Source organism: Clinocottus analis, unplaced genomic scaffold (assembly GCF_023055335.1).
Source record: "Clinocottus analis isolate CAN_PGR_092001 unplaced genomic scaffold, fCliAna1.0.p SCAF_3, whole genome shotgun sequence".
In the NCBI taxonomy this organism is placed as follows: domain Eukaryota; kingdom Metazoa; phylum Chordata; class Actinopteri; order Perciformes; family Cottidae; genus Clinocottus; species Clinocottus analis.
The window spans coordinates 5,538,501-5,610,589 of record NW_027176042.1 but is presented as its reverse complement, the minus strand read 5'-3'; the positions used below and the strand labels follow the sequence as shown (position 1 = coordinate 5,610,589).

At 42.0% G+C, this 72,089-nt stretch overlaps 2 protein-coding genes across 4 annotated transcripts; both read right to left on the bottom strand.

Moving 5' to 3' along the window:
- Positions 1-16,069: 16,069 nt before the first annotated feature.
- On the bottom strand, positions 16,070-49,228 carry phf2 (PHD finger protein 2). 2 transcript variants are annotated; one of them, XM_068594211.1, is made up of 22 exons: positions 48,844-49,228; positions 37,675-37,760; positions 37,347-37,461; positions 36,830-36,990; positions 35,065-35,206; positions 34,774-34,960; positions 34,095-34,257; positions 32,817-32,904; positions 32,318-32,424; positions 29,799-29,890; positions 29,615-29,704; positions 28,523-28,876; positions 28,216-28,332; positions 26,582-26,697; positions 26,207-26,385; positions 25,254-25,321; positions 23,813-23,985; positions 22,543-22,835; positions 21,692-21,787; positions 21,494-21,603; positions 21,094-21,409; positions 16,070-18,513 (listed from the first exon to the last, which is right to left on the bottom strand). In XM_068594211.1, exons 1-22 carry the CDS (start codon positions 48,939-48,941, stop codon positions 18,425-18,427), a joined length of 3,240 nt encoding a protein of 1,079 aa, XP_068450312.1. In that variant the 5' UTR covers positions 48,942-49,228; the 3' UTR covers positions 16,070-18,424. The 2 variants fall into 2 exon arrangements, with proteins under 2 accessions (XP_068450312.1, XP_068450313.1); XM_068594212.1 differs by having other exon boundaries at positions 22,543-22,814.
- Positions 49,229-51,449: 2,221 nt separating this feature from the next.
- LOC137796447 (constitutive coactivator of PPAR-gamma-like protein 1 homolog) lies at positions 51,450-70,290 on the bottom strand. 2 transcript variants are annotated; one of them, XM_068594380.1, is made up of 16 exons: positions 69,484-70,290; positions 68,042-68,288; positions 67,858-67,940; positions 64,517-64,645; positions 63,737-63,827; positions 61,990-62,078; positions 61,654-61,910; positions 60,493-60,586; positions 60,191-60,412; positions 59,845-60,016; positions 59,063-59,312; positions 58,818-58,932; positions 57,252-57,461; positions 54,342-54,667; positions 54,162-54,258; positions 51,450-52,864 (listed from the first exon to the last, which is right to left on the bottom strand). In XM_068594380.1, the coding sequence occupies exons 1-16, from the start codon at positions 69,955-69,957 to the stop codon at positions 52,538-52,540; spliced, it is 3,183 nt and encodes a 1,060-aa protein (XP_068450481.1). In that variant the 5' UTR covers positions 69,958-70,290; the 3' UTR covers positions 51,450-52,537. The 2 variants fall into 2 exon arrangements, with proteins under 2 accessions (XP_068450481.1, XP_068450482.1); XM_068594381.1 differs by having other exon boundaries at positions 61,654-61,892.
- Positions 70,291-72,089: the final 1,799 nt, after the last annotated feature.

Genomic DNA, 72,089 nt, shown 5'->3' with positions numbered 1-72,089 from the left:
CCCCTCCCCTACTCTCTTACACACACACTTGCAGACCTCCCATATTTTCACTTCATATTCCACGGCCTGCTGGCTTCAACTCTTGCCATCTGAATATTAGCTGTGTGTCAAACTAACCATGAAACAATGAGAGTAATGCTGCTGAGGTTAGCGACGCATAGCGGCCGGCACTCAGCAAACATAAAATGGCACCCAGAAACTAGAACACACAAGCAGGGGCATTTTTTTTTTTTTTTTGCCTCGTCGTCCAGGACAGAACCAGATTGTTTCTGTTTCGGATGGGTAAAAGGGTCAGGGCCCAAACATTTGTGGATGCTTGGGTCGGGAGTGTGGCGGTGTCCACTAGACAAGGTTGAGCGATATCAGTCGGGGAGTCTGGGATAACGATAATGATCACCTTCCAGGTCTGTGGGGTCTCCGCTCGGAGGCTGGGTTTTTTTCCCCGCTTTTTCTCTGGTGTTAATTCAGAGGTGATGAATGCTATGTCCCCGATAAGCCTTTTCAAAAGAAATGATCCGAGGAGGGGAAAAAAAGCCATGTGTCAGGGGGGTTGAAACAAATCAGGTTTTGCTGAAATCAGGTGTGGCCGCTTGGATTTCCCACCAACTATTTTGTTAGAATTGGAAAACATGGCCCTCAAAGACACATGAATTCATATCCTGCTAATTTTTTTTCTCACAAGAGTCCTGCTCGGATGTTTCAGCGAATAGCCACGGCCCCCTCCAGGAGGTGCACTGTGTGTGTACTTTGTTCTGGCAGTCACTCACCGAGTTAAAACACATTATTTCTCCCCCTCCCATGCCAAGTCCGCAGTAATGAATGTTCATACATGCCCCCTACCCCCACCACGCTGAAACATGAATGACTCAAAAGCAGTTTGAGACGTATTTCACAATACTGTCTTCTCCACTGAAAACCACTAAATCAAACGGCATTTAAGATGACAGCCAACGCCATGTTATTGTGTAATTTCGCTCGCTTTTATTTGAAAATGACCTTCAAGCCCTTCAGTCGGGGGAGAAAACAGACTTTAACTGACACTAATTTGCACCTAATAACAAAATATCCAGTATTTCTTTTCTTCCTTTTTTTTTTTTTACAAGGTCAAGTTAGAAAAGCCGTCTTGTTCATATAAATTCTTTGTGAAAGGAAAAATACACAAGGCGAAGTATAAAGGGAGATGAATTCTTGGGACGGCGACCATTAATAGGTCTTTCTACTTATTCACTTCAGCTACGACTCCTCTAAACACGAGGCCATTTCCAACCCATTGCCAGCGACTATTATATACTAGTATTGTTGGGTTAAAAAGGTCTACCTCTGCACTCATATGTGTATGTTAAGAGCACAAGACGTGCCTCCAATCTTACATCATTAGGCCCAAAATTATGGCTTCCTTCACTCATGGTGGGAACACGATCCAGCAGCAAAAATGCAATTATCATGCCCAGAATCATTCCTCGTGGAGGGAGAGAGAACATCAGGCGTGTTGACGTCCAATGCAAATCAGGTTTTTAACCTTGTTAACATGTCCACATGGTGGATTTTATACCACGAGACATAATGTGAGCAAAATAAACGCTCAACGCCATGGCCGAGCATTTCCGCTAGCTGGTAACCAAAGACAATGAGTCTCAAACACAAGGTCACACGATAAGCGTGACACTTAACAAAGAGTGTAAGAGGATATTCAAATCGAAACGTTCTGGCCAATCTTCCAGAGAAAAGTCGGGTTTTGAAGTGTCCTTGAGCCGAAAACTGAATTAAGAAATCTTCTACCAAAAAACAGATGGCTTTTCCACTTCACATTTACTGAAGCTTGGTGTGTCCGCTCCCGTACGACGATCACATCGAGCAGCGATCCAACTGATCCTTGGACCGGTGCCTTCAACATCTCTGCTGCAGGGATTTGCTCTTTCGACATCTGTGAGGCCGACCCGCCAGCTTGTGTTTACTTCATGGAAAGATGGCCGAGTCGCCGTGTCCGCAACACGTAACATTGTTTACATTTTTATATTCTACAGTGCAGGGCATTGTCCACAAGAGCAAGTCCTTTGAATGTACATGCCATGGTTATCAATGGCATTAATATAATTAAGTGTGCAATGATTTTTTTGTTGTTGTTGAATATACAATATATATTGTAATTTATATCATATTATCACTTATTACATTTATATTAATGAATGTAGACCCTGCATATCATTTATATTGTTTCATATTATAGCTTAGCACACTACAGTTCCCAAGTAGCTTTGGTGTAGAGTGACATCCAAGCCATTTTAAGGCACGAGGGCATGGGGGGGAAAAAATGCAGAAATACGTCAATTTTAATGAACAGTTCTTTTGGGTTTAATCAATCATTAGACAATATTTAGTTCAGCGTACATAGCCAGGTAAAAGGGTGAGGAGGTCCGTGTCATTGGGGGTTGACCAGAGGTATATGGGTGCAGGGCTGAAAAAGGGGCTGGGTGGTGGGGGGTAGGTTGGTGGGTGGCTGGTTGCAGAAGGGATGGAGGAGGGGGCCACATCTGAGAGCAATCGCGCCATGTGACAAAACGCAGACATAACAGTCTGCCCCGACACTTGTTGCCAGCACATAAACACTTGCTTCAGCGAGATAGCGGGAGAGAGAGCGGACTGCAGCGGTGGAGGGCCTGTGTCTATCTGTCATTTATCAAGCGCTAATTAACTGTTAATTTGCCAACCTTTGGGTTCAAGCACGCGGCCAATTCATCACGCCTTTACAAACAGCGTGTCCTGCCACTCCAGAGGGGTGGTCCGCCCGAGGCCCGGTACCCGACCCCCGTCGCTGACAGCATGGATCGTCTGCTCCCTTTGTTCGGCTGCTCCGGGATCTTTCCAAAGATGGAGGTGACCATTGTAACAGAAAGTGGAAAAGATTGATAACGTAGTGTTTGTTGATTACTGTGGCTCAACACATTCAGAACACCGTTAAACGGATTCATCACTTTGCTGATATACTGTATGGCATGAAGCAAATACAAGTCATGGATTATTTGTTTGTCTTATTTTGTGTTATGATTCCATGTGGGCTGTGCACTTTATTATCCACTTAAATAAAATATATTGTGTGTATGTATTAATATATGTTTATCCTATTGTGTACTTATGTACCGTTAGCATGCTACAACTTTATGTTAGCGTAAAATACTAAATGTTACAATAATGTTTACATGCAGATATTTACGTCTCTTTGCTCGGTTTTGTGTTTTGTCTTACATTTGATCAGTTTGATACTCTGTTCCAGAAGAACATTTCTCAAATGTCATTTTAACTGCATTTTCTATATCGTATGGTTATATTGGCTTCAATGTCAAACCTGAAGCTAATAGGAATCCAGTCCTTACACACTTTTTTGTTTAAAAAAATTCAATTTCAATCCTTTCAATTGTGTTTGGAACAGTCTGTCAAATGCTAAGCTAGTGGACAGACAGTGTCACACCTAAAGCTACACTGCATTTCAAAGCACAGCCCTGAGTTCTTGGCTTTTGAACATGTAAAGGTCCCCGACATGGAGGGAACTGCAGCGTCATCGGGCGGATTTCTCACAACTATGAGACATAACATGGGAAGGACACCAACAATTTCCCAACGGTGCTCAGAGAACGCCTTACTGCTCGCCAACCAACCACACCGAATAGGCGCTTGTTGAGTTCAGGGAAGAGCTCCACTGGTGTGGACAGGGGGTCCACAAAAAAAATCTCATCTCACATCGGCATCTCCACTTTGTAAAAAGGTGCTCAAAAGCAGATTCTCATGGAAATTTAATTAAGAAAGGCAAGTTGCAAGAGAAGATGCCTCCTGGCTGGAGACATTACAACCTGCTGTGGTTTGTGCATGGTCCAGGAGAGGAGGGCAGGACTGTACCCATTCACAGCGCTTCAGCAAGGTGCCTGCGCAAAGCCCCCAAAACAGAACGCGTAAAGACGGACTGAAGTTGCCAGTTGCTGATACTGTGTGCTAGTTCTTTCACTAATACTGTCCATATTGGCCCTCATGCCCCCATATCAGTGAAAGCCGAATGCACTCTGCGTAGCGGCAACGACAACACACACTTCAAAATGATATGTGATGAAAAATGTCTCCAACTTCAGAGCCAAGTCGTTAAATTATTCCGGTGAAAAGCTGTCAGCGGCTGAAATAGTCCTAATCCCGTATATCCTGATCGTTTTCTTGGCAGACAACAGGGGTGAGTGTATGAGAGTGTGTGTGTATGTGTGCGTAATAGGGGATACCTGATAGTGGGTGTTCTCCTTATCGTGTGTGTGTGTGTGTTTACTGACAGCGGTGGCTGTTAGCGGGCAGATGGAAGTGTCTAACACACCGAGGTGACAGCACATGTCAGGGCGGCGGAGGAAATGCTCCCATAAAGCATCGCCGTTGACAGCTACGCCTGGGTCGGCATGACACCCCCGACATGAAGCGTCTGGCCCCAGGTCACGTCTGCCAACACACACACACACACACATACACACACACCCAACAACTCCACCAGTAGTATTCGAAAGCCCAGGCTCAGATCTCGGTCTCCACATTGAGGTCAGTTTGAGTGGCGGGCCAACGGTAACGTTGACGTTTTCTTCGCCGACCACCAGAGGAGGCCGGTTACACTCGCGCATGCTTCTCGTGCAAACGGAAAAAGATAATGTCCAATAATGAATACGCGGGCCTAATCCATTTAGAGTGAAATGGCAAAACTCTCTGATAAATCTCCGGCGCATGTTAATAGAGCAGCCCGATGAGGGGCATCTGAAATCCTCACTTCCCCCCGGGCTAATCACCTCTCTCGGAGCAAAACATGGAGCGGGTTTGGATTTCACTCACAGTTGTTATTAGGGGAAGGAATGCCCAGAGATAGCAAACCTAAAGCTGGACCTCCACCCCCACCACCAGCACCAGCAATTACGCTCACTCAAGCATACGAGTTGAAGCCCGGTGCCAAATGAGGTCGTTTTGCAGCAATTTCACTTCCTTGAGCAAATCTCCGAGGCCCTTTTGAGAAAGGACAGACTGTTTACAAACAGTCTCTGATTGCATGTGTTAAGTCTATGAGGGAGAGGTGCAGCACACCTGTCAGACAGACACACACACACACACACACACACACACACACACAGACCTGAAAGTATGCAGACGTTAATAACGATCTCTACCGAGTGAAGTACACAGTGACACTGAATGAAAGGACAGCTTTATCCGCTCCGCGGGCCCCCTGCATGAAGGCGGTGGGTCCTTGTTTGCTTCGGCCTCACATTTGCTATTTGATAATTAACGTCAGCATAAGAAATTAATCCCTGATACACATAATATTTGTGAAATGGGTAAATAAAGCCTCTTTTTTTTCTCTTTACCAATTTGGCTAACATATTTATATTGGGAATAAAGCGGCGGGGCTTTTACCAGCAGCTGAAATACTGGCCCAGTGTACTCTCCCTGCAGCTGCGCGCTTCAGAGCCGGGGCCCGATGGCTCTAATGTGCTCCGAGAGTCCCACTACAGGATTTCCTTACACCAACTCTCGAGCCGCCGCTCACTTGATCAGGCCCAGGCCTCAGTGCGCTCATTCATCCTCTAGTGTGCGTCAGTGTGTGTGTGTGTGTGTGTGTGTGTGTGTGGGACGGCGTGTGAGAGCTCACCTCGGCGGTAATGACAGCCCACTGAAAGGGGGACCTGTGGTGAGCCCGAGCCGGCTAGATCTTCTCAAGATGCCTGCAATCAGGGCGCTTGGGACCGTGTCATTGCTCTGCCCGCTGCCGCGCTCAGCGCACACGCCGGCCGGTCCGAGGGCCCGCTGATGAGCGAGGGCTCCTTGGACACCGAACTGTGTGCACGGGTGAAAAATATGCATGAGTGTGTGGCCCCACTAACGGGAGGCAGGGGGGAAGTATTCAAAGTGAACATGTCCTGGATGATTTGGCATCTTTGCAGAACTCCCACTTCGCTGTTCACATTCAGCTTAATCAGAAGTGAAAGCTGCTTTTTCTTTTTTTTTTAAGCGTTCAAAGCTTCAAATACTAACAGTTGTAAACATCCAAACCGTTAAATGTGCTTTACATAATGTGACTCGGAGCAACGGCGAGGCATACATGTCTCTGAAGTGTGATTCCTGTAACACATTATTTAAGGCCGAGTGATCCCAACAGGTCATTACAATCCCTATAAAAGGACAAAAGACTGCAAATGTTTGTGCCACAGGCTGGAATACAGCGTTCAATCAAAGCGCTTTACTTTCAATCGGTCATGTTTCCTTTGCAGCTTGGTGCCCACGCTTTGAAACCAAAGAAACTGAAAATAAACACGGCGCTCCTGGTAAAGACAACACGCGGGACGAATTAACCCCGCTGATTCTTTCTGATCTGGGTTCGGCCCACGCTTTGCACAACACTCACACACGCATACAATCCAAGTAATGTATTATTTACACGTGTTTTTAGGATTGACATTATGTTAAAAAAAAAAGAAAGGTTACCTGTAATGGTAAAAAGTATCTTAATTACATTTGAACATAACATATGTTAATAATATGCACCTCAGTCTGCCATGGGAGGTGTTGCTGCCAGACTCTGGCCATGTGTGGACATTGTGCAGGCCGGTCTGTGGCCCCGGACACTCTGCAGCCCGCTCTGTATTATTACAGCTGTAAGCGTGCCAGCCCGGGGAAATTTGTCTGCAATTCACCTGAATTAGAAGCGCTAACCCAGCTCTCCCATGGCACAGCGTAATGCTTTGTTTATTTTTGAGGTTTTTGCTTTTAGCAAATCATTCCTTATCTGTCATTTGCTTATTGTCGCATAGAGTAGCTCCAAAAAGGGGTTGTGGGGAGAAGGAGGTTGCCGCCACATGGCTCTGGAAAGTCCCACCTTTACACTCTTTAGGTGAACCAAACCGTTCCAAAAAGAACGTCGTCAGTGTTTGCTTCTGCAAACCACGAAGAATGGGGACGTTTCTGAAGCCCAAATATGTTTTGTTAACACATTTCACAGCATCAACATTTGCAGGTTTGGACATCTACATATGGTTGACATTGTGAAACGAGGTAGCGTAACGAGGTAGCGTAACGAGGTAGCGTAACGAGGTAGCGCAACGAGGTAGCGCAACGAGGTAGCGCAACGAGGTAGCGCAACGAGGTAGCGCAACGAGTTAGCGCAACGAGTTAGCGTAACGAGTTAGGTAGCGCAACAAGCTAATATAATAATATAGCCCAACAAGGTAGCCTAACAACGTAGCTTTAGAAGGTAGCCTAACAAAGTAGCCCAAAAAGGTAGCATAACAAGGTAACATAAAAGTTTTGCCTTACATGCTAACATAACAAGGTAGCTACTTAAAAAAGTAGTAACAATGCAACAAGACAACGCATCGTAACAATGCAATGCAACAAGATGTTGTGATAACGCAACATAACACAATGTGGCAACGTAACACCGTAAAAACTGTGAATAAATACCAACCGCCCTCAGCGAACCTTCTTACGTAATGTTACATAAAAAGCGTGAAGTCAATGTTTACTTTTGGTTTATATTCTCCTGGGTGAAAGTCCCTCCTATCATTGTGGACGTTCTCGCCCTTTATACTCGTCATTGTACCATGTAACTCTCGATAATTGCCTCTCCATAATACTACATCACTTGCTGTGCCGGAATGGCAAAACGTCCACATTAAAAAATAAATACAAATTCACCTTCATTGTATCTGTGGTTTGCAAAAACGTCCAATGTGACAATTTTTATTCTGTGTACTGGGCTGGTAAACAGAACTGCTGTTCTCTACTCCAGTCACTCACTGTGTCTTTTTTAAGATTTCTAACAACAACTTTGAACAAATGCCACAATTACTCTCAGATTCAAAATGCCTAAAAATAGCCCTTGATTATAAAGAGTTTCACAGTGCAGTGCATTGTTTTAACAGCACAACTCTCTCTGTAATCAGCGAGGCGGGCTCTGCAAATCCTGCTCAGTAAGCCACATGAATGAGGCCAACAACGAGATGTAAATCATCACGATGATTGTGTATAAATCATGTCATATGGTGCACAAATATGGTAATGTTGGGAGCGTCTCGAGTCACCCGAACGTTACATTTTCTTCAGACCTCTCAAATGAGCGCGGGATAATGTTATGCTTGTCAATTTTCCATTACGCATTTTATTTTTTTCTGCGCAGTCAGTCAAAATTTGTTTCCGTAAACAACTTGAAAGAAAGTCAGCGTGGAGACGTGGATGAAGAAAAGCAAAGTGGAAGAAAAAAAAATCGCCGCAAGGTCATTAACAGACAAATAAATAGTCATTTCTTCGGAAGGGGGAAGGGGGGAAGAGGGGGGTTAGCTGGAGTGGCACAGCTGCCGAGTGCTCCTTGATGTGCGACTAAGTGTGTGTAATGGCCATACAGAGGTCTTTAGCGTTCCTCCCCGTTGAGATGTGGTCAGTGTGGGATGTGGAGTGGAGCTTTTTTTTTTGCTTCTTTCTTTGCTGTTGTTGTTGCTGGGGTTGAGGGTTTACACAGAGCCGGGCAGCCTTAGCGTTCTAAATCAGCCCGTCACACACCACTGCCTCCCTGTCAGAGGCCTATCTGCTACCACTTACTCAGAAATGCAACAAATTTACTTATAATTACTTAACATTTTGTCGTGCTTGTGAATACTTGTGCTCTGACAGTTCATTTATTTTCTTTGATTGCTGCCGACTATTTATAGTGAAGGGCCGCCTCTGTGCGTCCTCTCAATTCCGCAATGAGACAAAAGTGGCCGCGATGATTATCCACTAGTTTTCTTGGTGTTTATTTACTCACTGAGGTCGGGGTAGAATGCAGCTGTAATTGTCGTGCATTCAGGCTTAGGATGGCAATCCCTTGGGCTCCGTGTGGGAGCGTCTGACGGCGACGAGGGAGGCTTGTTATCTCACGTTCTCTGCAGAATGACTGCTTCCCTTTGTTTTCTGCTGCTAGTTGGAATGTCCAATGTGACTGTGGTGCATGAACCCAAACCAGTGGAACATTTCGCACACAGAGTAGGTGTTAACCGCTCGGCAGTGACCAACGGCGTCAAGACGCAGAGAGTCCAGTAACGCTTTTGGAACCTGTCGTCCTTTGCTGGAGACGAATGTCTTCACAGCTCATTGAGTCCGTTGGGTTCCATCATTTCTTTCCCGAGTGAGACCTTAATACAAAGCCAGGCCTACAGCATAGACTGGGTGTAAGAAGTGGACACGGTCGTTGTAAAATCACTCTCTGGGTTCTGGACTGGCTTTTCGAAGCCTTGATTCGGCATTTTGGCCGTCGCCATCTTGTTTTTTTTTCAACAGAGGTGACCATTTTTGGACTGCAGAGGAATGATGTTGTGGTAGATACACCGTATACGTTTCTGGTTGTAAAAATACGAGGTGGCCTCGCCCTAAAGTATACCTTGCTTTATGGTCTATTTGACTCTATGGACTACACAGTACTGAATGTAATGCCACATTGAAGAAGACTTGAAACATAAAGATTGAGACCATAAACTCATCTTTACAATTTCTACTGAGGGAATGAATCAAGCGAGAAGTAGGATAATTTTTTTATAGACTTCTTTACAACCAGAGAAGTCGTCTCCTAATGGACTGTGTGAGGGGATGGTTGTCACTCGCAGTGATCAACCCGCAGTTTCTCTCTGACTGACTTGTGAGTTAAAAGAAAATAACTTCTCATCTCTTCGACTGCTGTCTGACAACTTCTCACCCTCCCCTCACGTCTCTGCTCCTGCGGCACACGGACGATTGAGCACCAAAGGGGTGACAATGTGGTTGCTGTCCGTCTCCTGAGAGCCTCGAGCAGCCGCCACGCTCCATTTCAGCTCCACAAACACACAGCCATGTTTCCCTGATTAAAGGCCCGATAGCGTGGCTTCGCGTGAACAGCTGGCAGTCGAACAGGACAGGATTGCTTTAGATAACTTCCAACGTAATTGCCACAATCAAACTATTAAAAGATGCTTCGCTGATTGCATTTCATTGCGATTTCAAAAGGGACCATTTCCTTTTAGCGAGGCATAGCGCCTCCGAGAGGCTTCGACACCGGCGAGTTGTGATTTGCCACGAGTGACACCGAGCTATGCTGATATAGCACACACAGACTTCTCTCAGCACAATCTAATCATTTCAAGTTTCAACTCACGCAAATGTTCTTTAAACCCTGCACGGTAAATGTATTTTTCACCACGGTGGCCCTTAAACTGCACAACATTCATCTTCATAATAGGGCCTGGCTGGATTGGTCCCCCCCATCAGGAGCCCAACTTAGCTGGGTTAAAGGAAAGCATTACAGCCAGCAGACATGTGACCGCATAATTTCAGCCAGAGAGGCCTACGCTTCCTCTGTTTGCTGTCATTATGCCCTCAGTAAGCCACATGAAGGTCCAGCCATCCTGTGGAGATCACTGCACTCCTCGCCGCTCCGCCTGATTGGCTATTATCTAAATGAACCAATGTTCTATATCAGGGCTTTTGACTACATAACTACCCTGTTAATATTCGGAGGAAGTGCTGGAGGTCAGGGAGCTCTCAGCCGCTTGACCTCGGGGTCGCAGGAACCTGAGCCGCAGAGTGGCACATGGCAATGAATGAGCCCTAATGATTTAGGTGGTATCTGTTACACAGCCCGGAGAAAGCCAATCTCTCCGGGCAATCTGGCCGTGGAGAAAAGGCAGAGGCTCGGAAATAAACCCCTGCTTGTTTCAGAGAGGGGTAGCACTGCCTCGCCAGCGCAGCACGTCATTGGAATTCCCGTGCAGAAGGAATAATCACACACAGATGACCGCGCGGCAGCTTTGGACGTGCCGCCGGGCAGATGCTTCTTGCGTGCAGTTGTTTAGGGAACCGAGACCAGGAAATGCAGCGAATGATTGTTTGTTTGTTTGCTCGGAGCTTAAAAGACTTCGGCACCTTGTTAAAGGGGCCTCGCGGTGTTCTCGGCAGCAGGAGCCTCCTCCAGAGGATTATGCGAGCGTTTTTTTTTTGTGCCAGAGCCGGTCTGAAAACGGGCCTTTTGTACAGTCATTTAAGACACTTGTTGATGCGTGGCGGGGCTCTCAGTTGCCTTAAAATACTCAGGTAAACATTGGGCTTACGCACAGCAACAAAAGCATGACCTTAAAGAGCGCTTTCAAAAGCAATTTCCCTCCCCTACTACTGCATGTAAACAGAGTAATTGTACTTGGGAGACTCCCAGTGCCAGCTGAGTGTAATTTATTTCCACGTCATCCACAATCAGAGCCACTATGATAACTGTTATGACAGCAATACAAGTAACATTTCTCACGAATAATACTGCTGTTATTACAGCCCGACTGACACTGAACGTTGAGGCAAGTATAATTATATTTAAAACGTTTACAAAAATGAGATAATGGAATATTTACGGTGATTTATTTGAATTTGATTTTTGTTTGTTGTTACAATTTTGATACGAATCTCTTGACTTTGTTTTTTGGTTTGTTTTAATGAGCAAGGCATTTTACAGATAAAACTACATATACTAAATATATACACATTACACTGACTGCCAAAATAACAGTACATTAACTACAAGCTCATTAACAAATGATAAAAATATGACAACGTCGCAACTAAACTATCGTGAAGTAAAACATTTTAAAAGTTAAAGTAGTCTGGGCATTAACAGTCACTGACTAATGTAAAGTAAATCTCTAACGACCACTAATGTCAGGTCTAACAGATTTGAGTTAGCTCTCATCAACACAAAACCCTCTAAAAATAACTGCTCAACTGTAACAGATGTTTGCATTGTTGCATCTGTCGGTTGGCTTTGTTTGCAGAGCTCGAGCACAAAGTGCCGATCATAGATGTTTGTGGCACGAGGCCTCGGCGCAATGACGGCGTAAAAAAACTGGAAAACAAAAGCTCTGAACATGTTTATTTACGGCGTGCAGCTACATGTGTCCTGAGCTTGAGCCAGCGGCTCGAGTTGGATAGCAAAACACAAATAATGTGAAATGAAAAAATGTGCAGGAGGTTTGCTAATAAGAAAAGGAAATGAAAGAGTCATTTGCAGTCGAGGTTCTGTGGAAAGATGTTAATGTGCTGCAGCTATAAAAACATGAATTTCAAAACACATGCTGAGAAGAAAACTGGATGATCTTCAGAGAACGCTGCGAATGGGCCTTTTGTAGAAGTTTGTTTAATGAAACTTTATGTTGATTAAACGTATCTTTGTTTTGCTGTATCCGTCTGTCTGTCTCACATTTCTAATATGGACACACAAAAAACTATCTTCAGGGAAGTACCTTTCAAACTGGTCAATGGACCTGTACTTGTAGAGCGCTTTTCCTGTCTTCCGACCACTTTCACACTACATCATTCACCCACTCACACACATTCATACACTGATGGGAGGAAGCATCCTCTGATTGAAGGACGACCCCGCTCACTGAGTCACAGTCGCCATATGTAGAATGAATTCCACAGGAGTCAAACGATGAGACTTCAGTTGCCGTCACCTAGCTAAGCTAGCAGGACGAGCTGACCGGGTGTTCGGTTTTCATGATTGAATTTCGCTGTTAATAATTACATGTAAGAAGATAAGAAGTGGGCGTAGTCACAGTGACATCCCCATTGGTTTGTATACTGATGTTTAGAAGCTTGCAAGCAACAACCGACACAATTATGCAGTCTGTGAATGCAACTCATCCATTAGGCCTTCATAAGTAAAAGGCAGAATGAGAGACACAACTCTTACAACTATTCCATCTCCCCACTGACCTTAAACTGTCGGATAATGATGAATAGTGATGACACCAAGGGAGTTTTATGTGACACATAAATCCACAATTTTATTAATTTCTAAGATGCTCAGTACTATTAAAACCAAAAAATATAGAACTTCAAGTTTTCCCATTTAATGCGGCGTCTGTATCTGCAAATTTGACATGTTGGTCTTCATGGAAATGATGCATTTCTGTGGTTTGATATTTATTGTCTGGTAGGAACAAATGTCAAATGTGCTCGGTCGTGATCATTTGAACATGAATGCGTAAGTATGTATCCTTTCTTTATTTCTCAAAAAAATGTGTTCAGAACGTCTAAACGTTTGATGAAAACGTGCTGCTGGTACATCGAGCACTTCAGGCGCCCTGTCCCGCTGCAGCTGTCCCTGTGAGCGGCCCGTGAGTAAAACAACCTTTTCCACGAGGCCTCGATCACGCTCACATTAATAATCCTCTCCGTTGGGTGGGCTCTCACTTCACTCGTGACACTCGTTTCCTTGACGGGCGTCAAAAAATTAACGGTGGAGTGTTGTTTTCCAGGTCCAAACTCTCGGGCCTGCCAGAGGTTAAGGAAACACGCCGCCATAAAAAACAGAGCCCATGTGTTTGCCTTGAAACCGGGCAGCGTTCACTTGCACTCCTCAAGCTGTCGGACGTTCACTTGTACGCCGAGGCGACGCTACGTTTTGTTTGACAAAGCCTTTTGAGCTTGAGCTTCCTCCCGCTCCATTACTGAAGGATCTTTAAGCCCTCAAATGGAAAACTAGCAGAAAATTAACCCTTGCGGTGTGTCTTAGAGGGCCCCAGAAAAAACACCTGCGCTGTGCAGGAAACCTTTAAAACTCTGTCCCTAATGTCAACATGCACCATAATAATAACCTGCCAAATGATATTATCAGTCCTTACAAGAGGGATTTCATTCTTGGTTTTTTGGGAAGCATACCAAGCCAACGTGCGTGTGTGTGTGTGTGTGTGTGTGTGTGTTTTGGCAGAAGCCAAACGCCAGCAGAGAGCTTCCTGTCGGCCGACGGGGCGGTTGATCAGCTCGGAGGGGAGCAGCCGAGGAACACCATGCAGCTCCCGGGTCTCGCCACTTCCCGACCACCGCCACACAAAACAAGCGGCCTTCTTTGAGGGGCCGGCGCTCCCGGGGGCCCGCCGCACGGTTTGAGGATCTCTGAAGCTTTACCGATCTGTTGGCAGAGGATTCACCGTGGCATTATTGCTAATGACAGCCCTGAACTCGGGAGAATGGGATGGATAAAAGGCAGAGCAGAGGGTGGCGGTGGGGTGGGGGCACGGCCACACAAAGGCAAAGCTTAACCTGACATTCCTGTGTAATTAAGACATCTCTCACATGGCACGTTTCTCTTGACCACTGGGGACTCTCTCACAGGACCAGAGGGGCTTTTCAAAGCAACCGAGGGCGGCCCTTTCACATCTGCCATCGCTAAGCCGATGCAGCGTGGCCCTGAATGCAGTTAGACTGTAACACTCCGCAGGCGTTGTTTTTAATACACTGACGTTTAAATTGTGATCCCACTTGCCCTTTGGAGGGGGACCAACTGCACCACTGACAAAGAAACCAGGACGGGACGTTCAGGGACCAGATATTTGATAAGTAAAGAAGATATGTAGGTCAATTGTTTTTTTGTTTTTTTTAGATGTGCTCCAATTTTTTCAGTAAAAATGTTATTATTATTATTTTTTGAGCATGTTTCTAATATTTGTCGCAGCAACATTGCTACAAATTAATTTGGATTGAGAATTCCTGCGCTGCTATATAATACTTCATATTATTGTAGGTTAAGCCAGGGAAGGGTCAATTTCTGAGTAAAAAACTAAAACACAAAAACAAAAGAAATAAAACACAAAGTTATAAGAAAAAAATCTATTATTCTCCAAGATGAATAATATCATGTTTTTAAGTGGATGAAGGAAGCACATAGCTTCACAAGGTTGGATCCACCCCAGACTTAGTTGTATGCCTGCAAAAGATTACCTGAACAAACTAATATATTACATTAAGAAAATCACATACCGATTTATTTTCTTTCTAAAGTAATACTTTAATCTCAGAGAATATTTTTTCTTTCTTTCAGGATTTACCATTTAATCTCAGGTAATATTACGATTTTATTCACAACTTTAATCTTGTAAATAGTTGTCACTACCTCCATCGTGACAGCTATTGGTTTATCTTCCTGCCAGCTTCAGATCTTTTGTGTTCGTTCCTCAGAAAACCGTAAATCCATCAGTCAGTCGGCGTGTGAAAATGATCCTGAGAGGACAAATTATGTGATTGTTTCATTTCGCTAAAGTCGGAGCACTTCGCCTTCTTGTGTTAACAATTAGCCAACAATAACAACTCACTTTGATGCTAACCAGGGTGGAAGCGGGGTCGCGACCCCTTAAACAGCCGCGCGCCTTCACCGCACGCCCACATCTCTTCACACAGCCGGGGATGCGATCGAGAGGTGAGAGGAAACGTGGACCGAGGCGGAGCATGCGCAGTCATGAAGGTTGTGCACGCGTTTCATTTGTGCGCGCGCGCGTCCAGATGTGTCACTATAGAACCAAACGAGCACATAACCCCATCCTCTCTACTCACACTCTTAATTGCCTTATTTTGGGGCTCCAATTAAACATCTCCTGGTCTGATAATCTCATTTATGTTCCTAAATGATCCCTCTTCTGTAATTATACATTTAATATAAAAGTATAACGTCTGAACATGCAGATCGAAGGTGACGACGATTTGAAAACGTGCATCTGTTGCCATAATCATATATTTCTGGACTCCATCTAGTGGCATAGATATGCTGTTGTGTCTATAGGAAGCTTTGGGAGGAAAAATTGAAATATATATATATATATATATATATATATATATATATATATATATATATATATATATATATATATATATATATATATATAAATGTAAATATATATATATATATATATATATATATATATATATACATACATATGTATGTATGTATGTATCTATATCTATATATAATATATAAATGAATACAATATATATTATACATCTAAATAAATACATGTTGTAGAAATAGAAAAAATATATTATACATAGATACATTATGTTCATGTATTTCTGGACTCCATAGTGGCAACGATTTGCCGTTGTTTCAATATATGTATAAATCACAAATCATTACATATATATATATATATATATATATATATATATATATATATATATATATATATATATATATATATATATTATTGTTCCCCTGCGTCCTCGAGTGAAAAGACTACTTGAGAGACTTTTTACCATTAATACATGTTTAATGGTGTTGACTTTGGCTTACTTTTAATGAATGACTTGGCTGAGCCGCTGCTCTGGAGCTTCAAAGTGAGTCTAAAACCGGAAGCTCGGCTCTCTTTTCTTTTTGGTAAATAATGAAATAAAATATAAAAGCAGTTAGTAATGAGTGTGATGCTGAAAGCAGACAACATGTATAGCCGGGCAGAAAAAAACCAACAGTTTAGTCGTCACCAGAAGCCTGACGTCACATCGCAAAGTGGGAGAGGAACACATTACAATAGGGCTGCTGTTTTTTCCACATCTGTATTGCAAAAAGTAAACAAGGCGGACAGTCATATCATCAACAACAATATGCTTGCTCCTCGGAATTTTGACCATTTCTTTCCATGTCTTTAAAAAACAAAAGAAGATGAGCAGTGACCTCGAACAGAATCATCTAAATACAGAAAAATATAGATCCGGGTCAGAAAGGGTTGTAAATACTTACTACTGCGAGTAACAGTGAGGGAAGACAGCTACGACAGGTCGCATCCCTGCCCTGGCACAGTGGACGCGTTTTAATAGGTCGGACATAGAAAAATAAACCACAACAAAGCAACACACGTATATTGTACAAAATAAAAACCTGAAAATGTCCCACTGACAGTTTGATCGGAGCGCGTGTCCCTCGCGGGAAGCGAACCCATGATGACGTGAACACCGCGGCTCAAAATGTCCTGACCGAAACAAAACGGTGTGATGGAGGCGTGAACGCAGCTGCTTAGAACTATAATATTAACAATAATAATTATAATAATAATAATAATAATAATAACACATTGGAAATGTTTCCCATGACAACATTGATATTGAGTGACTGAATGGAGATTAAAAAAAAAATGTTGCTAATGTAGATTCTAGTGTGTAAAATGTTCCAAACACACACACACACACACACACACACACACACACACACACACACACACACACACACACACACATCCCAAGAAAGAAAGTTGATGAAATATTCCAAAACAAAAGAAAAAACTCTTTAAGAATTGTACAAGTATAAAAAAGCTACAAACATTAATAAATTACATCACTGACACAGAAACACTTCACAAGGTGCTAGTAAAATAATTCCGAAAACCCTTCAGGATACTAGAACTCGAACAAGAGGCTGGTCAGAGAAACTTTAAGTGTTTTTTTTTGTCTTCTTTTTTCTTTTATATAATTTTCCCCCTCAAAGCTCCGTCTCTTGTTCAAACAGAATCACAATACAATTAGCTTTGTGTATGTAAGGCCATATGACAATAAAATGTATCATTTCTTCAGTTGTTTTCCAGGCAACACCTTTTAAATGAAACGAAAGGAAAAAAAAAAAAGGCTGAAATTAATCTCTGCGGGTTTAAAAAAAAAAAAAGTTGAAAAATCAGGATTATAATGTATATCCATATATATATATTTGTATTCATAATTAGCAAAAACTGGTAAAAATTTAGAATGAAGCCGTAAGGGAAAAGGATACAAAAAGTGGTAATTTAAAAGGGTATGTACAAGCTACATTCTATATACTGCACTGTGTGAAGACGTGAACGCAGAGAGGAGTCCGGGGTGCTGCCTGTGAAAGCAAAGGAAGAGAGAAAGTATCCCCATGTAATGCAGACCTCACATGGATGAGGCTTACCATCGGCCACAGGTCCCATCATATGTTCATGTCCCAAACATTCAGTCCTATGCGTTGTGCTTTACAGTCGTTCCTCGAAGTCTCACTTCCTATCCATGAACTCGACAGGAATAAATAAATACCGCCGCTGATAGTGCTCTGCAAACCCGAGTGTTCACGCGAAGAGATAAATGCTCGAGTTGGCACTCTTGACTAGGAGGGAAGCATTTTTATTCTTTTCACCCAACCCGTCGATCATCCAGCGTGGCGATGATAAGCTGCATCCATATCGTAGGAATAACGTGTAAAATCCCCCCACCCTGACCCCAGCGGAGCATGCAACTGAATACATGCAAGGGATACTTTCACAAATCTTGGAATGACTGCAATGTACTTCTACTTCATGTTTTAGCGACCCCTGATAAACTGACAGCTGTAGTAAAATGAGACATGTTCTCTTAAAAAATATTTATAGTAGGTTCTGTACACTTTAATATCTGAAAGTTATAAAGTATAAGTAGAGGCAAAAACCTATTTGAGTGATGTTCTTCTTAAAAATTGAAAAATGCATGATTTCTTGATGGTTTTTTTTTTTTTATGTTTGTTTTTTTTCTCCATTATTGGCTTTAATCAGTGAACAGGGGTGAGGTTGGGATGGGACCCAGCTCATGAATTCCCAGTCCGACAGCAGTCTGCTGCTGCATGCTACAGGAGGAGCTTTCCGTTTCGATGGATCTTTAAAATCTTTCCAAGTCTCTGTTTGGCCGTCGCCATGCCTTTCTTTAGCCGCTTCGCTGTGAAGAGAACAAGAAAAGAGAGTTAGTGTTCCATGCCCAATTAGTGTCTTGCTCAAGGACACTTCAACTTGCAAACTACGGGGAGATTAGGGATCGAACCGTCAACCTTGTGGTTGCAGAACGCACGCTCTCCCCATTAACGACAGCCGCCAAACCCCATTTCCCACTAAATGACCTTCCCATATAACTTAACAGCATTTTGAATTACGTTTCGAGGGATACATATTTTCTGTAGTTGCAGTTTTAAACACATGGCTTAGAAATTAAAACTAAACTAAACCAAAGAAAGACTCTGAGAGCATAATATCATAACACAGGGGTTACAATATTGCGATACATTAAAATGATAAAAATTGCATCTTAGAAAAAATATTATGAAGAACACACCGTCATCTGCGTAACATCGGATAATCACTATATGTAAGCAATCACTAAATGAACCCCGTTGCCACAAATCTTTGCATGAAAACTTTTAATTTCAAAATGAATTAGTCTTTTGAAGGTGACATCACACCACATAGCCTTGCGATACAAGTGCATTGATATTTTCTACACCTCTATTTGTAACATATTGGATTTACGGGCGTAAATGGAGATAAATCAGCGTCGACCTCACACGGGACACGATCAGCGGCCTCCTGGGTGAACATCCTGTATTTGTTTTAACCCACTCATCCACGCTCAGGATTCAAAATGTATTCACGACACGTCAAAAACAACAGTAACAGATCACATGTAATGTATATTAAAATGCATTCATAAAAGGTTTTAACCAGTCAGTCCAGTTGAGGATCAGAGGCTTTCTCAGAGTACCTTGGAAACCTTGAAAACAAGGTGCATTCATCTGAAGGGTTGTTTTCTGCATCCAATCCTTTACACATCTGCAGTTCATATAACTGTCTAACGGGATGAATATGCTTTGCATGCGTAAAAGGCAGCAGCTGCTAAGCCATACTGTTTATGACTCATTCCATTCAAGTAGTGCTTTATGTTACCAGCCTGTGATTTTAGAAGAATTCCCTGAGAAGAATGTGGTTCTATGGGGAAAATAAGGGGAATACATAAATTTCTGGAATGAGCCGCTCCATGTCATCCCAAGTAATACTTCATTATACTTTGGCGAAACAATATATTACATGTCAAAATAAGTGATGTAATGCTTTTTCAGTAATTGATCTGAACGTCAATAAAGCTCACAAAGGCATCGACCAATCATATTCCAAGCGTAAACGACAGCACAGAGGCTTCGTGGTTCAAAACCAAGACAGAAAATTGGACTGCTCCTTTCAAGCGTGACAACGGCAGCGCAGACCAGATCCACCGCTAGCACAGATCCACCGCTTTCTGCTTTTCATACCCTTCTCAATAAATAATAAATAGTTTGGATTCACATAAGGAAGCTGTCTCATGATGCGTTCACGCTAAAAGCAAAGCAAATTTTCACAACATTTTACTGGTGTGAGTCTACTCGCTCGGCTATATGTGGTTAATTAGCGTCATAGGCTTCATTCAGACTGGAAAAGGGGCGTGGCTTATCTCCTTAAAAACAGTTAACATTTCTGCTATTCACCATGGAAATAACCACTATTTCTGCTTTATACATGTTGTGAAAATTCAACAAACGCCGGAACATCAGACACCATTCGGCACGTAAATTTGCGTTGTTTTCATTCATTTGCGTCTGTGCGTTGACTTTGCATGTAATCTACTTGCGTTGTGAGCGCAGCATAATGCCGTGTTCACACCAAACGCAACCAGATCTGGTCGCGCAACCAGATTACATGCAAAGTCAATGCACAGCTGCATAAAACCTGTGTAGACGTGACAGACGCGTTTGAGGCGACACGAACAGCGAGTTTGCCGCGGGGCAAACAGAGCGTTGTGGGCGTCGCGTGAGTTGAAATTTCCCAACTCCGGCGACAAAAGCACGTGACTCATAGTTGCGTCAGCCAATAAGCGTTGAGATGTTCCGCTCGTCACCGCCGTCCTGTTGTTGTTGAATCAAACTTCTGCCGGTCCCCCGAAAGGAGCGCTGATAGCGGCTTCATTCAGCCGCTGTTGTGGGATTACGGATACTATTATGAACCCAAACACGATGGAGTTTCACGTTCTGACGTATGTGGACTTTACACAACGAGTATAAAGCAGAACTAGTGGTTATTTCCATGGTGGATGACGGAAACGGTAACTAGTTTTTCCAGTGATAAGCCCAGACGCAGTTCCTGGAGTTGGTGAAATTCACCGAGCTGTGAGCGGCGACAGATGGTGTTATGAACCCAAACAGGAGGACGTTTGATGTTCCCACGTTTTTGTGACTTTCACAACAAGTATAAAGCAGAACTAGTGTTTATTTCTTTCATAGTTGATAGCGGAAAAGATTGCTCTTTTCCTGGAGAGAAGCAACAGATCTAAGCCACGCCCTCTTTGTGGCGCCGCGATTAGTCATGCTGCGTTTGGTGTGAACACACTTTTTTTGTGGCGCGACACAACCGACGCGGTAGACCCAACGTGAAAAGTCTTGTCGCGTTTGGTGTGAACACGGCGCAACAGACAAACGTCGCTTTCTTTGCGGCTCACCTTTGGCGTCTGCTGCCACGGCGCGGTCACCCTTCGCCGCGCTGCTGCTGTTGGTGCTCGTTGTGTTGGTGCTGTTGTTGGGAGAAGACATGGACGGTCGCCTCTGGCTCAGGAAAACCCCCGGCGCCATGGGCTGCGGGCCCCCCGGCGACTTGACTGTTCCAGTGTTGAACTCGTGGTCCGTCAGGCTGCCGTCTTGGGAGTCCAGATTGTGCTCCGGCGAGCTACTGTCCTGAGAGAGTTTCGGGGGCTCCTCGACTACTATTGCCTTCTTTTTGGTGCTTTTCTTCTTCTTCTTAGTTTTCTGCTGCTCCTCCTGAGAACAGATATGTGTTTTCTTGGGCACTGCTCACAGGTACGCTCACCATCATTATCACATCATAACAGCGTCATGACGTACCTGATGCGAAAGCTTCGCTGCGGCAGCAGCCAGACCCGTTTCTACGGAGGCCACTCGGGCTCCGTCTCTCGCCGGCCGCTCCTGTCGAGGAACCGAAGGTCCCACGCGCGCTGTGATGACATCCACTTAACGGTTAAGAACATATAGATCCCTAAATCTGTAAAAGTGTCAAACTCACATTACAAAGGCAGGTTTTACCTGTCGGGCTGTACGGAGTGTCGTCACTGCTTTTCCGTTTTTTCGATCTGGATTTGAAAACGGGATTATCCTCTTCGGACTCCAACGAGGGGTAAACTAAAATCGTAAAGATGCAACCGATTACTAACGCGTCCTGATGAGAGGATGTAGGAAATGAAACATCACCGGCCAACTATTGTCACATATGTAAAGCACAGAATGTGACTCAAGTGCACACATTTCTGCTTTCCCTGCATCTAAAAAGTTTCCAGTGACAGCATGCGGGACGGCTGCGAGACAGCTGTTGAACAGCTCCCTCCTTCCCTCTGGCTGCTTACAGCCCAAATTCCATCTAAAATGTTTAATATGGGATAATTGGATAATCAAGATTAACACAAAAAAAAGAAAGAAGAAAAGAGGGCCAGTGTGTGAGGAAAGCTTCACACTTGCCCAAAGATTTAATCTCGGGAATGTTCGTGCTACGAACAACTAATTAGACTAATTAGTAGTTCAAAAAGCATGTACAATAACCATTCACAACTCTTTAATGGCCTATTAACAAGCTGGGAGGAACCATTCAGATGGGTTTGGAGGGGACTCACGAGGAAAACGTTTCAAAGAAAAAAATGAACCACTAACTGGAGCAACATTAAGGGCGGATTTGGAAAAAGAGGCATGAAAAATAAACACAAACCCTGTCATCTTCTCCTGATGGAAAGTACAAAGCCACAGTTAGAACTAAAGACCCGCGTGTTGATCCATCAGGCCAAACTGTTTTTAACAGCACCTGCTAGCAGCGGTGAGAATCGGGCGTGGCAGATCATTATTTTCTCATACGAATCAAGAGGAAGGAGTCAGCTTCTGGTGCTCACCGTAGTCGGAGTCCTTGAAGCACGCCTCAATGTGGTCCTGGTCGTCGTCGTAATCCAGGCTCTCAATGCTGCTGCTCTTCCTGGGTTTCTTCGGGAGCCGCTTGGTGGGCCGCTTGCTGTTGCCGCCGGCCTTCTTGCCGGCCTGCGCGCCGTGCGAGTTGCTCTTGGACTGGCTATTGTTCTTGGACTGGCTGTTGCTCCACGGCTGCTGCAAGCTGTCTGAAGACGACAGGTTGGCCATGGACAGCATGCCCTGAATGGCCTCCTGTGTGCTGGGAGATGCAGGTGGCTGACTGTAAGTACGTCAATAAGAAATACACAACAACACAGCCATTACACAGCAGTCGGCACGCTGGCAAGAGGTGTAGAGTGAAGAAAAAAAAGGATTTGAAGTCAGCAGTCGTGCTTATTGAGCATCATTATCACTTGAAAATTGTAGCGCAAAACTGTCAGATTTAAAAAAAATCCTCCAAGGACGTGTGATTACTTTAAGAAGCGGTTGCGGAAATATCTTCACACTCCTATTGAGTGGTTAGCTGCTGATCTGCAACAAGGACGCGTAGCGACTGTCAAACGCCGCAGTGATGAACCACGGTTGCCACGCTCCCTCTTCAAAGCCCCGCCAAACTATTTGAAAAATGAACTTCATCTCAGCAAATGTTTCGGCCTTTCTTTCACTGCTCATTTGTCGCTTTCACTGTGGTGGAAACAGACCATCAAGAGCCCGACCCAGCAGCGATTAAGCAGAAGGCAAAGGGAAGAGCCTGGAGCGGCGCCGCGTATGATAGATGACGACGGAGCAACCCAAACATTACATTTTATTACATTTCATTTAACTGACACTTCTATCCAAAGCGACTTACATTTTTGCTCTATACACCATCGACGGAGCAACAGGAAGCAATTCAGGGTTAAGTGTCTTGCTGAAGGACGCAATGACAAGGACTAGTGGAGCCAGGGCTCGAACCACCGATCCTCTGGGTGAAAGACGAGCGTGCTTTGGGGCGACTGAGCCCACACATTGACTAAACACCAACTGCCGGCAGAACCTGCGGAAATTGTTGCTTTGGTTGCGAGTTGATTTTTCAGCTCAAAAAAATGCAGCTTTTTCATCCAATTATATCGCCGTTGAGCGTTTGTTTATTTGTGCGTTATTGAATCTGCTGAGAGAGGGGGAAAAAAAGGGCCCCACGGGGGTCAATCAGAGAGTAACACTGCGCATGGGCCGCAACCGAAAGGAACCGAGTGACATCATGTGGGGGGCGTCTACCTGTTGGCGCTGTAGTCGATTCCTCCCACTTGTTTGCTCGCCTGCAGCAGGTCGAGGATCCCGGCAGCGCTGCCGCCTTTTTTCTTGGCCTTAGAGTTGCGACTCTTCGTCTCCGGCTTGGTCTCCGTGTCGATGTGCAGAGTCTCTTCATCTGAGGAGTCCGCAGTCGGCTTCTGAGACAAAGTGGAGGAGGAAGCAGAACAATGTGGACCCGAGAGACACGGACATCGGCAGCCAATGTGCCAGTTTCAAATGGGATGCTTCTAGACTGGATTGGATCTCTGTGTATTAATGTTGAATGTTTTCTCTCATAGACTGTATGCACACAAAGTGGAAGTAGTCACTAGGACGATAACCGCTTGTTTAAGGATTACAGTTTTGGTTGTTGCCAACTTGTTTTGGCGGTTTCCAAGACAGTGGCGCTAAGTACAACTAAACACTGAATAAGCCATTTTTAATAAATCAAAATGTTACAATTTTATGAAGTGAAAACACAGCACTGCGAAAGGGTTAAAGTTCTAAGACGAAAACACAGATAACTCCCAGACCGACAACAACTTGGCAGCAACCTGTCAATCACCTTGCAGCCCTGTCCTTAAGCATCTGCTTTATGGTCTATTTGATTCTACATGCTCCATAATTCACTAAGTGGGTATCATGCTGTCATGAAGAAGACTTGAACGTAGAGATTGAGCCCATAATCTCATGTTTAAAAGGTTTACTGAGAGAATAAATAAAGAGAGAAGTACAATCATTTTCTCATAGATTTCTATACAATCAGATTCGCCCCCTGCTGGCCATCAGAAAGAATGCAGGTTTAAATCACTTCTGCAGTGGCTTCACTTCTTTTCCTGCAGTTTCATTGTTTATGTGATCGTGGCCAAAATTACGCACTTGTGGGCCTCAGAGGAGAAAAATCAGCTGTGGACCCGACCGACACTAACTTTGTGGTTATTTTGTTTTACACAAATGTATTTAGAAATTTGCACCGTGTCAATTTTGACAAAAGGGGTAACAATATAGCTACCACAAGACATTGTGCCATTTGATCGACAACCGAATAACAGATCCACAATAAATCTGGGTACTCTGAGACCCCCGAGAATCTGAAGTAAACTATAAGATTGTGTTATGATTTTAAGTAACCTCTCAATAGCTAACACAATAAAATCTGGTATGCGTCTGTTTCTTTTTTTCGTCGTTCATGCCACAGGTTTTTCCTTCATCAGTGCGTGCTGACCCACAGCCGAGGGAGCTTCTCCTTCTGATTCCCTTTTTACAATAGTTTTTAAAAATGTTTTATCTGAGTTTTAAAAGGTGTTTTGTAGGATGAACATTACGTTTATTACATAAGTTCAGATGGTATGTGCTTATGAGTTGACAGAGCTGTCCTCTGTTTCTTTGTGTAGAAAGAGGAGTGGAAGTGTCATGTGGTACATACCTTGGTCACAGAGGGTTGGAACTTTGGTTTCTTGGCTGGCTGAATGTGTTCTTTGATGTCTGACAAAACTGGAAAAAAAAATGTATTCACCAATAAGAAATAGCTAAAACAAAAGCTGTTGATCAAAGTTATATCTTTTCATTATTACTCGTCAGGCTGCGTATCTTTGTGAGAAGGCAATACCTAAAGGACCAGCGTGTAGGATTTAGTGGAGTAGCAGCTGGTTGCAGGCTTTACTTGCTCCTCCCTAAATGCTACATTTGGTAGATTCAAACACAATTTAACCTAGTCCAATAATTAGACTAAAATTCCATTATTTTATTTTTTGTATCGAGTAAAAAAAAATGTATATTGCCCAATATTGCAAATCGCTAATTTTCACAAATACATGTGTGCTGTGTGAAGCTACGGTAGCTAGGAGCTGCTTATTCATGCTGCACATGGAATCATGCCGATTTAGGAGTTGCTATTTCAGTAACGACCCGTACGTCTGCGACAATCCCTCTCATCTCTCTGTTCCTATTTGTAGTGTTTGTAGTGACGCAGCTAGCTAGCTGTGTAGGAACTCTAAGATCCACCGACAAAGCTCTGATTGGTCTATTTATTTCACCAACCGAGAAAAAGAGCAACCAATGAGCGCAATAGCAGACCTATTCACATCAGTGAAAGGATTTTTTAGATACCAAAATATGCCAAAATGCTTAATGCTTCAGTAAAAAAAACAACACTAACCCTAAATAAAAAATACACTCAACTTCCCTAATTTAAAACTGGAACTATCAGATCAAATAAACAAATTAAATAATCTCGCCAATCATTTAATGCTGATTTTCAACACTTTTCTAAACTCAACGCTACGGACACATTTCAGCCACCAATAAAAAAGTGTTGAGGTTCATACCCAGCCCGAGACGCTAGTTTAAATAAACTGAAACATGACACGGAATACTCACAGGACAAATCTCTCTTGACGGTGTTCTTTTTCCGCCTGATGGGGAATTCGTCAATCTTCAGCTCCCCCTCGTCGGATACGTACTCGTACTCGTCTCTCACCGGCTTGGATTTGTCCTCTTTTAGGTTTTGTAATGATCCAAAAACACTTGAGTTGGTCTGAGGTTTCAGCGTCTTGGAGCTGAAAAGGAAAACCACAGGACAATGAGCGAGTTGATGCGAGGCTCAGCCGGGCGCTCGCCGTGAGAAGCCCTTGAATTGTCTCTAATGGCTGTGGTGCCGATCGCCACATAGTTCCATAATCACCAGAACACACCACAGGAGACGATGAACACGCTCTCCTCTCCGGAGACCGAGAGGAGGCCTCTCATACGTACCCAAGCGTCTTCTTGTGTGACATAGTGAAGCTGAATCTGTCTTTATTGCCCGACAGCGGTGTCCTGTCGAACTTGCACTCCTCCTCCATCTTCAGCAGGGAATCTGGTTTACTGTTCTGTAGAAAGAGACAGTAAAGAGGAAACAATGTCAGAGGGGCACACGACAAATGAAATCGCCACGCTCACGGATGACATCGCAGCATTTTTAGTGATGAGAATCAAAGGATCCATGTTTAAAGATTCATGCTTTTTTTAAGAGGGGCATGTACGTCCATTACATGGCAACTTCAAGACGAGTGGAAAGAAAACATCCCAAATACACATTCAGGTGTTTATTTTACTGCTTTGTCTGTTTCTTCTGTAGATTTCTCTTAGTTTCACCAAACGTTATCATTAGATAATGCCTCATTTGCATACTTAGTTGCAACAAATTATTGTCTTAGTGCTTTTAAAGTGTTTGTAATTTTACAAAACATATATTTAAAGGCCGTTTTTCCTAAATTAGTTTGTTCGCAGACTTTGAGTCCGCTTTTACATCCACCAAACTTACATTTTTATTCCTTTCTAGATTCTGAACATAGCCTCATTTATACAACAAATAATATTTTCTTAAAGTAAGTAATAAACTGGGGAGGTTTCGAGATGATATCTTTTGTTTTTTCACCTTAAGTGTCAGAAATGTAGCATTTCAAGAAAAATAAAAATGTATCATCAGTAACTTTCTATTCAACTAATTTCAAAACACACAACACAAACACTGTCCTGTAGAATAGTCAGAGGAAGTTGTTTGATTAAAGTAAAACCATTTCTGTTCATAATAAATAATAAGAAAGACTGAAATCATCATGATGTAAATCTCCCCGGATTATATTCTCTTGTGACATCTTCTGACCCAATTTAAAGTGAACCAAATTTACAGAGAGGAATGCAACGCCGCTGCCATGAAAGAAAATCACGACTGAGCCCACTGTGTAATTAACTGAAACCCAAGAATATGCATTTTTCAAACATTCACTCCTGCAACTGTTTCGACTTCCAAACTCAAGGCACGCGCTGCCGCCATGTAACCTGAAGCCGACAGTTAACGTTCATGCCGACGGTGCTTGTGCGCTCTTTGTAAAGGACAGCGACACAGGCCTTAACTGTCCTTCTGCACACGCCGCAGGGAAGCTGTGAACTCTTTTTCATGATTGGATGGCGATCACCGAGACGATGTGGCCCCTGGGGACCTGGATAAACACCTCACAGGGGTCTTTTTTTATATATAAAGATGAGGGCATATGTAAATACTTAGATGGAAGGCAGAGGATATGGATGGGGCCTAATTCCATTAGATAAACTCTGGGATTGAGGATTTTTTTCTGGAGCAGTTTTTGATGAGCTGCAGGCCTCGAATGTGCGACTTGGGGGCCGCATCGTTATTGTTGCTGATTGCTTTGAAGTGAAGTATGCAAATCACTTCTGGATGATCCGACTTTTTCTTTTTCCTTTTTTTCTGCTCAGCCGCTTCGGCTTGTAACCTTCGCAACTTGTTTGAGTCGTCTTTACCGAAGGTTTATTTGAAGGATTGTGATATTATTTACTTTGGCCTGTAACAAGCTGCCATTCCATCGACTCGGCTGAAACGATCTTACCTTATACTTCCATTTCGCTTCGGTCTTGTTTTTATTCTGCTCTCTCATGTCAAACTTCTCCATGTTGTTCTGCTTTGACATTTCCTTGTCCGATATACTCAGGACATTCTTTACAGCCTGAAAAAAGACGCGGTGATTAGCAGACAGACAGCGGCTGTGGGTGGCTTTTACTATTCTGACAATGCTTGGGTTTGACAAGCTGCAGGGGATGCAAAATTGCTCACATAAAGTGAAACATAAGGATACAAATAATCGTTCCACAAAATAAGAACAACTACATTTTCTGTTAACATTGCCGTGTGCTCACCTTTGTCTTTTTAGGCTGGTCCATTTTACTCAAGATGTCTTTAGCATGGGACTCAAGTGCAGCGAAGCTGGAGGGTTTAGGAGGCGGCGACAACTCTTTTGCTTTCTTTGCTTTCTTCTTCCCTCCTTCCTTAACCTTGGGCACCTTCGGTGGCTTGGGGGCCTTGGGCATCTTTGGGGGCTTGGGAGGCTTAGGAGGCTTGGGGGGTTTGGTAGCTTTCTTTCTGGCCTTCTCTCTGCTGGGCGAGGGGACGTGGGCCGGTGAAACGGGCTCTTCAGGCTCAGAGTGGGTGGACGGGGCCTCCTCCACCGGGACCTTAACGCTGGGCTCACTCTTAATGGCTTTTGTTGCATTCTAGAAACAAAAGCACGGCATTTTGCAAAAGTGAGCTATAGTTTTGTGATCGGCAATCAAACCCCAACTGAGACAATTGAAGTCCCACTGTATTACCACTGACATTAGATAATTGGTCAATTATTTACAAAATACATACACATGTATTAATAAATTAATAAAGCTATTATTTATTTAATTTGATTAATTAATACTTCATTTACTTCACAAAGATATCTCTTTTTTTCTTGTTTTTTTCTTTCCCTAATTTAAGTTATGGTGTTGAATTGGTGTCCAATAGCAGGCCTCATGTCAGAACGACTCCATTGCTTTTAAGTGGTGTTGTGATAACAGTCAGGAAGGTGTGAAAGAAATGCTAAATGAGCTAAATAAAGGCGAGGCTAACCTTGTTGACTTTGGGTGAGGGGTGCGTTATGTTAGCCGGCTGCAGAAGCTAATGTTAAAGGAATAATTCTGCTCTCTGGAGCACAAATGTTGTTGCAAATGACATGGATTATGTGATATTAGTGACAAATCTCACTTTAACCCCTACATGGACCAATATCAAGAAATATGTTTTACTTGACTTTGGTGCTACAACAAAAGGCGGCAGGCTCAACAGAGTCATTGGGGACCATGAATATCCAAAGTAGATGCACGCAGTTGACTCAACAGTAGTGATTGAGAGACTCTCATGTTGCACATCCTGCCAACGGTCTTGCAGTTGATCATATATTAACAAAAATGAAATCCCAATACCTCTGACAGTCTGATCTCTTTGGCAAGATCCTTGATGAGCTGTGATGGTTTCATGTTCTCTGGAAGCTCGTCTTCATGTTCCAAGAGGGCCTGTTCCGAGGAAAACAAACAAAGCTGTCATTGCTTTTCAAAGCCGCTTCGATTGACAGCTGACACACACAAACGCAACCCAACGTGTCCAAACCTGTTTTTTAGTCCAAGCCCTGAAGGCTCCATTGATGATTTTGGCACCATGGATCAGATACGGGGCTGGCTGCTTATTTGCTTTGTGTAAACCTGCAGAAAAAAAAGAGTAAACTTTATCATCGAGTTGAATGAATCTGGACTTTTGAACTTTGAAAAAGTCAAAGCCATTAAGGTATGTACACGGTCCGAGCACTCGAGAGATTTACGAGATGTTACTAAACGAGTTGCTCATGAACACAAGAACAGATGAGCTGATGAAGAGACGCCAAGTGAAGTTGTTGGTGACTGTTTGGGCAACCTGTCCTGCCAGAGCACCCACACATACAAAGTGACATGTACACGTTCTTGAGCTACACAATCAACATCTCCCTGCTCACTCACTCGCTCTAGATCACTGTGCATCAGCTCCATGTAAAATGTATTACATGGAATATTACATTTTACAGCTCCATGTAAAATGTAATATGACACAACAATAAGTGAGTTTTCCTGTGTGAAATGAAGCTTATTTAAAGGAATTCAAGGTATACTATACAATATATTGTCTACTACTACAAGGTGTACACTATGTATGTGGTTTTGTATGTTTTGTGTCAGACTTTCTATAAAGTCTAAACAACACAATAATAATGTCCCTTTGTTCAGTGTGAGTTATTGCACTGAAAGTGCAGGAACACTTAGACTTCCTGACAGCTTTCTGTATTTAATTGTCAACAGCAAGCGGGAACGTCCACCGCTGAAAAATGTTCCTAATGCTGAAGTGCCAAAAGCGGCAGTTCCTCAAACAGCCAGTTGAGTTTGGTTCAAAAAGAGAGGCAATCCTCATAGACCTCCACATTAAAATGACCACATTTAAAGCAGAAAAAAAGTTTTCAGCTAGGTACAAAAAAAACTGTGAGTTAATCTTTATATATACATAATTTACTTTGAGCAACAGGTGGGTGTAGTCACATGCTAGCTGCTATCATAGCCGTGTTCATGGTGTTGCTGCCTTTAGGAAAATTCAAATATCGGACCAATAGCATGGCTTACTGTGCGGTTCAATGTACTAACAAGAAGTCCAAGAAGTCTGTGCTCTGTTGGTGAGTGAAATCATTTAATTATATATATATTAGTACTAATAAGCAGCTACCAGTGTCTCTGCTCAACATACCTGACTTGTTAGCTTAGTGCGTTGCACTAAAAGACACTTAAAGGAGTCTGCTGTTGTATGGGAAAAGTACATTACAAACTAAGCCTGTTTTTGTATCCAAAGTAATATTTCAGTGAATATTAATTACATATGCCCCTTTCAAGTTAAGCTAGCTCAGGCTGACCCCAAACCGGGAGCCTTAAGCGTGCGCACGGTTCTCTCATTAACGCACACATGTATGCACTTACTGATCCACCACAGGCCTTTTCAACAAGATGGGGGACAATTATTTCAGTGCTTAGCACACCCACAGATCGTACCTTTCCACACCACGAACCGCAAAAAGTATAAGTATGTTTTGTCACCCAAAATCTACCAAAACAAGTTTTTATTTGAAAACTGTATGACAGTGGTGAAATAGGGTTGCAATGCTGGAATAAAATGTATTTATTGATAATCAGATACCTTTAAAAACTCAAGGTATTTGTGTGTTGCCGACTGTGACACATTCATGTCTACATTTTCGTCTTTTGAATCGGGAAATATACATTTTTAAAAAACATGTACATGTACTTGTTTTATTTAAGGTTTATGTTCTTTGTGCAGTTTCCATGTTCAACAAAAGGAACCTGACAATGACAGTACACAAGTGTATAACCCTGCACTACACCACTGCTTCAATGACAACGCTAAACGTTAGCTAGCCATATCACTAATTTTACCATAGATTACGCTGATGGAGTGGGCGTGGGGGCAATATCTAGTGTTTTAATGTTATCAATATCACCTTTAAGTTTACTTTTTGAATCGTAACCTTTGGCAAAGACTTGCCAGTCAAAATGTAAGTGAAAGTATGCAGATGTGGATTTCTACTGAATTTCAGTTTAAAAGCACCAAACACCTAAGTAGCTCCAAAAACAGGAAATGATTCATAACATCATAACCTGCTGCACTGAATGAGCTGACCTCCAAGTGAAGAACTGCATCGCACACAATAGCAATCTGGCTCTAACACGCACGCACACACACAGAGAACAGTGGAAACATAAACAGATCGGCCCGAGCCAGCTGAGGGGAGTTTAAACACAGGCTTGTAATGGAGCAAGTGATTCTAGCTGGGCCAAACCGTTTGAAGCTAATCATCTGTGAACTCAGCAATTTCACCGATTTAATGACTGAAATAATATTAAGAGCATCCAGCTCCTCATCTGCGCAGCAGACATGCAGCCATGCTTCTGACAGTGTTTGTGCTTTCTCCGCTTTCACGCATTCTTCGAGGACAGCGCGAGTTAAATGAGGGTTTACGTTTACATTAAAATACCACAAATAAAGAAAAGTATTAAAACAAGTAGATACATATTTATCCGACTGATTTAAGAGTTTACCTTTGAATCGCTCGAGGAGATGTCGTCCCACATACCAGCACGCAGTCTCAAAGTTGGGAAAGGGGTTGAGAGTTCTGACCTTTAGCCGCTTCTCGATTTCATATGCTCTGAGGAAGAATACAGTGAGATGTTTCAGCTACAAACCAACAGGTTTACGGCAACAAATTATGCAATTCACAAGGTATTTCATAAACAGATGGGTGGAACTGAACGTAGAATTCAGTGGAAACCACTGTGTAACATCCACTAAGGACAAATACGCAACATCCTCAAGCCACATTTAATCCCCCAAATTTGGACAAGGGAGGCATGGTGGATCACAGAGAATACAATTAAATAAAAAGAGCAACCAAAATACATTTAAAAAAAACAGCATAAAGGATGTGTGTGTGTGTGTATGTGTGTGTGTGTGTGTGTGTGTGTGTGTGTGTGTGTGTGTGTGTGTGTGTGTGTGTGTGTGTGTGTGTGTTTGTGTGTGTGTTAAGACAGGTGTCCAAACCTCATCTGCATCTCCACACTCAAGTTGTGGACGAAGTGTCCCGAGAACGCCAGGCAGTCCACCGGAGTCAGGATGGCATTGATCCAACCTGAGGACCGATCACATTTCAACAAGTAACATCAGGTCAATCCTAGTGACTGTAAATAATAGAGATATATTCATTAAGTATTATTTACTTTTAAGTCAAATTTAAGTAAATAAATACAATACAAATGAGACAATAAAAAGATTAGGATCCATTCTCAAACATAGAGCAGAGCACGGAAAAACATCTTCTTCCTTTTATTAAATTTTCAAAAACATTTCCCAGATGGCGTAAAACTCCAAAGGCTTTCTTCCTCACGACATATGAGCGTTTATCCCGAGCCAGACGTGTTTGAGGGTTTTCTCGCATTGGCCAAGAGAGGGGCAAACAACATAATGGAAGATTTCTTTCTCTGGAGGTTTTGATTGATCCATTGATTGATCTCGTGTCCATCACCACAAGAAGCACAACAGGAGGGCGTGGCGATCCTTAGAGATCCCACAGCCTTTAAACTGGGGGAGCTCTCTCTTTAATGTCTCTGGCTGTGTTGGACCAAAAGCTGTGACTCGACCAGCAGCACTTCTTTGTGTCGTACTTTGATTAGTCAGATATTTAATTTGCAATTAGTTGGCAATATTTCTTGCCACTGCCTTTCTGTTTCATCCATAAACAAATCTCTCACCTGATTTTCTCAATGTAAAGTATATCACTAATTTGACATAAAATGTCATGTAATGTGATGGAGAATTGTATCTATGTCTCTCACACCTTAATAGTTTCATAAATCTAAAAAGAAAAAGAAACCTGCATAATATTTCTATTTCGTTAAATATGAATAATTAATTGTGAAAATCTACGGACTAATCAAGAGAAGTAAAGTATTTTAATCTCTTTAAATCTCTTTTCCGTACGGTTTTTAATAAATTACTTTGTGTAGTAAATAAATGTCCGGAATAATGATCGTGCCTGAGCCACAGTCTAAAACCTAAATATATAAGATACCCCATTTACAGTGGTTTAAAAAAACTGAAAAGAAAGCGATTCAATCCTGAGAAATCAGCTAGTTTGTTAAGAACTAAACATTCTCTCATATCCAATGGACATATTGTAAATGTTTTCTCTGCCATATTTACACACATACCACACTATGTTTGGACTCTTCCGCTACAAATGGCGAAACCTTCCGATTAGCCGGTTATAACGGACGCGGGGGTTGCGGCGGCGGTATCGTCTTCATTACTGGGTGTTCTGACCTGATGGGATGAAGAGCGTCTGGCCTTGCTTCAGAGTGCATTTGTAACACTTGTCCACCTGGTCGGCGAAGAACATCTCGCTGTGATTAGACGATGATCTCCAGCGCTCGTACAGAGACAGGTTGGCGGAGGTGGGCTTGATGAGGAAGAAAATCTTTTCCCCCTGCAAACACAGACAGCGTCACGTTTTCTGGCATCATCATCGTCATCATTGTATGAGAAATGGAGTCTTGAAATAAAACCAGTTGTATAATCTAGGAGTGTAAGAAAATACTGATACACTTATCGGAATATGTTGTCATGCGATAATGTGTCGATTATCAAACACACTGTTGATTTTTATTTCGTACTTACACAAAATTTAAATTGTTTTATTTACCACCTGTACGTACCTCAAGCACTCTTATTTTTTAATTGATGTTATTGATAGGCAATTGTTAATTTAATAGTTCAGATTGCACAAAAGTGCATGCTATGATATTGGATGCTCCAGGCACCGCGATGGATGCAAACTCTTCTGATTGCATCAAAAAGTATTTTTTTTACTCATATTTCATGCTGTTCTTTATACTTCATAACCCCGGTATCACGATACAAATCGTATGACCAGGTCCTTGCCAACAAACAGCCTTATATGAACAAATATTTCTGATCACATCCGACCATAAGTGTGACGGACCTTCAGAACGTGGTACCAGACGGAGGCGCCGCCGCACTCAATGTGAAAGTCTGTGTAGCTGTCTTTCACACAGATGAGACAGTATTTGGTGACTTTTGGCTTCCCGAGCAGGGCGTCGTCGGGCCAGTAATTTCCCACCCATGACAACCGCCGCACAATCTGCGGACTCTCCACTATCGAGTTCATCCTGTCCCCAAAAAAGACAAGAAATCAATCAGTACTGGCGTGGGTTCCAGACTTTACGCGACAAAATCAGACTCCGGTTCAAACGCCACCACCAGAGCACCTTACCTCGCGTCAGAGAACTCCAGGTTGATGACGTTTAACACTTTCTTCCTGTTTGTGCTGTAGTAATAGTCGACAAACTCCTTGAGCTTCATCTTGCTGTCCGACTGTTTGGTGACGTCAACGACGTCCACGCCGACGTCGGGACCTGAAGACAGTGATGGAGGGACTCTGTCAAACAAGCTGGAGAAACACTAACCGCCGACAAGCTAAACACTCCTTAAACAGGAAACTGGTGAACAACATATGTCTGCAGCAGCAATGTGTTGTTGATGTGTAACAAGTGATCTCATCACTGAGCACCAGTGCACAAAGGCAATAAAGGAAAGATGCGCCCTCTATTGATAAGAAGTGGTATAGCTCAGTGTTTGTCTCGTGTTTAGGCTTTTTTTATTATTGGTTGTCAAAAATAAATGAAACTGTAACTGTGCAAAATTACAGACAAAAATACAGAATAATATATACTTTACAGTAACATAAAATATATATATATAATAAAAAAATGTGATGATGTTCCCTGTTCTATTGCTCATGCTCTTATTTTGAAAGCACCGCCCAAAATGACTTTGACCTGCTTCATAATGAAGATATTCATATGCATACTTGTAATAATAGTAGAATAGCATTAGTTGTGTATTTATAGCAGAAATACTTATACCGGAGTAGTGGTAAAGTAATATAGTAAAAGTTGTTAATACATAATACTGCAACTAATACTGTAGTACAGCAGTATTTGTAGTAGAGTAGAAGACCCTGAAGAAGACCCATTTTAGTACTAGTACAGTGCTAGCAGTACAACGGTTGCAGCAACAGTAGTTGTCGTGTAAGTGCAATAGGAGTGTACAACTCTAACACAGAAACTAGTACTACTGTGGCCTCTGCTAGTGTACAAGTAATTATTTAAATAGAAGTGGCAACAGCAGTAGTTGTAGAATAATAATCATATTAGTATTAGTAGTGTTGTTATTAGTGGCATAAGTAGTAGTTGTAGTGATAACTTTACTCAAACCACCAATTCCTCTAATATTAAGGAATAGTTCCTGTGGTAATAGGAGCAGTGATAGTAAAAGCCAGCTGTATCATAGCCAAAAATGTATCATAGCCAGAGTCTGCAAACAAACAATCTATCGTTGATTTTAAAATTCCGAACGCCGTATGAATGCCTCATCTGTGACAAAACTCTTCATTCCGGAAAAGCAACCAAATATATGCTTCAAACAGTGATATTTAAATAAAGTGTCTCATTAAGAATGTTACTAAAAAATAAACCATTTGCAAAAACCACATCCTCTGAAAAACATTTACAGCTGAGCCCCAACAGTCCCGAGGCCAAACTGCAGGCTGCTGACACCGAGCAGACCGGACAGGAGAGTTTGTAAATACATGTTGTAAAATAGAATATTTTTTTTATTATCTCAATATGTTTTTCTTTATGGATTTTTGCCATTAGAAGTGTGTTTTAAAAACTTCTAGCCATGTTGGTGCTGCTTCCCTAGAAGGTGCAGGACAGGAATACGAGGCCACAGCGAGTAGAACGACAAAACAAAAGTAGTACAAGTACACTAGCAGCAATAGTGAAAATATTAGAGCTCATTATTGCCGCAACAAAGCCAGGAGAAGCAGCTGTGCACCAGCAGCAGCAGTACTAGTAATAGTATTCACAGTAGTAGTAGTAATAGTGCAGTAGTGATAGCACTGCGGTATCAGCAGCAGTGATGTCATACCCTTGGAGCAGTGAGTAGTAGTTAGGTAGTCACGCGGTGGCCCTTACCAACATAGTTCTCCACGTCGCTGATGTAGAAGGTGGGAGCGGGCAGTGACATGCCCAGGCCGTCCTTCTTCTGCACCAGGATTGGCTCGTTGAAGCCGCCCTCCTCCAGGTAGTCCATAGTCAGCTGACCGCCGCTCAGCTTCACCACCACATCGTCAGCGCTGAAACCCACAGAGAGGGAGTGTGTTAAGAGCTTTCACCAGAGGAACCAACGCAATGGGCTGATTACAGCACCAGCAACTGAAGGCGAAACTTTAAAATGTTATTAGACAGTGCCCTCTAGTGGGGATGTCACAAACGTGAGGAATAACATTGACATGAGGCCAAACCATCAAGACCAATCATTTAATGTGGTTATAATTGGATCCATTAAAGGTGATCCTGGTTAGTTAAGTGGGACTATTTTAATCGGTATAGAGGGTTTACCACCTGATCTCACGTGATTTCAACATGTGTTAACAGTTGGGAGTAGTACTAAAACAGTGGGGGTGTCTTCATGTGTCTGCAGTGTCTTTACCTGGGAAAGGTCCTGCTGCGCAGCTCCTTTATGAACACCTGACTGCCGTTCTGAACAGCTTTGATGTCTGTGCTTTGCCCCGTGTCATGTTTGCTCCAGTTCTTTTTCTTCTTCACTGAGGAGCAAAAAGAAAGACAAATTAAACAAAAGACAAACAATTGCGTTTCAAGCACAAATCATGTGATCCTTAAAACAGTTTAATCTGTTCAGAGAGTTTTATATCTCATGGCAGGAAGTTGAGGAAGTAGGTAAGTGCTCACTTCGCCACGGCAGGTGTTTCACGTCCGTCTCCGTTGAGAGAAAAAACAACATTTCAGTCGCTACTTACGTGTGGATTTGCCGTGGGTCTTCTCGCAGTTTGGGCAGTGATATATGTCGATATCTGGGGCGTCATCTTCATCCACCTCAACACAGCTGAAACAACACGAGAAATCCTTTTTAACATTGAGGAATGTGACCTTAAAAGACCCCGTTTTTCTCTCGACTCCCCTGCAGTATAAACTAGAAGTACCGCCTCAACATGCCCCGCCAAGACGGCAAGACCGACATATTGATTTTTTAGTTATGGCCTAAGACAACATGTGCCCTTGACCTTCGACCCTTAAAATTCCAATCAGTTCATCCTTGAATGAAGGTAAATGTTTGTGCCAAATGTGAATATGGTTCACTCAAGGTGTTGACGACACGTCGCAAGAACTGCCATCCCGGTGAGGTCGCAGCGATCCCACCGAAATGTTACAAAAGATAGAAAAAAAGAGTTTCAGCTCTTTCTAAAAAAAAAAATACAACAAAGTATATTTGCAGAGAAGTGACATTATCAGAAATAAGTGGTGGCCAGGGAGAGACAACACAATGGCCTTGAGCAACTTCAAAGGAGACACGCTCATTTTTAGGTTCATACTTGTACTTGGCGTTTCTACTCAAAAATGTTTTCATGCTTTAATGCAACAAAACATTATTTTTCTCATACTGTCTGTTTGAATAGACCTGCACGTCTTCCTGAAAAGCTGAGTTTTAGCAACCTGTCTCTTTAAGAAACCTCTCCTGCTCTAATTGGTCAGCATTTCCTGCTCCTCTGCATCAGCAGACTTGAGCTTAGTTAAAGCTTAGTTTATACAAAGTAAAAATCAAGCTTCACTGTGTGTGTCAACTGAACAGAGTACAGTAGCACTTCTACCAGCGACTGAATAGTTGTGACATCACAACCTCACGTTAGTCCCGGCGGCTCGTTTAAAGGTTTCTGAATACGGGCTATGTGGACTGAACACGTTCATATTCCACAGCATTCATGGCTCTGCTTTACAATAAAAAAAAACAATAAAAAAAACGGACATGGAAATCTTACTTTCTACAGTTTGTCCAACTTTAAGTGTTCGTAATTTGTACTAAAATGAAATGAAATGAAATGAAAAATGGAATAACACAACAGTAGTTGTTTAAAAGGAGTCATGGTCCACAGCAGTGAGGCACCGGGTCCTCGTCTGCAGTACAGAGCGGGACAAAAGGGGACAGGACAGTGGAGGACAGCACGATACGCCACCCAGTAGACTTCAAAGGCCTCTTCACTGCAGACGCATTCTATATTTGAACACTGTGGTTAACGGCGACTAGGAAAGGAAGTGTTGGTTGAATTGGCGCGAGACACATGTGACAGTTGTGTTGTGCCTTTGATGTAATAATCCTCTCTACATTTGAGAGTTTATTATTGGAGAATTTGTTTTTTATTTTAGAAAAGCTTTTTTTGTGACACAAAATGTAAAAGTGTCCTTTAAAAAAAAAAAAAAAGAAAACTGTATGAGAGATATTACAAACATAGAACCGGTCCAGTCGATTGATTTAAAATCAAGTGTTAGAAATTATGACAGTGAATGCACTGCTCTGTTCCAAACAGCAGCTGTCGCAGCCTTTTTTTTTTTACACAAGCAAATTCCTCCCATTTGGAGCCGCTGCTCTCAACCTCAGATGAGCTGGGAGTTTCCCCCAGAATGCATCCTTCACACACCCCAACTTACCCTCCCTTGTGAACTACACGGCTTTTCTACAACCACCTACTTGCTTTCACGAGCGCAAATACAGGAGAGGGCGGGTCGTGTGTGGACATCGTAAAAAAGCCTGTTCCTGAACTCTCTACAATTCTCACTAAATATGAAACGTACATAAAAAACAGATGTTGAGACTCTTTCGCTGACAGCATTTTGTGGTATCAAAGAGTCCATTGAGAGTTTAGAGAGGTGTGGTCAGGTCAGTGTATCTGCTAAGGAGCAGGACAAAGTGCATGGTACTTGGTTGGGGCATGTTCTTTTTTTTCCAACTAAGTTTGAGTTTCAGTAACACTGAGAACTATATAAACATCTCGCCTTGACGACAGTAAAGCATGGCACCGCTCCAGACTAATTGTGCTGACAAGTTTCTGGTTTGAGACGAAATGCACATCATAAGATCAGGTTCCCTCCGCTTCAACTTCTCCACATTGCTGCTTCTGAGTTGGTTTCAGAATTAATTTCATCAGTGTAGGACGTATTTTAAAACCGAGGCCAGGTCTGAACCACATCGGAGCTCTTTTATCATTCTGCATTGTCCTTGAACACTTCAGAAACTGACTTCAACCTGTTACCTTCCTCTGTGGGATGCAAGAGAAATGACTTCTCCTCTGCGGAGACTGATTAAATGTCATACAATACATTGGTGCTCTCTTTTTAAGTGATAATACATAACGTATGTTTATCACTGTTATGCCACTGATGTTGGTAAAGATCTACACGTGGAGGGATTATCATACACTCTGAGGCGCTGTGCTGTCGTAGTGAAGACAGTGCACATACACTTCAGTGAAGACAGGTCGACAATGCTATTTACATTTCACACTCAGGATCAGTTATGTCACAGTTAGTAATATTCAGTGTGAATGGTTGTTTAATATATTCTGTGGAGCTTTCCAAAGTAGGAAAATATACACTAATGAAGATATGATGATGATGTCATCGTGGTTATCTCAGTTTGGGTTGTGATTCTACACATTTTGAACACCATGTTTGTGTAAAAAACCCAATTTGATTGAATGGGCATAAAACAAAACACACAAATGAGATGCGAAGTGTAGGTTTCAGTTTTTTTGGAGCTTTGTCCACACTAAAAGTCTCTCTATCTCTTTCTGTGAAAGTGTAATGCATACATGAGTATCCCTTTAACAGATTTACTGCCATATCTGCTGCTCAGTAAGTACTAAAGGTCAGGCAACATTACACACTGTGATCGTAACAAGCTGTAGGAGGTGAAATGAAATGCCATCATCAAAACACCCTAAACAGCAATACATCAAGCTACGGGGCCTTCCTGTTACTTCTCTTTCTGTGTCCCAATCCAATGAATCAAAGAAGAATCAAATACTTTCACTTTATTCTTGCTTGAAATGTTCAATTATCCATTAATGCATTGAGGAAATAATGCTCAATTTGATTCAGTGTCCTGTTTGGGTTCATAACACCATCCGTAGCTGCATATTGTGTCTGGCTTATCTCTATAAAACAGTTACCGTTTATGCCATCCACCATGGAAATAACCACTAGTTCTGCCTTAGAGTTGGACAATTTCAACTGGCACAAATTCACCCCACGTTAAAAGCCTGAATCGTGACGCCTGCTAAACAACGCTTTTTTGCAACGTATCGCATAACAATTCATACTGATAAATAATAAATGTTAAAGTCCATGTCATACCAACTACAAACCATCAATACCATGTGAACATCAGTGTCATGGGAATATCCAGTAAGTTGACAACCAGAAACAGCTGACCAGTGTGAGTTAAATGTTTGCTACATTAAAATGTATTCAGCAAAGTCATTTCCATATCCAATTTAGTGCACCAACTTTAAAAAAAAGAGGTTAAAACCATGTGTAAAAATGTTTTAACTTTTTTGTGCAATTGACGAAATGTAAGTGTGTTTTCAAGATTGCATATTTGGTATTACTTTAAAATGCACATAAAACTCACTAGAAAAACAGGACTTGTAATGATAATTGCAGATGCGACACTTCGTGAATACGAAGATGAAAAATATGACAAATTTGTATGAGTACAAATCTGTTAGAACTGTGAGGAAAAGCATATAACTCAGATAAAGGCAGTAAAAAAATCTCATGTATATATAAATGTCTGTTGAATTTTAAACACATTCAACCTCTTATATGAAAAGAAACTGGGAGAAGGAGGGAGGAATAACTTTATCTGAGGAAGGGTGGACAGTAGTATGTAAAGTTCAATTGAAGTGTACCAGATTGCAGACATGGAGAGAGTTTGGATAAGGACATGTGGTCAAGTATTTTATTACACCCTCTAAGAAACGCCACGTTCATAGTAACCCTCCTGTTTGCTGGAGACGATGAGGAAATCAAAATGCAAACCATTATAATATTGTCTGGGATTGCCCTGCTATCACAGACTATTAGAGAGGGATACACACCGCCGCCGCACAGAAAGTGAAATACCTCTAGAAAGTAAGACTGGGATAATTACCTAGAACATTGTCAAAAAGAGACAAACATTTAATGAATGTACTTGGTCGGCAAAAATACTCTCACCAGGAAATCACACTCTGAATACATGAATGGACATTAAAATGGGTATTTACAACATGGAGAAGATAACAGCATCTGTCAACCACAAACTGGAACATTTTTTTCCATATTGGGAAAAATGGGTTACATATGTAACACCCCATTGACCTGATGTTATTTTCATAAATCAATGAATCTACAAGAGAGAATAGATCACTCTCTAGTTAAACATTGTTTTTATTGTTGTTCTTCATTGCATTCTGTTTCTTTTTTGTTGTTTATTCTATGTTTTTCACTCCTTGTTCTTTATGTGTATAATTAAAATGAGCATCATCTAAAAAAATTCTCATGTGGTCTGAAAAACATCTGTAAATGTCAAATTAATGCCTACTACCAATAAAACAAACACACATAAAAAAAAACCTAATTGAAAAAAATGTCATTGACACAAACACTGCTTCTGGGGTTCAAATGTAATCATTACCCAAAAAAGGATTTCGAGTGAAAACAAACTGAAGCTCTCAGGAAAATGAGACTCAAGTGCAAACACTAATGCCGCGTTCACACCAAAAGAGTTGTGAAATGATTACATGTAAAGTCAATGCGCGGACACGAATTGTTGCGAAAAAGCTAATTTTTCCCGGGCAGCAGCCAGACACAGTTCCTGGAGGAGTTGGTCAAATTCACCGAACTGTGTGCGGCTACGGATAATGTTACGAAGCCAATCACAAGAGCGTTTGATGTTTCAATGTTTGTGGTATTTCCATAACAGGTATAACGCAGAAATATTGAATTTTCTATGGTCGATAGCGAAAATGAAAACTGTTTTACAGGAACATGACTGGGTCAGTTTAGGTTAGCTAGTGAGGCTATGTGCTGGTAACTTAGGGTAATGTGGCTCAAGCCGTGCCCACTTTCTGCCGTGAATGGTTGCAAAAAAGGAAATTTATTACATAAAGTCGAGCGAGGAAAATCAAGCCAGTAAAGTCGTTGCAAAAATGCTCAACTGTTTTGCTGGGAACGCACCTTTAGATCAACTTTGAAGGCTACATGTAGTAATCCCTTTAGCTCAGTTTAACCATAACCACATTTCTGCATTTGAATGTTGGGTGTAAATTGATATACAGTAGTCATGTTCGACTGTATTTCAAAGTGAATGGTGTCATAAAAAGAAGTTCTGTTTAAAACAAGTCGTCTCTTTAGAGAGAAGTCAAATAGTAGTGCGAGCTAATCGCTAGTTGTTTAGTTAGCTACAAAAAGTCTGTAAAATGCTGTAATTTAAGGCACACCAAGTAATGCCAGCTATTATGCACACACACACACACACACACACACACACACACACTCACACACACAACACAAATAACATGAAACAAGCTATATCGTCAGATAAATGAAGTTGACACTAAGTTGTCAAAACCAAAAATTCATTATACCCCTTTTCCCACTAAAATGAATGTGTATATACAGATGTTAGTGGGGTTAGTGGTTTTTAGTTTTTTATGAACATTATCAGGACAGCCAATATGTACAATACATAGCTGACCCTGTGATGTCCCATAAGGAAAGGACAGCGCGTCACATCATCCGGATCATTTCTGTTAAAGCTTATTACTTGGAGTTGAAGGAATGACTGTACTAAGGATCAGAAGATATAGTTATCAACAGCAGCTCCAATGGAAATCTGTTAACAGCATTTCCCCTTTTTTCTGGAAAGACTTATTATACATCAATGCCGACGACGCAACCAGTGATATTCCATTTACCTCCATTGTATTGCTGTGGCAGGAGAAATCTAGCCCGTGTTCAAATATATCCAGATATCTCAAAATAAAACTAAGTAGCCTGACACCACTAAGCTGTAACCATTAATACTACACACTATCAATACAGTAGCTGAAAAACTGCCAGAACCCAAACACTGCGATGTCAGTGTGGTACAAGCCAAGAGATATTCCACTGACAGTCAGGCTTTGTCGACTTCCAGTCAAGTCAAGACAGATTCATCAGTACTTTTAAAAAACGGGAACAGATATAAAAGGAACATATTGTAGTTGCCTTATATGGACTATGTGTGTATTTCCATTGTGTATTTCCAGATATTATCTATCTATCAACCTCCAAAATAGTCTACACAGGTGAGTCACAGAGCTGCAGTGATGAGTGCAAGCTACTGTGTTTCCATTATGACTGATGCTGATGCAATTACAGTCTTTTTCTGTGCTTTTTAACATAGATTGTATATGTGTCTACCAAGGATAATGTAGCTTTTCGGGGATACAATACCTTCACATATTCAAAGTACTATATTTGTTATCATAGATCAATTTGGAAGAAAAATTGTTTAACTTTTTTTTTAATATGTTAATTGGGGAGATGTTTTTACAGGTGCTAAATTCCAAAGGAAGAGCAGCTAACGGTGCTAAACGTGCAAACTACAGCAACGGTGCTGACCGAGCTAACAGTGCTAACCTGAGAGGGGAAATGGAGGACGGGTGCTACGTTTTTGCAACAATGCTGTGAGTTCTGCGTCGGCGTATTACGTGCAGAGCTTCAGCGATTAGCTAGCCGGTGGGGCCATGGGACTCTCGTCTTGACCGGGCTAAGCATATGAAGCACAAGGAACTCATTTTTGCAGCAGTTTTGTAGCTCCTGTTTGCAACGTAGCAGTTAATATTGGTTTGAATTTTCCGTCCTACTTTCCAGTTTCTCCCTTCATTCACCGTTTCCTGATCAGCAGTTCTGTTCTGTGCTTTGAGCTTACAATTACCGTGAAGTCTTAATGTCCTGCCATTGGCCACTCAGCACTTCCTGTGGTTCCCTTCCAGTGAACTACCAGAAGGCTTTTATTTTGAAGCAGCAGAGGGAAGCGTTGACTTATTGTATGCTTGGCAGCTCACTACTCTTTGACAATTAATTCTCAACTGAAAATACTACATCTGTCTCCTGTGCACTGTTAAACTGCGGTTACAGTAAGTGAAATTAAGCTAAGTAGCAATAACCAATATTCTATAATAACACTATCTGTGTTAAAAAGGTTGCTCATAGTAACAAACCCACAAAGAATAAGCAGTTTTAGCTCATTATTTTTGTTTTTACGGTACATTTACCATTGCTCTGTCCCACACAGTGACTAAGAAGACATCCCAATGGGGCTCCTGGAGACCAAAACACAGATAAAAGAAATGTGAATATTGAAAATCCATTTGTCTGGTGGCCAGAAGCACATCAGTGGGATGATAATCTTTCTCTACTGGAGGTGTAAGTGGGCCACTACATGCTAACCTCTGCAACTTTATACGATGAAAATATAGTCGAAGTGCCACTAACTTCTATAACTCAATGCAACCTCTTAAAGAGCATTTACTATATATGTCTTGGGTGGAGCTGCCCATGATCCCTGGGTTTATTATGTTAACAGAGTGGAGTGTATCTTTTAGCACATGCTATTTGAATGTGATCCTTCATGTTGTTTTGAATTCTCAGAAAGTATAGGTATAACTTTGAGAATATCCAGGTTCCACACAACATGATTGGTGGATGCCTTTGATTGCGGTGGGAAAAGTCCGAAAAATCAACCTTGTTCAGGGAAAGATATGCTTTTTGGTCCCATAATATTAGTGCAAAGTACATTGTACAAAACATTGATGTGAGAGTTAATCTCTTAAAAGGAAAAAAGGAAGAAAAAAAAAATGTCCTTGGTGTGTTGTGCCTTAAAGTTATGTTTTACACAGTAAATAACAACATTATCGCCCCATTGGAGTCATGTTTCCAGCCAATACTTAAATGTGCAAAAAGGTGACCTCTGCAAATACTGAGGCTAATACGAAGATTGACATTTGAGTTAACTATAGATCAGCAAATGTTTATAAATTTACATTAACACTGAAATAAAAAAAGCATTTTACTGTTCTGTTATTGAAGAATTGTGACAAATATATACTTATCGGGACATTTTACTGTACACAAGAGATGTAACTATGTTTCTTGTCATCTGATCATTTCCAGAACACATCGACTGTCAAGTCTGTGCGCTCCAGGATCGGATCTTGCTGGCATTGGGATCACATTGGGAGCCAGACCACATACTAAGGTGGCCTGGGCCTGGCTCTCATTGAGTTCTGATCTCAGTGGGGTGAGGAAAGCATGTGGATACAATGAGAACAATTTATCAAACGTAGGTCTCCATCACCTTCCCCCCTCCACCCCCTCACGGGAGTTCCTCTCCAGAAGAGAGCAAAGGGAATAGGGTAGGAAAACCGGGGCTGGAGCACAGCTGAGACCCGCAGTCACCGGGGAGACTTTTATAGTGAAGTGCAAATTGGAAAATGTGTTCATCACCTAATTAGCAGAGCTTTGCTAGCAGCTATACCTGCTGTCTGAAGTTTGAGTCCTGGCAAGTAACATTCAGGAAAACTCCTCAACGTAACTGAGTGGTGTAGGGGGTGGGGGTATTGTGAACAGCTAATTTAAAAATACATAGCAAAACTTTGTTTGCAGCTATTCCTCAATGAAATGAGTCTACTAATACCGCAGGGCATCAGCAAAAATCATCAGAAATAAAAGGGACCTTTATTGTGAAAAATTTAGAGGCAATTAAAAGTGTTCATTCATGGTTTTTAAAGCTGTTCCTTTGACCATGATCACTATCCGACCAGGCAGGTCGCTTTGAAGCGTCAACAGGACACACCCACACGCGGACACGTGCTGCATCCCGGAAAACGAGTGCAACCCCGGCCTCATCGTGGACTGTAGAAATGTGCAGTAAAAACAAGTCTTTGCAATTTTAGGAGCCGTTAAGAGTTTGAACTATTTCCTGATCAACAACAGATGGGTAAAAAAGAAGCTCTCCTGAACACAGCCGTGACTTAAACATGGTAGAAACCAAGGCGACTCCTAAATGATAGCTTAGCAGTTGTGGGAAAGTGTCTTTTTCATTATCCAGTTTTGATGGATCTGCCTGCTCACCTTAACCTTATATATTATGTCTTGTCATATTTCAACACCATACAGGTACCCACTCAATATTTTAACGAACTTGACTATGTTACTACCAGTTATGACCTCTTTCTGCCACCGTGCTGTATCTCCATTACATCCTCTAATCTCATCATGAAGGGAAATAGATTGTTTTTCTTTCTACACAGCTATTATAGATAGTTTTTAAAAACTATGACCATTTGTAATTTGAATTAAATTACTTAGTTTATTCATTATTTTTAACCGCGTATCGCCAAACTATCTCACCGAAAACCATTTACGGACATATTCACACCGACGGAGAAATAACCGAACAATGAACTGAATTAAATATGAATTCATTCATCAATTAACCTAGGCTGCATGTGTTTGGTCTGCGGAAGGAAGCCAGAAAACACGGAGGGGACCCCACGCTGACCCGTGGAGAACATGCAAACTCCACACAGCGGCCAGCCCCGGAAAAAAGATCTAACCCCTGGGGACTCCTTCTTTCTGTAAGCCACAGTGCTGGCCACCACTGCAGCCCGACGGGACTAATCATTTAACCCTTAATAGAGGTCACGCTCAGGATCCTGTAGACGGGATTGGAGAAGAAGCGAGAGAAGAAAAGTGAAACATCTATCGTAATAGACTTTTTTGAACAAAACGTTTTGGCAACGTATCGGGACAGAAGCTTCTACTCGACCTGATAGAAAGCCTGACTGCATATTGTAGATGTACAGTAAGCAGTATTAAGCAGATGTGGGAACAATCACAGTCTCAATTTAAAGATGGGGGGTTTCGTAATTATACTGGTATGTCTGTTTATGCTGACGCGTGACTGGAGGTCATTCATTTATCACATTACATGCTGTAACGTGATAAAGCGACCTGCACGACCCCAGCAGCTCGGAGCATCAAAGGGTTAACGTTCAGGCGCGTAAATACTGTTCATGTCTCTGAAGGACTCGTTCACCGAACGCGAAGAGAAAAAAAAAACACGATTAACAAAACGACCCCTCCTCCCCACACAAATAAAAAAAAAGACAAGCAGAGTGCAGCCGAACAGCGTGAAACATGACAAACACAAAGACCGAGAGCACGGACTGACTTGTGCAGTAACACAACCGCGATGACGGAAGGGAAACGTTACGCAGCGCGGAGAGAACACGGTCTCGGCCGAGATCATTGCAGCTTATGTGCGGCGGGGAAAGTGACGATGCGTCCCCCTGTTTAAATCGCAGTGAAACAGAAAATAGCAACACGCTAAAGCTTAAAGTGCAGACAAAGCATACCAAAATATTAATATTAGTGTTGTCCCCCTGCCGCCCGCTGAAGCTTAAAGGGCATCCAGTACGGGCTATTGTCAGCCATAGCTGCCGCCTGGAACGAAGGCTGGGACGGGGGGCTGAGCTCTAACTCGGGTCGTGATTTCCAGCCACGCTCTGTTAAATAAAATGTTTTAAAAAAAATTAAAAAATCAATCGGCGAAAGCTCTGAATGTGATATTTTACAGACAATATGGAGGAAATGTCGACACTATACGCGGTTATGAGGGTATAAAACGGGAGACAAAACGAGCGGCGAGTCCGCCGAGGCTTCCCCTGCTGCCTCTGCCGCCCGCCCGCTGCAGCGCGAGAGGATTAGTTCGCGGCTATGCGGGGACGTTAAATACCCGCTAAGTGCAGTTAATAGACGAAGCCCGCACCGACATCCCTCGATAAACCAGCGGAACTTTTTAAAAAGAGGAATACGTTTTGTATTATTCGCGAAAAAATGTCACAACCCCGCTCGGCTATGTTTTAACTCCGCCTTCTTCTTCTTCTTCTTCTCCGAGCGGCCTCTCTTCAGATGTAGACGGGCGACCGAGAGCCACAAAGCTGTCAAACGCGCCGAGACCTCGCCATTTTTGTTTGTTTAAAACAAATGCAAACCGCCACACACACACAAAATCCGCCGCCGCCACAGCGACCCGGTCTTACCTGCCGTGGAACCAGTCCTTGCATTGATCGCACTCGATCATAAACTGGGTCACGTCGTAAGGTAATCTGCAGATGCAATATACTGGTACAGTCGCCATGTTCAGTTCACAACTACGTCGGGATGGACTGGGGGGGCTGCAGGAGGAACAGCGTCCTGCAAACAATATGATCCAATATGATCTTCCCCAAGAAAAAAAAAAGCCAGGGGCAGACCCGCCGGACACATGAAGCCTAGGCGCACATCTCCATCACACCACGGCCGTGTGGTGGGAACGATGGAGGCTCGTCGTATTAGCAGGCTTTCCTGAAATGCATTATTATTATTATTACTATGTGCATGCCCCCTGGTGACTGCTCAGCACCGAGGCGGTCACGTTAAGAAGCAAGCAGAAAGATGTAGCCTCGATGTCGCGGCGAGATAAATAAATAATAAAAACAGAAATGAGAAAGTTACGTCAGGGAGCAGGTTTAAATGATCAAATCAGATGAATGAATGTCCGGATACATCAACACTGCGGATTGTTTTTTTTTAATTATTTTTAGCGGGTTTTATTTCCTCACAGCAGCATCCTTCCAACAAACACAGACAAAATAAAAATCATTTTATTATAATGAATAGACATGAAAAAAAATATTACATTCGGCTGTTAGCTAATAGTAGATTATTTTACCATATATATATAATCCAATGAAATAACGATATTTAAAAAGTGTAATAATAATTTTATTAATACCATACTATTATAATGTGCGTATGTGTATATATAGACATATATATATATATATATATATATATATATATATATATATATATATATATATATATATATATATATATATATATATAAAATGATAATATAGATAATATATAGTTATACATATGTATTATAGACAATTGTATGGGTGTAAAACATGTCTCATTCATTCTTATTTGAATGTTTAATTTTCTATTCAAATGTACTTATTCCGTCTTTACGCTGCTGTAATGCTTGAATCACAATAAAGGCTTATTTTATTGAGTCTTAAATAAATGCATTATTTAATTAAGAAACTTTCATTTTGTTGCCATTTTTGGCAAATATCATGTCATAATAAAATGTAAGATGTAATTTTTTGTGTGACTTTTTTGGGGGGTGAGATTGTAGGAAACGGGTCACGGATCAGTACCGTTTGGACATTTAAGTGTTATCAATTACTGTTAATTACTGTTAACAATTAATGTTTTTTATGGCTGAGTATGAGGTTGGTTTTACGCCTACAAGGATATATATTAGATTAGATTAGATTCAACTTTATTGTCATTACACATGTACAAGTACAGAGCAACGAAATGCAGTTTAGCATCCAACCAGAAGTGCAATAGTAGTAAGTGTCAATATGTACAGAGAATAAGTTAGTGTTCCAAGTGAAACTGAAATATATATATGTATGTTTTATACATCAAAATTAATAAATGACATGCTTAATTTAAGTAATGTGCTAGTCTCAAATATCTTTGGTTGGAGGGAGAAGTCCTTTAGTCGGGGTGTTAGAAAATAACAATACAGTATTGCAATATGTTTTGTGATACTGCATTGTTTCTTAATAAACACTATGAATTCTAATTCATGATATCTTAAAAAAGATATACATATACAGTTTGTGTACATATACTCACCGGCCACTTTATTAGGTACATCTTGCTACTACCGGATTGGACAGGGCATTTTCGTCCACACAACTGCCGCACACTGTATATTTTCCCTTTGGACCATTTTCTATAAATCTTAGAGATGATTGTGCATGAAAATCTCAGGTCAGCAGTTTTGAAATACTCAGACCAGCCTGTCTGGCACCAACAACCATGTCACATTCAAAGTCACTTAAATTCCCTTTCTTTCCTATTCTGATGTTGTTTAAACTTCAGCAAGTTGTCTAGATGTCTAAATGCACCAAGTTGCTGCCATGCCATTGGCTAATTAACTATCTGTGTTCATAAGCAATTGAACAGGTCTGCCTAATAAAGGGTCCAGTAATATAATATATACAATTTGTTTACCTCAAGAATCTTTCAAGTTTCATTGAGTTTTCTCAAAATAAGATTCTAAAACATAATATTTAGCCTCACACCTGTATCATAATACACATCACTATATTAAATGAAATCCTACTAGTCTCTGAATGTCTTTGTTAGAGAAGTGACCCCGCAGCAGGAAAGCGACATGTCCGTATGTGGAGAGACTGTTCTCATATGTGCTGCTGCAGGTCAAAGGGCACCATCACTTTAGGGTTTTGAAAATACTCAAATGTGGTTGAAAGCTCTGAAAAAGAAAGTCGGGATTGTTTCATATATTGTTTTTGGGAGTAATTATCATCTTCTGTCAGAACTGGCTCAGATCAGAGGATCAGTTTTCTACAAGGAAAAAATAAAACCCTTACAAGCCATCATTTTGTAATTTGGCCCGTTTTGCATTTGGAGCATATTTGCTCACTCTTAAAAAATGAATGCAACGCTTTAAATATGCAGTCAAGTCAGCGAGCGAGCGGTGGTGAAATATTAATGCCTCCATGTGTTACAGTGTGATGAAGTATAAATAAACAAACAAGAAACAACTTGTACTAAAAGAATAGAGTTTTATTAAGCATTGTAGCTCCAAAACACACAATCCATCTATCGGTCTTCAGTCGGACCCGACAGCAGTTCAGTTTATTCATGTTAGGGAGAAACTGATCGACTCACATAGAAGATAACCCATTTAAAATCTGATGGGGGGCATTTCTCTGATCACTAAGGAAAGATGCAATGCTTGAATAGGAAATCAAAATGCTAAACAATGATTTTGGTGCAGGAGTATAAGTGTGAAAACTCAAGTCGATTACTGGTTTGACGGCTAAGTTCTTAATCCGAAACTTGAACGTGATGCTTTCAGCCCAAAAAAAAAAGGTGATCATCAAAAGATATTTACGCAATTGTTTTTTGATATTTGACTAATACAGAAAACGGCAACAGAAAATAACATCGTGTGAACACGCTACTATAAAGTGGGTAGATACATAACTTGAAGGTCAGAACTAAATCAAACATTTTTTTGTGTGTGTTCGTTTTAACCGTATACATCGGCAATGTCAGCCACCCGTTAGTTAGCGAATGGAGATACGGTGCTATGTGAAGATAGAAGAAAAAGGGACAACATGCATAATAACTACACACCTCTGGCACTGAGAACCATGCAAAATGGGGGTTTGTGATACTCAAAGGAACCAAGTTAAAGGTCAGAGTTTTTTTTTTTAGTCCGATTTCTTTGGAGTCTTGAAATGTTGCCCACAATTAAATGACTCAAATCACTAGGAGCTCATCCGAGCTACTGAGCCGAGTTGTTCTGATTGGAGCTGAACACAACACAAAACTGATCACGAATACTACGGTGACGTGGTGCAGCATCAACTGAGAAGAACTCAAATATTGCTAAATGAACACTTCTTTAATATTCTAGTGATAAGGAAAAGTATCATTCTCACATACATGTAAAAATATCAGTGATGGAGTGAATTACTCCTTAAACTAGCAGTGTGTCGTGTATCTTGCGTGTTTTACTGAGAATTGTATCTTATTTATCTGAATGGAAAAAGTTACTTTGACTGTAGGCTTTCAAAATATCCAGATATCTGAACCCTGTACCACCTCTCATCATTCACCCTCTCTAGAAAAATAGGCTTATTCTTCTGTTTTGAAGACGGCGGCCTCTAAACCTTCCTCTGTGCGGCGGCCGCCGTCTACATTTAGTGCATTTAAGTGAAGATTAGAATTGCTCGTCTTGTAGTTGCTGCTAAAGGCACTTTCAGGTTGGATGAGCGCCCCGCGTTCCTCTTCCTCTCCGTTCAGCCGGTCTGGCTGGTCGTTGTCGTCGTCCTCCTCCTCCATGCCGTTCTCCGAGGTCGAGCCGTCGTGCGGAGCCAGGGAGGATTTCCTCTCCTCTGGCTTCTTTGTCTCCTTCGTAGCATCGTAGTCGGCCTTCGGGGCCGGCTTATGGGCAGGCTTACTCTGTGCGACAAAGAAGAAGAAAAGAAATGGATTTTAAACCGATGCCAAAGACGGTCGCAACTGCGAGGGTTCTTTCTTTAAATAATTTGCATTCTGGAGAAAATCCAGATGTGTGATGAAAGTCCTGGTGACAAACAAGAAGTTACTGAGTTGTACATGAAAGGGTGTGAAATGGAACAACAGCCGGCTGAGGGGCCGTTTAGTTCCCACGCGTCTGATGATGAACTCTCTTTAACAATGGTTATGGATCCTGTCGTTGCTTGTTGCTAAACAGTGAAAAGGGCAACAGCTGTATTTGGATCTTTGTAAAGACATGCAATCTATGTTGAACCACAACCACAACCATTATGATCATCTCACATTCCTAAAAAAATGATACTTTCCCACCATTTTCACAGTTTTTGAATTTATATTTCACCTATCTTTAAAAAAAAAATCCATTCAATTTAAAAGGGCTCAATACGGAATTCAGAGCATTCTGTCTCACACGCTGTTAGACCCATCGGGTGAATATGTCTGCGACTGTATGCACAAGGACGTCTTGTGGTTGCAGCGATCCAAACATTTTTATTGACGAGTTTATACCATCATTGACTGCTGACTCCTCACTCCTCTAACCGGCTGTAAGTGATCAACATCTGCTTCAGTAGCGAAAAATATTTCCTGCAATCGACAAGGCTAAAAACTATGAGGCAACCTCCGGGATCTGAAAAGTGAAGCCAATTCAGAAGTGCTTTAAACCTGCATTCTCTCTACTGAGCAGCAGGGGTGACTCCTCTGGTTGTATTGAAGTAGAGAAAATTACTCTACTTCTCTCTTGACTTATTACCTCAGTAAACATCAGTTTATGGTCTCAATCTCTAGTTTCAAGTTTACTTCAATACAGCATGATGCTCATTTAGTAAACTACGCTCCATTTAGAATCAAATAGACAATAAAGCAGAGTATGCTTTAGGGCTTTCTCGTGATTGACAGGTCGTTACTGCGGTGCTACCCAGTCTGATAGTCGTCTGTGTTTTCGTTTTACAACTTGAACCCTTTTGCAGTGCGTTTTCACTTCGTGAACGTCATTTGTAATATTTTGGTCGCCTAAAAATGTTGTGTTCAGTGTTGCGTTGTGCTTAGCTCCGGCATCCTATGTCAACAAGATGGTGATGGCCAAATTGACAAACTTGAAGCTTCAAATTCTTAGTCCACAAATTAACGGGCGGAGTTTGAAAAATTTCAAAATGAAAGCCAAGACATCCACAAAAGGGAAACGGACAATCCCAATGTGTGCGACTAATCCCTCACTCACCAGATAAGCCAGCTGACTCCTGAACACTCGCGTGTGGTACTTTCCTCCCCGACCAAATGTCCGGATGACGGGTGTGGAGATCACCCCTCTAGGGCGACTGCAAGAGACAGAAACGGGTCCACACGGTTTACAAATAAATATACATGAAGTACGTCTCGCCTTCTTTTTTTCGGAGCTTACCCTCTGTTGGGTCCACCGACAGACACCACCTGCACGGGGAAGCCTCCTCTTCCTCGGGGGCGTCGAGTTCCAGCCCATTGGCCCACCACAGTGCCGGCTATCTCCAGCTTCCCACCCTGTGATGAGATGCCAGTACTGTGCTCACCAGGCACCACTCTGCCTCTCCCTGGAGGGGGCATCATAGGGGGCGGAGGGTAGAAGGAGCTTGCGAGGGGGTAGAAAGGCATCCCGTGAGGTGGAGATGGGGGGAACGGAGGAGGCCGAGTGAAGTTGAGACCTTCCAGGATACTCTGACGCATCTTCTCCACCTTGGCGGCCAGCTCCGCCTGACAGGAAACAGACCAACACTTAGTAACCATCTCTACGATCAACATTCAGAGGACTTCTGATCCCCCATAAATTACGGCCATTAACGGAAGAGAATTCATTATTGTTGGGCAAAGTTTTCTTGCTTACCCAAAATACAACCCACTAGTGTCCACACCAAAAACAAGTTTGAAAAACCCTTTCTTCCACGTGGTAAAACACTTGGCTGGTGAAGTAGTTTGTTTGACTCACGTTGTTAAATGTTATCAAGGCTCTAAATGAGGCATGATTAACGAAGTGTCGTCCCAAGTCGCTAGCGGCTAGCTGTCTTCTCTGCAGTCACGCAGGTCGCCTCAGTTCCACCGACAATCCACCTCTTTGCCCAATTCTTTTATTCAAGAGAGTGAAGCGCTCCTAATTCAAGTTTGCTGGAACTTTAACCCTTAGAGAGCCGCACTAGTCTTACTTAACTTGAAACAGAGGATATTAAGGGCAACATAGTAGCTCAACAGTAGATGTCACTTCGAAGTGGTGTACCTCATCTGAAAGCTGGGAACCCTAATTTAACATGCAGCTCAAAACTGTGTCAAGTTATTCTCATCATGAAACCAGAAAAACAAACTGTTACAGTGTAAAAGGGCTTAGATTATTATCATCGTAGTATAAGATGCAATCTCTATGTTCACTTATGTCTCATGTTGTTGGAGCAATTTTTGGGATTTTGGTTCTGTAAATTGCCGGTCAATCAATCATTCAAAAATATAAATATATAAATCAATCAATCAATCAATCTATCTATAGATATCTATCTATCTATCTATAGATATCTATATCTATATAGATATATATGAAAGCCATACATCCTCTGAATGGTCTAGTTTGTGGTCGTAATGTTTCATGAGGCTGCGATTGTCTGAGAGGCCACAAATATAGGATTAATTTAAAACATCGCCTCACTACAAAGAAATGGCTACTTTGACTTCATCACACCTGAATACAATTGAGCTCATTGGATCCAGAAGAGTCTCAGCTTTCCAGTCAAAGCCAATTCATGTTCAATTCCAAGACTGTTTAGGGAGCCCAACAAGCAGAAATATTCAAATACACAATTTTTAGATAAAGGCGAAAATAACATTTCTATTGCATAAAAAAAAAAAGCTTGGTTTTTGCAAATGTCTCATGATTACCATAAAGTGGGCATGTCAATAAAGGGGAGACTTGTGTGTACTATAAAACCCATTTTCCTTGACATATGTTGAAGAGAGACATCAAGGGATGCTGTCAGAAAATGGCCACGTCTGTGGTCCCTCCCCAAAAGGTAGCCTAACTTTGTAGCGTTACCCCGTCTCCTTCTCGACAAGCTAGCAGGACGTGTAGGTACCGATGGATTCATCTGGTCGCCTAGTTTCATATGATGCTCATATTTTCAGTCTGCTACAGCCGCTACGAGTTGTGCTGGCCGGGATCACCGGCAATGCCGCGGCTCTCAGAGGGTTAACAGGCTGCTGCGTGTTTCACTGCCAGAGAGGACCTGATGTTCCAGAACAATAATAGTTGTTTGATCAAATCATTATGGAAGTAAGCCATTATTTATCTTGCGATACTGGTGTAAATATGAATCATGAGCTCGCCGATGACAGAGTGTATACAAAATATTGTCCGTCCGGTGCTTCTCACCCAAGCGCACTGTGTGTGTCATTGAGGCATAACAAACGTGTTGAACACTGGCTGTTTGAATATGATCCTGCATTATTCAACATCGGCTGGCAGTCTTCTGCCTCGCCTTGCTGCCGTCACATTTAGACTCTCCTGGGAAGATGAAGCGAACATACGAGTTGTCTTCTTGTTTAATCCAGCAAACAAAGTATGAAAACGTAGCTGCCGCGGTCTCTCCTCCCAGAGGGGGGGGGAGACAAAGGACATGCAGATTATAAAATAACAGTGATATGCTTGTCCAGCTGTTAGTGCTAGTGCCTCCTATTTGTTTGGAGTATGTGGCTAGGTATTACATATTTCAAATTGGAAACAAAAGAATTGGAACAACAGTTTTCCAACCGAACATCACTTAGATTCGGTTTTGTCTTTAAAAAGTGTAAATGAAACCATTACAGGTCCCACCCTTAAGCAACTATCTGAACTTTCTTTTTGAAAATATATATTATATTTTGTTTATGAAGAACGTAAGTCGCTGAATCAGATAGAGGTGAATATAGGTTTCACCACTGATCATTTTAGAAAGGCCACCTTTTATTAACGAACGGCAATGGATCAAAGATGTCTGTTTCTGACGGATAGTGGGAGCGTTAGCATGATAATCATGACGAATGCTACCTAACACCAGCATCTTCTTCCAATCTTAGTTGGTCCTGACTTTTATGTAGCACTTGATTCGTTTTCTGGCTTCTGGCAACATGACTAACCTTAGCTACCTGGCTATTATCCAATGAAAGAAACAACCATTACAATCCCAATTTGGATTAGAAACTCTGATCTCAGTGCTGTGATGAAGGCAGAGCACAACACAGGCCGACGTTTACTGTGGCTCTGTCGACATGGTGCGATCACGTGGAGGCCTTTGGCGTGGTTTGGGGTGGATGAAGTTACCTGACCATCACAGAGGTCAATGAGCTGGGCCTTCTCCTGGGTGGCCCTGATGAGTTTACTCTGCAGCAGCTTGCCGTCAAAGTACATCCAGGGACAGCAGTGCTCCCAGGGAACGGGCTGTCCGCACGCATCATTTGCAAACAGGGCCATGTCCACTCCGCTCATGAACAGAGCGGCCAGCTGGACTCCTCGAGGGTCCAGGTTGTTAATCTGTAGAGGAGAAACATCCATACTTGAGAACGTTTTCCAGATGAAAAGGGGACAGCAGTTTTCTCGAACAGCCCAACCGAGCATTCACATGGACGAAGTGCGAAGCAAAGCACAAAGCAAGCGAAAGCAGCCCATTCACTCCTGGTTGCCAATATACAGCAGTGCACAACCTGAACACTCTGGCACAGCGTCGAGCAGACAGAGATACACACAGACAGACCACAGGGACCAAAGCGCACAGCTCGTGTGGATGGTTTATATTAACGAGGAGGGCCAGATGAGAAATGAGCATCGGTCTGGGACATGGAGTTGATAAACCATCCACGCGTGACACGAGAACCCATTGAGTCACTCAGAGCAGCTCTTTAGCAAAAAAGCTACGGCTTCGGGAACAACATGCTCGTACAAAACTGTGTTTTGCCGAGGAGGCCGTTTATCGTCTGCAGAATATGAGGAGTGTCCAGAGAAACAGAACGACATGAGTTCCAACGGGATTCAGACAATTCTCCAAATCCGAGGCCGCGGTTACGCTTGTTTTGTCACCGAAAGACTTTGGAGATCAGATCACCCAAATGGGAACACAGCTGTTTTTGTGTCCAGTTAACACTTCAATGAGACCTTCCTGATCGGAGGCTCAAAGGAGCTGCTGGAAAACGATGGATAAACACACTTCATTTCCGATAAATTGTTCACAATAAAAGCCTCTTATTTTTTTTAAGGCATCTATATTCCTCCTGGCACTAGTATACTTGTATCATTAAAGAAACACCGCTAACAAAATTCTACTATTCGAGTGATAAGCACAATTTTCTACTGATGCTTCACACTAAAAGTCCACAATAATTTTGGAATTCAAAAGCTTTTATTTTGAAGGAACAAAAATCAGAAAATGTGTTTTCGTCAGCAATACCTTAACAGGACTCAGACTCAGCTGTGCTCCAGCCTTTGTTTCCTCCTCTCGTCCCTTTGCTCTCCTCTGAAGAGGAACTCTCATTTGTAGCAAGAGGACAGGGGGAATGATAAAGTGATGAAGACCTACGTTTGATGAATTGCTCTGAGATGCTGTCGACACTCAACTAAGATCAGAACTTAATGGCAGCTAGACCACCTCGGCACGTGGTCTGGCTGATAGGGTTGTTCAGGGTTGTTCAGATTTGACAGGTAATGCTTCCACGTACGATTGGAAGACAAAAGACGAGTGTAACCGCGGCCCAACTGACGTTTGAGCGGTTAAATACATACAGTCCAATTGGAAGTCGTTGACAGGAATGCTTATTGTAGACTATTAAGGACTTTCATCATGACGCTGCGTGCGTTTCTCAGACATTCCCCAGACAATGAACGCTACACAATCACCTTCAGTTCCTGCAGCTGGTCAGGCTCATAAAGTTTAGGAGAAAGTGCTTGGGCTAGGAAAGCGTCAAGTTCGTTACGACGCAAAATTCTTACTCCTGGCCAATGTAACATAAACCTGAAGCAAAACACAGAAGGTTAACAGCATTACAAATACCAAAGGACTGTCTTTGAAAAGCCTCGCACCCTTCCATATTACTTCACACTGGACTCCACTCCTTATCAGCTTACTCTGTCCGTCTACTCACCGCAGCACACAGCAAAGCACCAAGAGGGGCGTGGGCACGCTAGTAGGGTTCAGCATGGCCGGGGTGTCGGAGCGCATGCAAGCCAGGAACGCTCTCATCCTGCGGTTCTTGTCCTCCACGGCCTTCCCCAGCCACAGCTTCTTCAGGTTGGGACAAGTCCACTCCCTGAAGGACAGTGCCTCCACTAGCTCTGGGGTGTGAGGAGACTTGCCTTTGTAGGCGGCCCACTCTTTGACCATTACATGTGTATCTGGGGAGGGGGGGGGGGGGGGAACGAGAGAGAGAGAGAGAGAGAGAGAGAGAGAGAGAGAGAGAGAGAGAGAGAGAGAGAGATCAGGCAGGGTTGCTTCACTACAGCAAAAAGGTCTAAAAAAGATAGCCACTACTTAATATTTTACCTCCATCACTTTGGATAATTTATTATACTTCGTCACTTTTTCTAAAGAAGATTATTTTTAACAATGGATTTTCTTGAACTTTAAATATATAATTTAATACAAAAAAGTAAATATAAATTAATTAATCTATTTATTTATTTATATATATATATATATATATATATATATATATATATATATATATATATATATATATATATATATATATATATATATATATATATATATATATATATATTTATTTATTTATTTATATATATATATATATATATATATATATATATATATATATATATATATATATATATATATATATATATATATATATACACAAATAAAACATAAATAAAACATAAAAGAAAGTTTTCTGACCGCGGGACTCACATTCGGGAAGGCAGTTCTTCCTCATGGCGAGCCTCTCGGCCTTCTTCCTGGCCTCAGCCAGGCTGAAGAGAACTCCATAAACACACTGGCGGATCGGCCGAAACAGCTGCACCGCTGAAGGCAGGTCTTTGTTGGCTTCATCTTCGATGGTGACGGACAACTTGATTTCTCCCTGCAAAGAAACTCTGTTACCTCAACGCTGCACAATGCCACCAACAAATGACAACACTTGGTTGTATGTTCCCTTAGTTGAATATAAAAAGACAATCGTTAGGAATATAAAGTTATGAACTGCTTTAAACCCACAACCCAAATGAGAATGAGACTAAAGTGCAACCCATCTGACCTTGGTGAGAGTGTGGTAGATGTAGGGGTACATAAGGCCCTTCTGGTGTCTGTGCTCGGCCACCCGCAAGACCTCGGGGGCCACGGCAGGGAGGGCCGGGATGGTGACGTCCATGTGGTTCCTGGTGGGCATGGAGAGCAGCGAGGGGATCTGAGCTTTCAGGCCACCGAGAGCCGGGGCCCGTGACCCCGGGCTTACAGCGGGGGTCACGCAGAGGTCGGTCTGAGGACAGACGGGACACAGTGCTTTCACCTCAGTTGCTTGGTCAGCTTTCTAATCAGTGATCCTGACATTCCACTCACTTTTGTCCGGTCCCCCGGGTCTCCCTCTGGCCGGTTTTCAGAATATGAAGCATGTCTGTTTTTCTCCCATCCTCCCTTATGGTCGCTGACATGACTAAAGAAACCGCAAATGTGATCAGTACAACTGGATGATGACACATTTTTGTGTCAATTAGATGATGATTAGTTTGACAGTCTTTGACTCTGGAGGCAGCATTGAGGCAGCTTTTCTGTGGAGAACCTTTTTCTACATCTAAAAGAGTCAAAGACAGTGAGACAAAACATCATTGTGACATCATAACAGTGGCCTTGTCTTTATCCACAGGAGGTGGGGAAATGGTTCCAACACCCTAGACACAGAAATTCCCACCTTCCATCTCATCAGGTTTGTTACAGATTTCAAATAATGTGTTGCGTATTATTTCAAATGGAAGGAGGGATGTGGGAAACTTCAATGGACATCTGCTCCGCGAAGAAAAAAAAAAAGAGCATTTAGAAGACAAAACATGGAGAAAGAAAGAAGTGAGTTCACCAGACCTCTGCTATAGCAAAGGTTAGCTGCTACAAGCATCAAGGCGTGTTAAGGCATATTGTATTTGTTAAGGTGAGAGTACTCAGATTGGCTGAGGGAGAATATTCATGACGCGTTTGGTCTAAACAGGACGATGATTTTATATCATACTGTATCTGCCCTGTAATCCTTTCGTATTCAAACCCCAACATTCACATTATGGTCAACGTATGTTTTAGCATTAAAATTCCAATCTTCCCCATACCTTCTAAAAACCTTTTTCCTACGGGATCTGACAGGTTTCTGCATGATGACTGCACATGATGCACCTTTGTAGGAGTCGGTCAGTACATGAGATAGCAAACTGCATGCTCTTTTGACTTCCACTGGTAAACACTTACTGTGAAAGGTATGAATTCCGCACAACATGGTACTAGTTGATTTCTTTATTCGCAGTGTGAAAGCAAAAAAAAAAATCAACCTTGTTTGACAAAGAAATATATATATATATATATATATATATATATATATATATATATATATATATATATATATAGTCGTTCTGTACTAAAATACTCACGATAGAAAAGTGTAATAATTGAAGTGGGAATGAATCACACACGTGGTGTGTGAAGAGAGTAACAGACAGGAAAGAGTTGCGTTCGACTCACTTGGCGGTTGTGCCCACGTTCTCCTCGTTCTCTGAGGAGGACGAAGATGAGGCGGAGGAGGCGTTTAAGAGAGCGGCGTCCGTGTGGATGCAGGGGCCGACGGGAGACCCCTCGTACAGAAATGTGCGCTTTCCTTCGAGAGGGATGCCGCCAAAGTTGTTCCGCTGCGGCGGGCCTTTCCCCGCGGGGTCCGGAGCCAGGCTGCGCTCCACCAGAGGATCCAGGTATGAGAGCTGGACCTGGAAATGTGTAACAGGCTACATATTGCTGTGAAGCCAAACACCACTTGCAGGAGTTTAATCATTGAGCTTAAGAGTGTGTTTCACACAGACTCACCCCGGGTTTAACGGGCTGCAGCTCGTGTGAAATGTTGGGCATCTTTGGAAACGGCCCTTCAGAGGGGATTCCCGTTGGCTTTGGTCTGACTGAAACAGACACAGAAAAAGAAAAGATTTTATTTTATACAAATATATTTTACACACAATATATTTAAAATAGCCCAATCAAAAACATTTGTAAAATCTGATGATATATTGCCCATCAATGTGCTATTTTGATATAAAATCCATAAAAACAATCTTGATACAGATGCGCAAGATCTGTTTTACTGCACACTGAGGGATAAGTACTGAAACCAGCTATTAAGGGGCACCGGATCTAAATGAAGAAAGACTGGAGTGCTGATGCGCTCCGACGTTAGCGGTTATTTTATTAGTACTTTTATTTTAGAGATTACGGAGCAAGCAAGCTCGTCTGCTCTCTTTTTTAGAAACTTCACTCAGCAATGATTGACATGGTTACATTTGTTTCCGTGAGATATTTACTTCTTAATAAAGTGACATTGCTGCTGTAAAGATGACTGCTGATGCTCTAAAAATAGTTGGTTATAGTTAAAACCTATGCACATGTTAGTTTAAATATTATAATAAAAAGCAGGAGTATTACTAACAGTATTAATGACATTCCAACGAAAGCTTTCCCCCGTGGCGCCATTGCTAAATGGCCGAGCTGACAGAGAGCGGATTCGCTGTTATTACAAATATTTTATAATGGTTCACTTTGAAGCCAAAAAAAGATACAATGATTCAATAGCTGCCCTCCATGTTCCACTTTTTTTTTTAAAATAAGCAGTTGAATAAATTAAAAACACAAAAAATACAATCTCAAGCTTTTTTTAAAATAGAAAGCACTTCAATAGTCTGCAGCCACAGTTAAATACATAAAAAAGAGTTTGCGTTAGAAAGCTGCAACTATTTAGAATAAAAGCAACATGACAACATGATCTCATGGCGATTGTTTTGAGAGAAACATTTAAGTATGAGTATTTCCTTATTATTATTATTTACTGAAGACACCAATAGGTCATTCTTTTGTTTGACCAACACAACACTGGAATCAGTCAACACATATGGCATAATACATTTGTGATGAAATGAGATAAATAACATGAATCTGTATTTACGTTACATTACATGTCATTTAGCTGACGCTTTTATCCAAAGCAGCTTACAATAAGTGCATCCAACCGTGAGTACCAACTCAGAACAACAACAAGAGTATAATTTCTACAATAAAGTCAAACTACAAAGTGCTATCAGTAAGAGCCATCTAAGTGCTGCTAAAGTGCCACTGCTACTGTCTTTATTCAAGGTGTAGTCAAAAGAGATGAGTTTTTAGTTTGCGACGGAAGATGTAGAGACTTTCTGCTGTCCTGATGTCAACGGGGAGCTCATTCCACCATCGAGGAGCCAGAACAGCAAACAGTCGTGACTTTGTTGAGTGTTTAGTTCGCAGTATTTAGCTGCTGAATTGCAAAACCTTTAAATCACAGCAGAGAGTTTGTACACACGTAATTAAATGTGAGAAAAAATAAAGAAATTAATAAATAAGCTTTTGTTATTTGAAACTTCCGCTCTACTACATCTTGATGTAGGGGTCTCTGCTTCTGATCTGTCATTCATCTAACTTGTGTACTAGCCACGTCAACAAAGACCAAACCTGACAGCTCTTCTGTATGAATGTATAAAAAAATAATTTAAAAGACACCAGCCACAGGATTCAAGGCCACGAGAGAGAAACCCACCTAACTGTGGAGGGAGGTGGGCGGGGCTGCTGGCCACCGAGTAGTACGCCACTGCCTTCTTGAACCGGAGGACTTTGTCATCAGTGCACGTCTAAAAGAAAACAGCCGATAAGGCGAACACACACAGAGCAGTTGGAGGACACCACAGAAGAAGAAAAACATCTCTGTTAACAATGACTTAAAAATGTAATATGTGGCCTCCTGGTCCAAACAAATAGGGGGCAGCATTTCACGTCTACTCCAGGGTCCTGACAGCGACATGTAAAGTCCTCGTTTGCTCACTTTAACATTCAACAATTAGACATAATTGCTATTTTTGTTTTTTGCCAATTCAAATCCTCTTTTATATTCAAACTAAGACATTTCTTTTTTCATAAAATGCTTCTCTCAGCCTGACCAACTGGCCCCTCACATCAGTCACACACAACCTTTCCCGGCACGCAGTGGTCGAAACTGTTTTTAGGACGGCACGCTATAAACCTGAAAACAAATCTAACAATATTTTAGGGGGTTAAAGAACAGAAATGAGAAGAGGAAATGGTGACTGTGGTATAAATGCATGATTATTGAACAGTGGGATCGGTTTGCTCTCTTTTCAGAGCGGCACAATTCTCACTTCCACAATTCATTGAAACAACGGAGGGAGCAAAAATGCTGTGAAGCGTAAACACTAAGGAGAACTTTGTGGTTTCCATAGTTGAACCGTGTTCTCCCTCTAAAGCTTTACAGAATCTTACTTGAGTAATGTGTCACCGTGACACATCAGCTCACGTTTCACACCTGGGAATGCTTGAAGATGTCCTTCGCAACGGTCTCCAGGTCGGTGACGTCCGGGATGTTGCGGACGTAGTCGGCCACAGCCTTGATGACAACGTCACAAGGTGGGAGCACGAGCTGGTGGGCACGCACCTAAGGAACGATCACAAGGCAATCACTCATGTCTTACAGCGAGAGCGAGAAGTAGTTGCAGTTTATGTCCACGTTCGTCCAAAATCCCTTTTTTCCTATGAAGATATTTGAGTGAATCGGTCATAATTTGCATATGAATTCTTAAATTATAGCCTAAAATGTATTTTGTGAAGTCACAGTGACACAATTTAATGAGGTTGTCTTTGAGTGCAGGTGGACGCGTGTGCCAAATTTGAAGAATTCAGTGTTTCGGGGAGATATTGCATTCATGACATAAAAAACATGCGCGTGTGCGCTTGTGTATGTAAATTATAATCCAGGGCCCACCAACAGGCAGTCCCGTGGTCCGGGACCCTGGACCCAAAACCAATAGATATTTGATAATTATGACATTTTAATAGAACACTTCTATTAAACCGGCGCAGCATTTCTAGCCTTTATGTCTCTCACTAAATTTTAGTTGAATACCCCTGCTGTAAAATGTTGTCATTATTTCACCGTGCCTACAAGTGTTCTGCTCGCAAGCCACTTTTTCAAATTAACTGCTTTGTTTTCCTCGGCGGCCCTCTTGTTACCGAGCATCCAAATGCACACTTGTCATGTGTTTGGCTTAATGACAGAAATTGAACAACGGTGAATTCATTGCCCTTACACACTGAAGTAGATTAATGGGTACACAACTGTCCAGGCGACGGCAGCTGCAGAATTAGAAACTTTGTACGGAGGAGGGCCATGAGCGCCATCAGTTCATCGATACCAACTTGCCACTTACGAGAGCCAAGCAGTAGAACGGGTCAGTACGGTGAAACATAACGGGTCAGTACGGTGAAACATAACGGGTCAGTGTAGTGGAACATAACGGGTCAGTACAGTGAAACATAACGGGTCAGTACAGTGAAACATAACGGGTCAGTACAGTGAAACATAACAGGTCAGTACAGTGAAACATAACGGGTCAGTACAGTGAAACATAACGAGTCAGTACAGTGAAACATAACGGGTCAGTACGGTTGGTAGTTCAGACTCAGTCCGGCTGCACATTAAACCAGATGGCTTTCTGTTTAATCATAGCCAGCCATTTTAAAGCCAACAGCTGAACCGTTTATTTACATACTGCTCCCTAATACTGTCTGGCACCACTGTCATGCAACTGTTTGACTTGACCATTCACCAACCCGTGACTATCCTATTTCTGTATTGCATCGGCCATGCATTAATATTGAGTCAAACCACTACGTCCTGCTGGCAGCTGGTGGTTAAGCTCACAGCGTTGTCCTTATTTATAGCCGTGCTAAAATTTAGTCTCTTTTTCCAGAAAGATCCTTCACACGTTCACATTGATTTGTTGTCCAACTAACAGAGGTGGGAACAAATCATTGTTTCGCAAGCCTCAAGTATGTCTCATGTCGTTTGTCTTAAGTCAAGACCGGCAAGTCCCAAATCAAGTCCCAAGACGGACAAGCCCAGAGTCATGTCCCAAGTCCCTATAAGACGATATATATATCCCTATATATATATATATATATATATCCCTATATATATATATATATATATATATCCCTATATATATATATATATATATATATCCCTATATATATATATATATATATATATCCCTATATATATATATATATATATATATCCCTATATATATATATATATATCCCTATATATATATATATATATCCCTATATATATATATATATATATCCCTATATATATATATATATATCCCTATATATATATATATATCCCTATATATATATATATATATATATATATATATATATCCCTATATATATATATATATATATATATATATCCCTATATATATATATATATATATATATATATATCAGAGCTCATCATAAAAATCTATTGCCTTCACACGGTTAGCAACTAAAGGTGCTTACAGCACTAACAATGTAAACAACGGCAACCGTGCTAACATGGCTGATGGAGGAACTGGAAGACGGTAGCTACACCAATTGTTGTTAGATGCTATATTAATTCTCAGAATATTGTATATAGAACCTTTAAATAAAGAGTATGAGAGTTTGGTGTTTTTTTCCACCAGAAGAGACACACAAGAGTTAAGCTAAGTAGAATGGAAAATATTAATAGGCGGGGGGAAAAAAAGGTTATAATTGACTTTTATGAAGTAAAAACACTGTGAAAGGGTTCAAGTTATGAAACTAAATCAACTCCCACATCTGGACAACCGTGTAGTAGCGACCCGTCAATCACAGTAATGGTGTGTTCACACCGAACACGTCAAGATTTCGACGCGCGTAGAGATTACATGCAAAGTCAATGCACAGCTGCATCGAAGCGTATTTTCCAGCGGGCAGCGCGTCAGACGTGTAGAAGAAGCACGAACAGCCCGTTGGTTGCGGGGCGAACTTGGGTCGACGCGCGAGGTGAAATTTCCCAACTGCGGCAGCGAAAACGCGCGAGTCATAGTTGCGTCAGCCAATCAGCGCTGAGATGTTCCGCTCGTCACCGCCGTCCTGCCGGTGCTGAATCATACCGCTGCTGGTCCTTCGGAAGGAGCGCTGATAGTGGCTTCATTCAGACGCTGTTGTGGGACCACGGATACTATTATGAACCCAAACACAATGGAGTTTGATGTTCCGACGTTTTTTTGTGACTTCCACAGTAAGCATAAAGCAGATCTAGTGGTTATTTTATCTATAGTCTATAACAGAAAAGATTGCTCTTTTCAAGAAGAGAAGCAGCTGAGATAAACCACGCCCCCTTTGTGGCGCTGTGATTAGTCTTGCTGCTTTTGGTGTAAACACACCTTTTCTCGACGCGCGTCTACAATTTTTTTGACGCATTAGGTGTGAACACACCATAAGCCTGCCCTAAAGCACACTCAGCTTTATGGTCTATTCGACTCTAAATGGACCACAATGTACTAGATGAGCATCATGCTGTATTGAAGAATCTAGAGATTGAGACCATATATTCATGTTTACAATGTTTACTGAGGGAATAAAATCATTTTCTTATAGACGTCGATACAACCAGAGGAGTCCCCCCCTTATGGCCAGGAGAGACAATGCAGGTTAAAGGCACCTCTTCATTGGCTTCACTTTTCAGAACCGGAAACTTCTACTGTCAGTCACTTACAAAGTTTACAGTACAGTAACACACCAGATAACAAGTCCCTTGATGATGAAGAGAGGAACTCCCATTGAAAGCTTTACCTTCAAAGATGCTAATGGATGCTCTGGACCGAGTAAGCTCCAGTGAAAGGCAGCCAAGTCTTCATCAGGCAGTATGTGATTTCCTTAAAACACAAAAACACATACAACAGCATAGTGGTGTTAGTCAGCTTCATTTTAAACAAGCGCTTACATTTGTATTCTGCCCTGCAGTGTCACAACCAACCTAAAAGCGATGCAAAAACAACAAAGCGATTCTGGTTGAGATCGAGCTGCCGAGCCACCTTGTGCATCAGGTACTGGTTGGTGGTGAGGCTCTTGCCATTGCGGCTCAGCTTGAGGGCGTGGGCGCTGAAGTAGCACGGGATGTTGCACAGGGCGTAGTCAGAGTCGTAGGCCACAAGGCCGTGGAAGCCGCCCTCCCTGCACAGTGCTATCACCTCCAGGTGGTGGTCCTCCACACTCTGGACAACCTGATGAGCGGCCAGGACAGAAATTAGGAGTCAAGATGATAAAGCTTCAAAATAAAACCTCTTACAAACACATGGTGTATTAGCCACCTGAGAACCCAATAACAAGCCGGTTGCAGTTGGCTTTGAGCTGCTCTTAGTGACTAAGCCCGACACAGTTGTTTGAATACCCAAAAGCAAGCCAGACGAATAATAAGCTGTATAACTAAAATGTCACAGAGATTATGTGACAAAGGAACTTAAGCTCAAAACAGCATAATATGAATACTGAGCTCATGTCTAGAACATAACACGCGACATGATGTAAAAACACTTCTGCTTTAACAGTCTCAGGCTTGTTTAGGTGAGCTACTTTTGGTTTTGGCGGCGATGCATGTGTTTGGTCAGCAGTGATACATCCCGACGCCCCGTTTACTTCATTCCATCAAGGTGGTTCTCCCATTTCTGATTCCCCAAGGTTCCACACGTCCCGCTGTGGGTGAAGTAGTCCATTAATAAAAAGGGTCAGTCTCCACTGACACGAGCTTCATTGATCTCTTTACATGCAAACTGTGCAAAGATGTGAACACGTTATTGCCTAAATGTGAGATAACGGCTCTGTTCCAGAGAGGTAACCAACTAAAATATGAATTCCTGTATTTTACAGTTTCTGCATTGCTAACATTAAGAGGCTGTTGTAAAAAAAAATCTGAATTTATATTTGCAACAATCATTAATCTGTTATATTGTATTCGACATAAATAATTTTGGCCTAATTTTCTTTCTTTCTTTTTTAAAGATGACCATAATATTCTCAGTTCCAGGAGACTTTTTCAAAATAAGTAGTTTTTCCCAAGGAGCACAAAATAGGGAGCAGAGGTACTAGGATGATCAGGTGGACTTGCTTTTCTTACTTTCCCCTGACTCACTGAGACCAGACTTGGGCAGTTCAGTAAAGTCATTGGTTTTCTGGCCTTTGCTTGTTGTCGGAACCCCGTGACAATGTTGACCACATGCATTCACAGAGATAATGCCTCTACATGTGTTGCAAAGCTGGCTTTGACTCCACTGCTAACGCTTCACACTGAGTCACACAGCCCTTCTACCGCGGGTCGAGTCGGCAGCGATGAAGCTACCGGGCTAATATATAGCTGTTATACCAGCGCAGGTCCGGAGCGGCTCCGCTCAACAGGCGCCGCCAGGCCGAGTCATCACTTACCCCGACGCGAAACCTGAGGAGCGCCAGTCGGATGCAGTGGGCCATGCACACGGGAGGAAGGAACCAGACTTTGGGCGGCGGGGTGCCCTTGTTCTGGACGTGGCTGATGATCTGCTGGGCGGTCTGCCGCTCGTTCACCTGCCGCTTGACCCACTCGTGAAGGCGGCCTTTCTCCAGGGCGCCATTGAAGCACACCAGGAGCTCAATGTTGCCGTGGAAGCAGGCCTTGGAGAGGGCGGCCAGATAGCCCAGCATGTGGTTCCACTGGCCCCCGCTGACCCAGTCGGTGTAGAAGCCCCCGTAGAGCCGGTGGAGGCAGTTCTCGGCGTCCACCAGCAGCCTCAACGGACTTTGAGGTGGTCTCTGCTGGCCGCCTCCAACAATACTTCCGCGGGCGAGCTTCTGGAGCTCCACCGGCACCACAGCGCTGGGGCAGTGCTTTTCAATGTACTCTTGTAGACCCTGGACCCCCATGCTGAGCGTCTGGAAGAGGGAAACTTCAAAGCAAAATATCGGAGGAAATCAAACCGAAAGGGGTTGCAGGCAGTGTGCCGCCCCCCGACAGTGACTGACAGCCGGCTTGTAGCTGCGAATATTGCAGGAGTTGAAATTAATTCGAAAGAAACCAAATAAGGGTGCTATTTAAGCGTCGTCGTTTTTTTGGTGAGTTGTTTTTGTGGGTTCATGGCTGCTTCTGCCATGTGTTGGTTCACTTAGCCATGGCAGAGGTGGCAAGTCTGTCCGGAGAGTGAGAGTGGAACACATGACGTCATGACGTACAGGCACGTACAGAGGCACACAAGGAAAACAAGAGAGTTCACTGCTGCTTACTTCCGCAACTCTCTTCACGTTTAGGGACAATAATAATTTTATAGTAAAAAAAAAATAAATCATATCATAATTGTCCATGGATATGAATTTGATAAAGACACAATTCCGATGTTTTTTTCTGATTCACACAACAGCACGACGCGGACAACTTTGTTTTATTTCAAACATTACACATTGTGTATGGTGACTATGTACCGGAGCAAGGAACGTAGGCAGTACAATAGTACTATACGGACATTTATCTTTATCATGTATCAGTCTAGACATTTATAATTATGGTTGTATAATATTTACAGAAAGCTTAATAAATGTTTAAGTTATGGGAAGCAGACACATGAATATATTGATTATGGTGTAAAAAAAAAAACGTGATTGGTCATGAAGTAACATCCAAATGTCCTGTGTAGATAATCAGAATAGCGTTAAGACTGAAAAAAAGTGTGTCCATGTAAAATCTTTTCCACTCAGTATTGCTAGAGGGCAGTATATAGTAAGGAACTGCTCGTGTGCGGAGCTGTCAATCAGGGGTTGACTTCTTTTTTTTGCAAACTGAAGCTGTGTTCTTTTTAGTGCAGCTGCCCTTAGAAAGTAAACACAGTATGCATGCAGTATGCATGCAACTGGGACCAACATTTCCCTCATAACAGTGAATCTTGAACTTTGACCCTGTTGCTCATATATCTGTAGAGCAGATGATTGTGGGAGAAGCCAGAAAAGCTTGCTGGCTTGCATACTTTAAAATGTGCCGGACGTAGAAGAACACCCTGATACTTTAGGCATTCTGCATTTGACATGCTATGTATGTATTGAGACATACAATTTTTTTTACTGGCATACTGAATGGTAGCGTGGTAGATTGAATTGGCAATGCTGAAAATGGGAGACATAATAATTATAATATTTCAAAAGAATCAATTATTTGACACAAACTGAACCTGTGGCTTTCAGGGCCCGATTTTGTCTGGTTTTGAAAAGGCCATATTTGTTTGCACAACATAAATCCTTCCACCAACATGGCTAATCATTGTTTTGTGTTGTTGTTGTATGTATTATTTCATATTTCTCCTTGATGGAAATAAAAGGGATGAACCATCTGCTCTGTATGATTGCAGCATTGATGATTTTGTGAAAAAAAAGGGCATGTTTACAATACAATTTATTTGATTCATTATGAAAAGATATTATTTTCACATTGTGGCCCAAAGACAATTATAAAACAACAAGAGTTCAAAAGGTCACGGGTATAAAAAAAAAGAAAGAAAAAGTTTCAAGTTACTATGAGGAACTTTAAACTCGTTGTGAAACAGCCTCAATGTAATCCTGATCCACTATATGTCACTTCAATAGTAAATGACACCATCTGCAAGAAGATTGGCTAAATCTATATAGTTATTCTTCATGCTTGTCATCTTTATGATTAAGCCGGCAGCAAAATCAGATGACATCATACAGGTTCATCAGAAACTCCTTCAGTTCAGAATCCAGCAGAGACCAGCCCACCGTGGACTGACCTAAAGCTTCTTCTTTCTGCTCCTGCTGGTCCCCTCTGAGAGACAATTCTGACACCACCCAAGACGTACTGCTGGACTTGCTCCAGGGAGGGAAGACATTGAAGAACAAGGACTAAGCGGGCAGACTTTAAGACCATGCTGCATTAAAATGAGAGGTTTCCTTCATGGACTCCTGTGCAACATGAAAGTTCCTTGAGAATAGTGTTCTCACATTTCAGTGTTTTATTTTTTTATATATATATTTTTGTATACTATTAGCATTTC

Excerpts from the sequence above, each read along its gene's own strand:
- LOC137796447 (XM_068594380.1), bottom strand. The coding sequence starts at position 69,957 with ATGGGGGTCCAGGGTCTACAAGAGTACATTGAAAAGCACTGCCCCAGC. Across the intron at positions 60,413-60,492 it reads ACCCGGGGGACCGGACAAAA|ACCGACCTCTGCGTGACCCC; the intron begins GTGAGTGGAATG and ends GTCTGTCCTCAG. Across the intron at positions 52,865-54,161 it reads GGAGTCAGCTGGCTTATCTG|AGTAAGCCTGCCCATAAGCC; the intron begins GTGAGTGAGGGA and ends TTTGTCGCACAG.
- phf2 (XM_068594211.1), bottom strand. The coding sequence starts at position 48,941 with ATGGCGACTGTACCAGTATATTGCATCTGCAGATTACCTTACGACGTG. Across the intron at positions 36,991-37,346 it reads CGCAGCAGGACCTTTCCCAG|CGCTGACGATGTGGTGGTGA; the intron begins GTAAAGACACTG and ends TGTGGGTTTCAG. Across the intron at positions 22,836-23,812 it reads ATCGACTACAGCGCCAACAG|TCAGCCACCTGCATCTCCCA; the intron begins GTAGACGCCCCC and ends ACGTACTTACAG.